General features: G+C 35.1%; 2 protein-coding genes and 2 long non-coding RNA genes across 5 annotated transcripts; all 4 read left to right on the forward strand.

Moving 5' to 3' along the window:
• The first annotated feature begins 3,436 nt into the window (after window positions 1–3,436).
• LOC125670083 (uncharacterized) lies at window positions 3,437–7,973 on the forward strand. Its single transcript, XR_007368110.2, has 2 exons — window positions 3,437–5,205; window positions 7,622–7,973. It is a non-coding gene; the product is annotated as an uncharacterized LOC125670083 (long non-coding RNA).
• A 9,118-nt stretch (window positions 7,974–17,091) lies between these two features.
• On the forward strand, window positions 17,092–22,221 carry LOC130053766 (tigger transposable element-derived protein 6-like). Its single transcript, XM_056161324.1, has 2 exons — window positions 17,092–17,202; window positions 20,785–22,221. The coding sequence occupies exons 1-2, from the start codon at window positions 17,092–17,094 to the stop codon at window positions 22,219–22,221; spliced, it is 1,548 nt and encodes a 515-aa protein (XP_056017299.1).
• Window positions 22,222–25,784: 3,563 nt separating this feature from the next.
• On the forward strand, window positions 25,785–28,593 carry LOC125670082 (uncharacterized). The gene is made up of 2 exons (XR_007368109.2): window positions 25,785–26,222; window positions 28,313–28,593. It is a non-coding gene; the product is annotated as an uncharacterized LOC125670082 (long non-coding RNA).
• Window positions 28,594–31,064: 2,471 nt separating this feature from the next.
• On the forward strand, window positions 31,065–60,035 carry LOC125670081 (uncharacterized). Of its 2 annotated transcripts, none has more exons than XM_048905032.2 (3): window positions 31,065–31,217; window positions 52,125–52,235; window positions 59,753–60,035. In XM_048905032.2, the coding sequence occupies exons 1-3, from the start codon at window positions 31,080–31,082 to the stop codon at window positions 59,879–59,881; spliced, it is 378 nt and encodes a 125-aa protein (XP_048760989.2). In that variant the 5' UTR covers window positions 31,065–31,079; the 3' UTR covers window positions 59,882–60,035. The 2 variants fall into 2 exon arrangements, 1 of the variants encoding a protein (XP_048760989.2); XR_007368108.2 differs by lacking the exon at window positions 31,065–31,217 and adding an exon at window positions 50,886–50,904.
• The last annotated feature ends 12,054 nt before the right edge of the window (window positions 60,036–72,089 follow it).

The following is a 72,089-nucleotide window of genomic DNA, read 5'->3' on the forward strand; positions in this document are numbered from 1 at the left end:
AAATCGCAAAACTTTTCTCAAAACAACATCAAGCTTGTGACTTTTCAACACTTTACACGACCAATCCACACTTGACTTTTTGACATCATAGACAGTTGCTTCCTCAACTAAACCGCAAATATTCCTATCTACCGTAGTGATCAATCATCCAAATCATTACTTTGTTAAACGCCACTCTGATTCCACGAACAAGTACTCTGAAGTTAAAATAAAAGATATATTGGAGTTCCTCATTGACAATATCTTCGTGGTCTTTGGTGATCAGGTCTTCCAACAGTATGTTGGAATCTCCGTGGGCACGGATTCTGCTCCTTTGTTGGGTTAGCTGACCTGTTTTTATATTCCTAGGAAGCAGAACCTATTCTAAAACTTCTACTTCGATTCCACATTTAAATATATCGACGACGTATCATCTATTAACAATGATAATTATCATTCATAAAACGACAGCACAGAGTCGTCCATTTCTGCTTCATACTTAGACATTTTATTGAAAGTAGATATTAACGGCAAACTAACATCACGCCTTTATGGGAAACAGAATGATTTCAACTTCTCCATCGTCAACTTCCTAGATTTATGTAACAATATTCCATTTTCATGTGCATATGGTGTTTATATCTCTTTACTGATTCGATATGCAAGAGGTTGTTCTGCTTATGGTCAGTTTTTAAATCGAAAACGCTTAGATCAGTTGATGCGAAAGAAGCACACTTCTGTGTCCCTGAAACCCCAAAATTAACAACATCAATACATACTTCATTCATTTAAAAATTGATGAGAAATGGGTCACTGATCACCAGAATATCAACAGAAAGGGAATAACCCTGCAATCAGTGCAGTCAGCTAGGACACTGGATCAGTACAAGATATATGAAAAATTGCTGCTAAAGTGAAACAAGTCCAGTGAAAGAAATCTATAACTTGACCAATCGGGATAATTGGAGGAACATTGAGCCCTCAAAGAAGAAGAAAGAAAAAGCAGTGTTGTATGAACTGGCAAACTGTGTGTTTTTATGTTCTTATGTTTTATGTTGTAAAAATTGTATTTTTAAAATTGGATTTTGTTCATTATGAACATAAGAACAGCAACCAATCTGATAATTCCCCAAAAGAATACTAAATTAAAGAGAAAGCAAAAGGGTCTCCTCGATATTACAGAGGAGGGATCAGGCGCCCAGGAGGAGTAAGCGTTATTATAGACTGATCACACCCATATCAAAACACCTATATCTTCATAAGGAAAAACGAAGTAGTCGATAATCAAAATCAATATGTAAAGAACGGCCAAACAATTGGTATGAAACATGCCAGATAACATTCGATCGTCAGCTTGTATTCGCAAATTATATCATTAGAGCGACCATAGAATTTGCGAAATGCTAACTTTCAAGAACAGTGTTGAAACCCCTGTATCATCAACTTATTTGTCAGTAGCGTTCATAACTAAATAAATCTGATATGCAGAACATGCTTTTGTGTATCGTATCTGTTGAGAGCCATAAACACCATACGCAGGTGATGATGGAATATTGCTACACAAATATGGGAAGTTGAGGATGGGGAAGGTTAAGTCACCTCGTTTGTCATAAAGCTGTTGTTAGTTTGCCATTGACATCTGTGGTCAATGAAATATCCAAATATGAAGCAGTTATGTAAGATTCTGTGGTGCATGTTATTTCGAGTTCACAGGGATATATCGAATCGATGAAAGGTGAAGATAACGAACAGTGATCAATCTCATAACTCCTACAAGCAATACAAAATAGATAGTTGGGCAAACACGGACCCCTGGACACACCAGAGGTGGATCAGGTGCCTAGGAGGAGTAAGCATCCCCTGTCGACCGGTCACACCCGCCGTGAGCCCTATATCCTGTTCAGGTAAACGGAGTTATCCGCAATCAAAATCAGTGTGTCAAGAACGGCTTAACAATCGGTATGAAACACGTCAGACATCATTTGACCTAAATGATAGGTTGTATTGACGAACTAGATCGTTATAACGACCATAGAATTTGTGAAATGCTGACTTCAATCGAAGCCGTTGAAACCCTGTACCATCAACTTGTTTGTCAGTAGCTTACCTCGATTTAAAAAAAACCTGACTATACGTAGAACAAGTTCTTGCATATCGAATTAGTTGAGATATATAAACACCGTATGCAGGTGATAATGGAATATTGCTACTTAAATATGGGAAGCTGACGATGGAGAAGCTGAAATCATCCCGTTTGCCATACAGTTGAGTTGTTAGTTTGCCGTTAATGTCTACTTTCATTACAATATCTAAGTATGAAGCAGAAAAGGATGAATTTGTGGTGTCCTTTATTTTGACCTCACAGGGATATATCAAATCGACATATGAAATGAAAGTCATTATTGTTAATAGACAAAACGTCGTCGATATATCTAAATGTCGAATTGAAGGCCACAGCGAGAGCTTTTTACTTCTCGCGTAGAAGTTTTTGAATAAATTCTGCTTCATATGAATATAGAAACAGGCCAGCTAACAAAGGATCACAATTCGTGCCCATGGAAATTCAAACAGACTGTTGGAAGACCTGATCACCAAAGGCCACGAAGATATTGTCAATGAGGAACTCTAGCAAATTTTATATTTCAACTTCAGAGTACTTATTCGTGGAATCAGAGTGGCGTTTAACAAAGTAAGTTTTTGAATGACTGATCACTAGATATGAATATTTCCGTTTTCCATTTTTGTTGAAGAAGCAACTGTCTAAAATGTCAAAAAGTCTAGTCTTTAATTTGTCGTGAGGAATGGTCGTGTATAGTGTCGAAAAGTCATAGGTTTTAATGTTATTGATATGCTGAAATATAATGAGTACTGTTACTCGATAAAACATCGTGGATATATCTAAATGTCGAGTTGAAGGACACAGCCAGATATTGTTTCTTCTATTGTAGAAGTTTTCCAATTAATTCTGCCACACGAGAATACAAAAATGGGTCAGCTTATAATTGAGCTCAATCTGTGCCCATTGAAATTCCAACAGACTGATCGAAGACCTGATCACTAAAAGCCTACGTAAATATTGTCAACGAGGAACTCCAGCATTTTTTTTAATATCAACTTCAGAGGACTTGTGCGTAATATCAGAGTAGTGTTTAACAAAGTAACTCTATGTATGACTGAACACAAGATATGAGTATTTCCTTGTTTCATTTTATTGAAGTAGCTGTCAAAGCCTAGTTTTTTATTTATCGGGAGGAATAGTCGTGTAAAGTGTTGAAAAGTTTAGATGGTGTTAATTTAGGAAAAGTTTTGTGATTTCGAATTTACTGAAAGTTCTATGGAATTTTTTAGAATCAATATTTTATTTACGCCACTTTATGCATTTGTTATGGCATAATACGTCTGAAATTTCTTCTTCACAGGACTTCAATTTTCGTGAGGAGCTAATATAGGAGTTTGGTAGAATATTTACTGGATCATGCATTGTACTGTAAACCAAATTTTATTCGCGACAACTTCATTTTGCGATTTACCACCGACGACTAATTTCGCGACCGAGATTATCTTTATTATACAAGAAACAGTAAAGGGCTTGTTCGTGGCGAGAAATATTCGCGATGTAGAGGTTCTCATGAACCTCGTAAAAAATTATCACACGCGAATAAAAGTTGGTTCATAGTATTTCTGTTTGTCTGGTTTTGCAATCCAAATATGGATTAAAACATACATGTTATATATAAATATGTTTTGTTAAAATAATCATTGTTAAGTTGTATATCTAAAATATTATTATTAATTGTGTTGTGTTTTAATAACGGTGATGGTTTTCAACCGCTTGTCCGAGAAATGACCCGTCTCCAATGGGTGGATTAAATGAGTGCAACCCGATAGCTGAATAAGCAAGTCACATATATGGGATAGATGAAATGAGTAAGCAGGTCCGATAACCAATGCACAGAGAACAGTAGCTGAGTAATCAATCCCAGTCGAATAACAGTGGTGACCGATAGTCGGGTCAACTGAGTGCACCCCGATAGCCAGGTCAAATAACTCCGCAATCGTAACTACTCGGCTATTTCCGTAACCGCTAATAACCGGTTACGCAAAGGGACGAGCATAATCCGATTGATAACTCTGGTCCCTATAGCTGGGTCAAGTGAGTGCAGAACAACGCGACTCAGATCAAATGACCTTTGACCCAGCCATAAAAGGGACGTTATACTACTGACAACCGCTCAGATGATGTCATCAAATAGCACATGGTAACATTATACATTTATTGACTGAGGTCGAGGGCGATATGTGATTTATTCAACCCGAGAACCAAAATGTTTAGTTTTACATAGGGAAAAGTGGATTGCATGATTTTCATTTTCGTTTAAAATCGAGCGATTGATTGATTGATTGGGGTTTTACGCCGTTTTGGCAATATTTCAGCCATTTTTCGGCGGTAAAAATCAAGCGAACAGGCGAACATCGTGCGATAATCATAGGACGAATCGCACATGAGAGTCATACATGTACGATTTTCATCCAAACCTTTTTCCTTTTGCCTTGTTTACACGTGATAACCATGCATTCGTATATACATGTCACAAAACAAGAAGCAAGAAGAATTCATTAATATCACAGTTTGCAGTCATATTTTGGGTTTTCTTATCATCAAAACGACAAGAGGACATTAAAGTTATTATGCAAGAATATAAAAATTATTTATTGATGCATATGTCTATAAAAGAATATTTCTTGTGATTTCATGTATGATAAAGTAAATTATGGTATTTTAAAAACTTGAAATAGAATTAGAAATTTTCTCTTGCAGAAAATTTTGCATATAATCCATGTGACTTACGTGAATCACCTGACGCAATTACGTGTGAATCACTTTCCTTGTATATAAATAAAAGGAATAGATGTCGTGTTTGTTTTTATTAGGGTATAAAATCAATGAAGGTATAACTTACGTTCATGAATTTCGCCACTGCTCTTTATGGATGTTCAGCCTGGAATAATCAAACCAACAGATTGTGATCTTGCGCAATAATCAACCAATAAAACGGCAGCTTGTGAAATAACCAAAAAATAAAATGACAGCTTGTGAAATAATTAAAAAAAATGTAAATAACCAACCAATAAAATGACGACTTGTATTTGTATTTCAATGAAGTGCTCAGTGTACAGGGAAGCATTCAATACAGAGAGATACAGCGTCACAGACTCCACTATCAGGTATTTACTTGATTCATTTTGATTTTACGAATTCAATAAAGTTTGTTATGGCGAACGACTTTTCAACCGATTGTTTGTAAAACGGTAAGTACTACGAAAATAATTTGTCATGCGATGTGGATTTTTCGGTTTTTAAGACACATAGGATACCTAAGCATATTGTTACAGAATTTTGTAAACCTATTTCACCTTGGTCCATCGTTATTTTGGTGAAAAGATTTTTACGTGCGGTGAAATGTACAAATAAAGCGATTATCTATAGCGTCATGTGTATGTTCTCAAACATTATGTTAACAGGCATGTCTGTTATATTTTTGCGGAATGAATTGATTGAGATGGTTTCCCTGGCTTCTACATTTAATAAATTTCACTGTTTTACAGAGTCAGGTACAAATGATTTTTTGAATAACTCTAATCTGCATTTTGGAATGTAAAACTGATCTCTGTTTCTAGTATTATAAAGGGATATATTTTCATGTTTATGTGGAATAATTTCATTTAGATAATCAGGGGCGCTACCATTGCAAATTTTAAACATGGTAGTCATTTTTGCAATATAACGTTTACTTTGTAAAGTTTGCCAGCCTGTTTCTAAATAAAGAGATTCTCTAGATGCAAAAATAGAAAGACCATTAACAATTCTAGCTGCTCATCATTGTACTTTTTCCAGCTTATCAGTATCGTGAACAGAACAGCCATCCCAAACAATTGAAGCACATCCAAGAGTAGGTCTAATAAAAGCTATGTACAATTTTGACAGATGTTTTCAACCAATTTTGAACTTAAGCTTTTTTAAAAGCCCTAATTTTTAAAAAGATTTATAAGCTATGGAATCAATGTATAAAGACCAAATGAGGTTATGTGACAATAATAAGCCTAGATGACGATGGACTGGAACACACTCCAATCTATCACGCTGAAAAAATAGAGTTATCTTTTTTCGAAAAATAAACAGCAAATATTTCGCTACCTGACGAGGATAGTTTGAAATAAGCATACACAATACATTCATATCTGACCATACTAACATTTACTGTACCTGGACATACGTGAGTCATCATTTTATGTTTTCATTATACAGTTCATTGAAAAATGCCCTTTAGAGAGAGAGAAAAAAAACTTATTGCAGCGTTACTCGTAGATCATTTTTATGGATATTATTGAAATTTTTTTTAAAATACAGAATTATTTGTAGTTTCTTCACATAATTTCAATATAATTTTATCTGTAGGTGTTGCAGTAAAAAAAAAAAACGTCAAATGAAAAATTGAAATTTTACGGCACAAACTTGTTAAGAAATTGTATTTTGAGGTTAAAAAATTTGCCTTGATGATTTCATCAACTATTCTCAATGATCATATGGTATCATAATTTGCTCAGCATCATAGGAAAAGAGAATTTGAACAATTTTGCATTATATTTACATTATGACCCCTGGGTCGAGGCCTCTGCTGGTGGACTGTTAGTCCCCGAGGGTCTCTACAGCCCAGTAGCTAAGTACTTCGTTACTAGCTTGAAAATACGGATGTATATTTAATTGCTGTTATAAAATTTAGAAATTCATTTCAAAATTAAGGATTATCTCCCTCATGCATAGCTCTTATCCTTGGACGAATTTGGCTTCACTTGTTTGGCACGCTGTTTTTGGCTATATTTAGATCTAAAACTTCATAGTTATTTCGGATTTCAAACATTTCGGTTGAGCATCACTGAAGAGACATTATTTGTCGAAATGCGCATCTGGTGCATCAAAATTGGTACCGTATAAGTTTTACATGTGAAAAAAAACCCCATGAAAATTGGCTTCATAAATTTTTATAAAAATGTTTTTTCAATGAAAAATATAGTGAAAAAATTAAATGTTGACTCACTTATGGTCAAATGCAGTAGTTACACCCAGTGTATTAAAAAGTTTTGGTTTATATTCCGAGTACAAAGAACGGTGCGATAAGAAAAGAATTTCATCATTTTTTGGCGTACGTATTATATATCATCATATCTTTTATGATTAAATCAATTCGTACTGATTTGAGAAACTATGACAGGGTGTAACGAGTCACCTTAACTTTGTGCTGCGTAGGTTGATACAAAGTCTAAAAAGCAAGGTGTGTCGAGTTGTTTAATGTTTGAAGATATTCATTAGAGAAGTTACCAATAAAAAGAACGTCTAGAGCAGTAAGAAACATAGTACATATACTAGCGATAAGTAATTATATTCGATGCTACAAAGATAGAAAACACACAACGAGAGAACAACCTGAAAACAAAAATGGCTACCTGATCATTTGTACAATAATTGGATACTTGTAATGGATTTCGTGTGTTTGTGCATCAGCTGTCAATCTGATTAAAGTTTCTATATGTCATCAGGAATTGTATGTTGTAATGTTACCAGGGATTATATTTTTTATTACAGGTCAATACACACCGTGTTACTTTGCTGTATATAAAATACAATGTCGGGACACGGAAGCCATGACAGCAATAAAACCAAATCCGGCCAGTGTAACTTAAACAACCCGGAAAACCGGGGACAGATCACCGGTCATTCTGGAACCGAAAATAAAAAGGACCTTCATGAAACTAACAAACACCATACACCACCAAGCAACGACAGTCACCAACCAAAGCAAAGTGGTGGCAATTGAAACACATGACTGGCTGAAAAAGACATTTCTTTAATTTGTATGTCAATGTTTTGATCAACTCGATAAAAAAAATGCTATAATAATTTTCTTGGCTCTCGAATTAAAAGAAATTTGTCTAAATTTTCTTAAATGTTGTATACCTGCCGCCCAAACTAGACATGGCAACCATGCTTTCAAGACGAGACTCAATGAAGCGAACAATTCTGTTTAACTTTTCAAATTAAGTATGGGGTAACACAAATAACTAATAATTAACTCGTGCATGTATAGAGTAACACAGATAACTAACAGTTAACTCGTGTATGTATAGAGTAACACAGATAAGTAACAGTTAACTCGTGTATGTATGGAGTAACACAGATAACTAACAGTTAACTCGACTCGTGTTTGTATGGAATAACACAGATAACTAACAGTTAACTCGTGTATGTATAGAGTAACACAGATAACTAACAGTTAACTCGTGTATGTATGGAGTAACACAGATAACTGACAGTTAACTCATGTTTGTATGGTGTAACACAGATAACTAACAGTTAACTCGTGTATGTATGGTGTAACTCAGATAACTAACAGTTAACTCGTGTATGTATGGAGTAACACAGATAACTGACAGTTCACTCGTGTATGTATTGAGTAACACAGATAACTAACAGTTAACTCGTGTATCTATAGAGTAACACAGATAACTAACAGTTAACTCGTGTATGTATGGAATAACACAGATAACTAACAATTAACTCGTGTGTGTATAGAGTAACACATATAACTAACAGTTAACGCGTGTTTGTATGGAGTAACACAGATAACTAACAGTTAACTCGTGTATGTATAGAGTAACACAGATAACTGACAGTTAACTCGTGTTTGTATGGAGTAACACAAATAACTAACAGTTAACTTGTGTATCTATAGAGTAACACAAACAACTAACAGCTAACTCGTGTATGTATAGAGTAACACAGATAACTAACAGTTAACGCGTGTTTGTATGAAGTAACACAGATAACTAACAGTTAACTTGTGTTTGTATGGAGTAAAACAGATAACTAACAATTAACTTGTGTGTGTATGGAGTAACACAGATAACTAACAGTTAACTCGTGTATGTATAGAGTAACACAAATAACTAACAGTTAACTCGTGTATGTATGGAGTAACACAGATAACTGACAGTTAACTCATGTTTGTATGGAGTAACACAAATAACTAACAGTTAACTCGTGTATGTATGGAGTAACACAGATAACTGACAGTTAACTCATGTTTGTATGGAGTAACACAGATAACTAACAGTTAACTCGTGTTTGTATGGAGTAACACAGATAACTAACAGTTCACTCGTGTTTGTATGGAGTAACACAGATAACTAACAGTTAACTCGTGTATATATAGAGTAACACAGATAACTAACAATTAACTCCTGTATGTATAGAGGAACACAGATAACTAACAGTTAACTCGTGTATATATAGAGTAACACAGGTAACTGACAGTTTACTCGTGTATATATAGAGTAACACAGATAACTAACGGTTAACTCGTGTATGTATGGAGTAACACAGATAACTGACAGTTAACTCGTGTATGTATAGAGTAACACAGATAACTGACAGTTAACTCGTGTATATATAGAGTAACACAGATAACTCACACTTAACTAATGGTACAGCCAAACTGAGAATCATCTTACAGATGCTATCATTCCAGACGAAGTGTGTCTGTTCGCGTGGAGAACCGTGCGCAAATAACACTCGTAAATCTCATATCACTCACCGATTGGCTTTAAGGTTTCAATAAAAGTGAGTTTGGATGACCATGGTATGCCATACTTTCGATCATGTGATTGGTCATTGTGAATAACAGTAATACATGTTTCATTGAAATCTATGAGAAGCCTCGCCAAACAAATTGGCATGCTCCATAAAACAAAGTGAGATGTTGCTATTGGAACGACAGTAGTTGTTTAACTTTGATATAAAGCGAGATATAGTTGAATTTTAATGTAAAGGTTCCAGCTTACTTTGATTTGTATCTTAAGCTAGGTTGTTAATTACTAAATATGGGGATTTACTTTCGAATCCAGATAGATTGGTATAGGGTTACCTTTAGTTCATTTGAAATTGTGGGTAATATTTTTCATTCATACTGAGTTGAGGTGAACCGTTTAACTAACATCGATAACTATGGATACAATATTCCAATTGGAACCTAAATTTAGCTAACACTTAAAGGACTTCATACTTTCAGTACAAATTATGAAATTAACTTTAATAAGGAATATTGAAACCATTATTTCGTCTCCGATTCCGTCACGGTTTTAATATTTCTTTCGAGATCTCGTTATATGCGTTAACTCGCATTTCTATAGTAATAGTTGTAGTAAACTGTTACCATGTTAACCTCGCTTCTCTTGTGTTTGTGTATAGCACCAATCAGCGAGAAACCAGTTTATAGTTGTAGGAGTCTATACCATACCACCACTAATAAAACCACAAGGAGTGAAACATGTGTAGCTCAAAATCGTCACAATAAAGTGACGCTGTTCATGGCCATCCGGACAAACAAGGGAATGAGACGGAAAGTGGCCGCTACTGGTTGCATGTGAACACGTCTGTGACAGAGTAATTTCTTATCTAATATGCATAGAATGCATTCATATGTGCATGTAAACATTATTATTATTTCATTTTATTTCAATTTAACGTCAATGTTATGTGTATTGAATTATATAATCCTTTAATGGACCTGCAATTCAATATCCGGTCAAGCATAACACTTAGTGAGTTCTTTGGTATAGAGTGCCTGAGGTGCCTTATTATGTCTTGGCCAAGTTGTCCATAAGTCTTTTAATTTCATTGGTGTTTTAGTTTTGTGTCTTGCGTTTTTATTGGTTTTGGGATTTTTTCTCTCCAAAAGTTCTTTATGTCAGTTCATTCTTTGTCTGAAATTTGAAGTGACCAATTCATAGATCAGTATATTAGTTTTGACTTTACATATACCTGATAGTACTACCTGAGACTGACTTTCCCTCTTAATTGGGAAGTTTATTACTAATGATAATATACTTCTAATATATATCTAAAATAGTAAATCCTATAATTTTGCATTAAGATTAATTTCCTATGAACTTCAGCCTGAGTAAAAGTATATAGTGAGAGAGAATCATGTATTTTAACTATAAAGTGTAAATACATGTAGTTCAATTGTCTCACTATGATGTGTCTTAATTAATGGCCATATTTTTATGACAATTGCATTAGCAGCAAGTTGTAAGTTTTTTGATTAACTTGCACGTTCGAACTTTATATGGTGACATTTATTTATCACATTGACAGTTCACCCTTGTATATATTGGCCTATTCCCATAGAATGGTATGTTTGAGTATTTTGAGTTACTGACTTAAATATTTCTCATAGCGTATATTTCATATCAAAGTAATAACTACTGTAATGTTTATAATAAGATACGCATAAGTGTACAGTAAAGATTTTATCCATAGACAAGAGTAAATATTGGGAGATGCATTTGTGTATTTAATGTTACATGTATAGCACTTTGTGTAAGACAAAGTTATCTCCCTTGAAGTATGTAAATATTGCTACCATTAATTGTATATCAATTAGTCTGTAAAAGTAATATTGTATTGTATGATTTATACATATATAACCATAAACCAAGTTTGGTGAGTTACGTAGCTATAAGTCCTATTAGTTAGTTGTGCACACGCGTTTCGAACCAGGAGCCGCTGACATTGAACATTTTGTAACGTGTCGGACCTTAGCGGTCAGTAGGTCCGTGCTCAGATTACTGAGTTTACTGACAGTTTGATTAAGCAAAATATACAGATAGTGCGACACCTGCCTGGTGTCTTTGAATCAAGTGACCTAAATGCTTTAATGATGGCACCTGCCTGGTGCCTTATGCAATTACCCAGTGACAACTGTCTATATACAGTCAGCCGACGCCTGCCTGGCATCTGTTGACAATAAGCATTCAATAATAGCGACACCTGCCTGGTGTCTTACTGTTAGCCAGTTGCCTTTCAACCAGTTGCCTATGCGACACCTGCCTGGTGTCTTACTGTTAGCCAGTTGCCTTTCAACCATTTGCCTATCTCTTGCAACTTTACCCTTACCAAGTGGCTATACTACCACAGTATATTACCTAGATATACTTACACAGTCTACTTCTAGAAACTAAAGTGACGATTCTACAACCAACAACAGGGTGCACAGGATTCTCAGTCAAAGACTATGGCACTTAACATATGTCTCAACCCTTTGGTTGTAACGTCCCATATACTCCACTTTCTTTAATATAGTAAAGTTTCCAACTATTGTATGATAAAATTACGGCAAACTGGCCCTCTTTAGACAAAAAATGCTTATCATCTAACTTGATATCATTTATTAATGTTACTTGCTAATTTCTATTGTCAATTGACCAATTAATTACAATATTTGAAATTATCAAGTATTAATACATACACAAGTAACGGGAGGTAACTCCTCTAACCATTTCACTTCCCTCCCCTTAAGAACATGCGTCCCACAGTTCACCTTGTAGGCAACGTCTGTCATTCTGTCCATTATCTCATATGGACCACGCCAGTAACTAGTAAACTTTGGAGATAACCCAGCTTTCCGCACAGGGAAAAAGACATACACTTGGACACCTTTTTTAAACTGTTGCCATGATAATTTCTGGTCATGATACTATAACAGGCCAAACCCTGAGGCCAAGGGTCCGGCTTATACAAAGAACGGCCCATAGGAAAAGATCAGCTTGTAGGCATGCCAAATGAGATCACCATAGGAATAGACAATCAGGAATGCTTAGCTCTTTTAGATACAGGAGCCACAGTTTCCACCATCAGAGGGGATTTTTATAAACAGCATTTGCCTCATATCGACATGCATCCTGTGTTAGATGTACTGCATATCGAATATGCAGATGGGCAGGAGATGCCTTATCTGGGATATATTTGTATTTCTATTACTCTCCATGGGTTGCCTGTTAATATTCTGCATGACTGTCTATTTTTTGTAGTACCTACTAGCAACTATAGTTCACGAGTACCAGTATTGATTGGCACAAATATAGTTTCTCGTCTTATAGATCATACTCGAGAAGAATACGGATCAAGATTCTTGCAGGATGCAGACATGCATACATCTTGGTATCTTGCTATTCGCTGCATCACCTTAAAGCTGTATGGTCCGAATTACAATATTTTTTTTCCATCTCGTAAAAACGGTATTAAATCATCGCACGTATATTGTCATTAGACTGTATGACATATCATAAATTATTTCACCTGTTTGAACCTAAATAATTTGATTTTAAATCGATGTTTACAAATAACCACGTCACTCTGCCATTTCAAGTGACAGTCACGTGACCAGTTTAAACTTTCAGATCATCGGTGGTCTTATCTGTGTAAAGCTGTGTATTTTGTTATAACAGTACCGTAACATAAGTTTAATAGAAATAAAAATATCAGATACCTCTTAGTAATTCGTTGTTTTACGCTCTTTCAGCTTTAAAACTAGACAGTTGCGTATGAGTTAATACATCATGTTGGGATTCCCCTGACGCGCATGGGTCTATTTATAGACGTCTATTATGGGATGATTTATATATGTAGCCACTATATTTACTTTCTAAATAATATTCGCACTGTTTTCTTTTACATGCAGATGTTTTCAAGCATGTAATTAAGGAAAAGTTAATAACTTTATAAAGTAATTAATCTGGTTTAAAGTAATTATGTACAAAAATAATACATGAACATCGGGTCATACAGCTTTAAGGGAAAAAGAACCTAGAAGGAATAGAAATAGATTGGGAATTGTGAAATCTGCTGAGATTGACAGAATTACCATCCCACCTAATGGAAGAGTTACCATCAAGGGATACTTGGATAGGAAGATACCATTTCATACAGTTGTTGCCATGCCAAAAGCAACAGAAAAATCAAGTATTCCGACTGATTTAGATGTGACACATTCCCTACATTTGTACAGTTACAACGACATAGGAGACATACCAATAGAGATCAGTAATGTGACGAAAAGGACTGTATCAGTATCTCTTAGAGACATTCTATGCGAGTTGCAACCTGTCACTGTTGTAGGCCAAATAGTGCTGCCAGAGTGTGTAACCCGCAGTGATATAGATTCAGTTCTTTCCAAGGTCACAATTTCCACTGATGTCAAGACTGAAGAAAATCAGAGGTGCAGAAATCTCATTAAGGAGTATTTGGATATTTTTCCAAGAGTTCCGTCGACATCAGAACAACTTACAAAGTCCGACAGCAGATAGAATTGGTGGATCCCACTCCTTTCAAACATAAATATAGAAGGATACCTCCTGCAATGGTAAAGGAAGTTAGGAATAATATTCAGGAACTTCTTACTTGCGGTATTATTCGACCCTCCCATTCGCCATTTTCATCGAACGTAGTACTAGTCAGGAAGCAGGACGAATCTCTTGTACTCTGCATAAATTATCGTCAACTGAACACGAGAATCATTAAGGACAACTATGCGTTGCCCCGGATTGACGACATTCCAGACTCGCTCTCCGGAAACAGATACTTTACAGTATTAGACTTGTAGTCCGGATACCACCAGATAGAGATCGAAGAGAAGCATAAGGAGTGGTCAGCGTTTACTGTAGGGCCATTGGGATTTTAAGAGTTCAACAAGATGAGTTTTTGACTAGCCAATGCGCCAGATACTTACCAACGACTGCTGGAACGTTGTCTTGATGACTTACATCGCAACATATGCTTTATTTACTTGGATGACCTTATTGTTTTCTCCAAGACCTTTGATGAACATGTAGACAGACTTAGACCGGTTTTTGACAGGATCAGGAACTTTGGACTTAAGCTATCACCGAAGAAGTGTTCATTTTTAATGAACCGAGTGAAATACATTGGACATATTGTGTCTGAACAAGGGGTTGAAGCTGACTCTGACAAAGTGTCAAAAGTCACACAGTGGCCTACGCCTAAGAATGGGGAAGATGTTTTGTAGGTTATTATCGAAAATTCATCAAGAACTTTGCCAAGATTGCCCGACCTCTTATAGATGTGATGGCGACAGGCAAGAAGTCACACACTAGGAAACCATCTTCCAAATGGAAATGGACTACTGATCAGGAGAAAGCCTTTCAGATCTTGAAGGAAAAATTAACCTCGCCTCCCATCTTAGGTTACCCTGATTTCTCGCAACCTTTCGAGCTGCATTCTGATGCGCGTGGAACAGGTCTAGGAGCAGTTCTGTATCCGAATCAGGATGAACAAAATAGAGTCATAGCTTATGCTAGCAGAGGATTATCAAGATCTGGAAAGAAATACCCCACTCAGAAACTTGAGTTTTTAGCTCTTAAGTGGGCTATTACGGAAAAGTATTCGGATTATTTAATGGGTCAGACATTTGCCATTTACACTGATAATAAACCATTAACGTACATTCTTATTTCTGCTAAACTGGACGCTACAAGTCACCAATGGATTGCTGTATTGTCTGCCTACCACTTTACTATCACGTACAAACTAGGGAAGACAAATGCCTATGCAGATGGTTTATCCAGGCTACCAGGGACTTTAGATGTCGACTCGGTTAAAGCCATATGTGACTTAGACCAAGGACATCCCTTGATTGAGACACTTCCAGTACAGTCACTCCAACAGATCCAGACAGAGTATGATCCATTGTCAAGAGCTGATGTACGCAAGTTACAGCATCAGGACCCACTTATTTCTAGCTGGTTCAACCATGTCCAGAGAGGAATTAGACCCAAGATGGATTCTTTGAGCTGTGATTTTGAAAAACCTCTGTACAAGAGTTTTAAAAGAAGCTGAGAGTAGTTGACAACTTGCTGATTAGAGAAGTTACTTTAAACGTTGGTTCTAAGAAACAACAGATTATCATCACTAGAGATGTTGTTCCATTAGTTATGGATTTACTCCACAGCAAAATGGGACATCCAGGTAGAGACCGAACGACTTCACTTATCACTGACCGTTTCTACTGACCAAGGATGAGGAATGACATCCAGAGATTGATAGAGGAGTGCGACCGATGTATGAAGTTCAAGACTCTCACGAACCAGAAGGCTGCACTAGTAAACATCCAAACGGCATTCCCCTTGAACTGGTATGCATGGATTATCTAACCATAAAGGCATGTAAAGATGATGGAGTCCAAAACATCCTAGTCATGACTGATTACTTTACCAAGTTTGCAGTAGCTGTCCCTACTAGGAACCGGACTGCCAAGACCACTGCTGATGCCTTTTTTAACAACTTCGTCATTCCCTATGGACTTTCAACGAAGATCCACTCAGACCAAGGAGCAAACTTCATGAGCAAGCTACTTCAGGAGCTTTGCAGTTTGACAGGAATTTCAAATCCTGTGCCACTCCTTATCATCCAATGGGAAACGGCATCACTGAGAGGTTTCACCGAACACTTTTTTCTATGCTATGCACACTACAACAGGACGAAAAGGCAAACTGGAAAGCCCATATAGGACCGTTAGTGCATGCTTACAACAGCACAAAGCTGAAACGACAGGATTCTCTCCGTTTTACTTGATGTTCGGCAGAGACCCGTAGATTTGGTATTTGTTTTGGACCAAGGAAACAAATCTACAAGTACATCCAAGAACATCAACGACCTGAAGCAACGGCTGGAGAATGCTTATGAAGTAGCAAACACAGCCATAAAGAATAACTAGAGTCTTCAGAAGTACAACTACGACATGAAGACAAAGGGAGTGAATTTACAGGTTGGAGACCGGGTATTGGCTAAAGTTGTTTCATTTGATGAGAAGCATAAGATTGCTGACCGATGGGAAGATCACCCCCTACATCATAATGTAACAGCCTAGCAGAGATATGCCTGTGTTTAAAGTGAAGAGAGAGGATGGACAGGGCAGGTGTAGGATTTTACATAGGAATTTATTACTTCCTATAGGTTCAAGATTACCAGTGCCAATTATAAAACCCAGATGTAGGATTACGAAGATAAAAGAATTTACTGAATCCAGTGTATCCAGTGATAAAGAGGATATCAACATTGAAGATTCGTTTTCTGAATTTGAGTTTGCTTTAGGTACCGGTACCACCACTAACAGAGATACTCCAGATGACCAGAAGGAGGACGCTCCTGATGACGTCATAGTCATATAGCATGAGGAACCTAGTCCAGAGTCAGAAGCAATGTCAGAATTATCCGTTGAGGAACCTGATCCTGAGGATGACGAAAACCAGCCTGATCCTACTCCTCCAAGTATACCACAACCTCCTCCCAAAACATCCACAAGAGTTCGAGTAAAACCAAAGTGGACCAAAGATTATGTTATGTCACAGCAGTTGACCTCACCAGACTAGATGTAGAGAGCCACTTACTTACAGAAACTAATTGATACTGGAACTTTACAAGACAGACAGTTGGCAAATCAGGCGCTTGTAAGTATAGTTTCTGGTAAGTGATGTTTTAATTGTACATTTATCATTTTTATGTCCATATTTTCCAGTTTATAACTCTACGGTCAGTCACATTCTGGTTCCTGGAATGGCGCGGACGCCATTCTTCAATCGGAGGGAGAGTGTGGCAGAGTCATTTCTTATCTAATATGCATAGAATGCATTCATATATGCATGTGTGCATTGTTATTATTTCATTTTATTTCAATTTAACGTCAATGTTATGTGTATTGAATTATATAACCCTTCAAAGGACCTGCAATTCAATATCCGGTCAATCATAACACTTAGTGAGTTCTTTGGTATAGAGTGCCTGAGGTGCCTAATTATGTCTTGGCCAAGTTGTCCATAAGTCTTTTAATTTCATTGGTATTTTAGTTTTGTGTCTTGAGTTTTATTGGTTTGGGGATTTTTTCCCTCCAAAAGTTCTTTGTGTCAGTTCATTCTTTGTCTGAAATTTGAAGTGACCAATTCATAGATCAGTATATTAATTTTGACTTTACATATACCTGATAGTACTACCTGAGACAGACTTTTCCTCTTAATCGGTAATTCACTAAGTTTATTACTAATGATCATATACTTCTAATATATATCTAAAATGGTAAATCCTATAATTTTGCATCAAGATTATGCACTTCAGCCTGAGTAAAAGTATATAGTGAGAGAGAATCATGTATTTTAACTATAAAGTGTAAATACATGTAGTTCAATTGTCTCACTATGATGTGTCTTAATTAATGGCCATATTTTTTTTAATGATAATTGCATTAGGAGCAAGATGTAAGTTATTTGATTAACTTGCACGTTCGAACTTTATATGGTGACATTTATTTATCACATTGACAGTTCACCATTGTATATATTGGCCTATTCCCATAGAATGGTATGTTTGAGTATTTTGAGTTACTGACTTAAATATTTCTCATAGTGTATATTTTATATCAAAGTAATAACTGTAATGTTTATAATAAGATACGCATAAGTGTACAGTAAACATTTTATCCATAGGCAAAAGTAAATATTGGGAGATGCATTTGTGTATTTAATGTTACATGTATTTAATGTTACATGTATAACACTTTGTGTAAGACAAAGTTATCTCCCCTGAAGTATGTAAGTATTGCTACCATTAATTGTATAGCAATTAGTCTGTAAAAGTAATATTGTATTTTATGATGTATACATATCTATTTTGTATTGCTTGTAGGAGTTATGAGATTGATCACTGTTCGTTATCTTCACCTTGCATACATATGTTTGATTATTGTTTTAAATATATACTTTGCTGAATAAACGCCTTGTTCCGAACCTCAACAGGAGTTGGTCATCATTACCATTCGCAATCAACACCCTGTTACACGTCTATGAGGATTATTTTTATGGTGGACCATTGGCATAAATACTGGATCATTGGAACTTTGGAGTGTCTTATTTTTTTCTTTCTGAACAGCCATAGATATTACAGTGTGTGTGACGGTAAGAACATTACACTCAAGGTTACAAAGGATTATATAGGGAAACGTAGTGCTAAAAGTTGAAAAGAGTTAAAACTTTCAGTAGACATACTTTGGTCAAAGTTTTATAAATCATGATTTGAATTATGTCCATGTGTTTTATAATAAATGCTTTAGATTTCATAATGATTAGACCACAGATGAGTTCAGACCGATTTTTCAAGATACATTTTAATGAATTATATAGCTATATAGCGTACAACACGAAAGCCGCTTGATTTATGGCACTACGCTAAACATTAGGCAATGAAAATCCTGGTAAACTGGAAATAGGTGTCTGTGGTTTTTCCATGTAAAAATCGTACCAATGTCTTCATCACCCGTTACATGCGCTCTATTTCATTAGTCAATTAACACATAAGAATACAGGGTTTGACACTAAGGCACGTACGACTGACCGAGTCTACTAGATAATAGGTCCGGTCGAGTAAAATGTCAGTTTACAAGTCCGACTGGTCATGTTGAAAAAAATAAAGAAACTCTGTTATCGGCCACCAGGAGGCGGGTTAATATGTTATGGTTTTAGAAAAACGACTGTGATTTACTGCAAGTCTACACTATAAAATAATAAACCTAATGAAAATAATAAACTTAATTATATATATACACTGTATAATGCGTATATATATATATATATATATATATATATATGTATATATATAAATTGATGATCAGATGGAGTTCAATCACATATATTCTCTTATCTTTTGATTATTCTATTGAATTGAATAAGGATTTTTACATATATTTAATCATGATTTTTTTTTATAAATAACAATAATAATGTTTGGTGCCCGGGATCTGTTAACACGTACTATTATTTTCGCATTGAAAGTGGCAATTACCTTTATGGCTTTCTTTCATGTAATTAAATTTTTAAATAGTACTTACTTTCTCTTTGTTGTACGGTTTAATTTGTTAATTTTTTTTTCTACATTCATAACTTACTTTAAAATTTGAAATAGCTATATTTTATATATAGTTAAATACATTCTACGTATGAGTATTTTGAAAGCTACTTAATACAATGGAATATTAGTTAAAGCGTGTACAACACCCTTAGCTTTCCAGAATGAACTATATTGAAGAACTAATGCAGGATGAAATAAGCTTCGATCTAAAAAAAAAACATGAAGGTTTCTAAATTTTTTGCTTAGTTATAGTTAACAGGGGATACTTACTCCTGGAAACCTTATCCCACCTTTGATATTTTTTTGTATTCGTGTTTGCCCTACTCTCAATTTCATATTCATTGTGGTATTTAAGAGATTTATTACAGTTTCTTTTTTCCAGTTCTTCCCCTTGCAGTTGCGGCCGAATTTGATGCTTGCATTAATAATTTGTTTTGTTTTGTTTGATTTGATTTGATTTGAAACCACGAGATGACAAACATGATTTCCGTCTTCCTTGGAAGACGGTATTATATACAGTTAACTCTCGAATTATCGCCACTCAATTCATCGCCATTTTCGTTATAACGCCGCATTTTTCTAGGAACATTTTTCCCGTTACTTAAAACTCTCGTTAAAACGCCAAATTCACTATCGCCATTTGCCACAGTGTTTTCATTACAAAAGTCTATTTCAACGTGTTAATTATCTCGATAAACCGCCATGGGTGCACGTGGTCAGTGAAGCAGTAAATTGGTCATTATCGATCTCCGGCGTACACCTGGACAGAAGGATCCCAGTAATTGCTGTATTGAATAAACAAGAAAATTACTCTAGATGAACTGTAGTCAAGTTGTTTATACATCATAGAAATGCATTTGAATTTAGCTATGGCTTCGTCACGAAAGAGGGTTCTGTTAAATTTCGATGAGAAAAAGCAAATCATTACGTACCAAGGAAATCATCCAAAATGTACCCATCAGGATATTACAAATCATTTTTCTGTTTTATGGGAAAAGTCTATAAAAAGAAGGACAGTGGGTGACATCTTAGCAGCCAAGGATGCAATTCTTGCCGACCCTGACCCAATCTCTGAAGGCTTGCCTGCCAGGAAACGGCACCGCAGTGCACATAATACTGACTTAGAAAAGGCGTTGTTTATCTGGTTTACGCAAGTCAGGACAAAAAACATTCCTGTTACCGGGGATATGATAATTGAAAAAGGAAAACAGTATGGTACAGAGCTAGGAATATCCAATTTCAAATATTCTGAAGGGTGGCTAACTCGTTTCAAACAACGTCATGGAATTTCTTCCAGAATTATAAGCGGTGAAAGTACCGGAATTGATGTGAGTTTGATTACTGATGGCCGGAAAGAGGCAATAGAAGTAATGAAAAATTATGATTTGAAAGATATTTATAACATAGACGAGACAGGATTGTTTTACCGAATGTTACCCGATCGCTCACTTAGTACTAGTGACCATGTGAAGGGTACTAAAAAGATGAAGGACCGCATAACGATCGCCCTTGTGTGTAATGCTGATGGGTCGGACAAGTTGAAACCGTTCGTTATAGGAAAGGCATTAAATCCAAGAAGTTTTAAAGATTTCAATGCTCATCTTTATGTAGACTATACTGCAAATAAAAAGGCCTGGATGACATCTTTAATATTTTGTGAATTTTTTAGAAAATTTAATGCACGGATGCGACGAGAAAACAGAAAAGTCCTTCTCATCATGGATAACGCGCCGAGTCACGCCGAGCCCCTCTTGTCCAATGTCCGGATCCACTATCTCCCTCCCACAACTACAAGCCATCTCCAACCCCTTGATGCTGGAATTATTCAATGCTTTAAAAGTTACTACCGTCAAAAACAGTTGAAACACCTCATTCACTGTATTGATGACAAGCAACCGCCAATCGTTCCACTTGATAAAGATATTCGTTTTGTGAAACGAGCTTGGGATGAAGTAAGCCCGACAACAATTCAAAACTGTTGGCGCCACAGCGGATTGACCGTGAATGCCCACAATGATCACGATATATCAACATCTACCGATTCCGGGGAAGAAGACTTTTCTGATCTGTTGGCCGAGGCATATCGGAGATTAGAAATCGATGATGATATGCAGTTGTCTGTCGCAGAGTTTGTTGGTCTCGACAAAAATTCTGTTAACTGCGACACACTAACTGACGATATGATAATGGATTCAATCACAAGATCAGACGACGCTCCGAGTATCGACGGCGACGAGTCCGAATACGATGATGATTTTGAATCAAAAGTCCCGACAACAAATGAAGCCAAATCTGCCTTAGAAAAAGTTCTTCGATTTTGTGAAACTTTTAACGACAAAGACGTGATTGAAAAATGTATTTATATACAAGATTTTATTTCGAAGTCTACTGCAAGTAAATCAAAACAATCGACACTGGACACGTTTTTTAAATAACTTGAACATAATGTGTTCTGTATGTGATTTAAATGATTGTGTTTGTGTGTATTGTTTTAAATTGAAACCTTGTTATAATAAAACTATTTTATAATAAAACTATTTTACTGTTTGGGAAAAAACCATGTTAGAAAATTGCATTACATAAGTATTGTAAATAGAGGAAAGATAACTCTTACATATAAAAGAACGGTAACTCTATTTCTTCAAGATGGCAGTAATTCAATTCATCGCCAAATTCGTTATAATGCCATAATTTCATAAGAACAAAAGGTGGCGGTTTATCGAGAGTTGACTGTAGTTGAAGTATTTTACAGTCTTCGGACAATACACTTCCTCTCGTTTGTGATTGGTAGAAAATGTATGAACAATTTGAACAAACTTGAATCTGCACTGCCCAGGAATGCTTGCATATGAATATAACATGACAAACCAAGGTCCTGTTGTTTTTTAGAAGAAGATTCTAAAATATTTTCCTATATGTCTGCATGTAAAACTTTGATCCCCCATGGTGTCCCCTATATCAAGAAGCTTTCATGTAAATTTTACAGTGGTTCTTAAGAAGGTTTTAAAAGATTTCTTCTATATATATTCGCATGTAAAATTTTGATCTTCTATTGTGGCCCAACCCTACCCCTGGGGGTCATGAATTTAACAAACTTGAATATGTCAGGAATATTTCATGTAAATTTCAACTTTTCTGGGCCAGTGGTTCTTGAGATTTTTAAATGAGCCCACCCTATATTTGCCTCATTTTGATTATCTCCCGTTTGGAAGGGGCGTGGCCCTTCATTTGAACAATTTAAATCCCCTTCACCCATATTGATTTGTATTAAGTTTGATTGAAACTGGCCCAATGGTTCTTGAGATTATGAAAATATGAAAAGTTTACGGACAGACGAAGGACAGAGAAAAGGCGATCAGAACAAGTTCATTTGAGCTTTCAGACCAGGTGATCTTAAAATGGCACTGATATAACATATTTGCAATAACAAATTCTTACTCATACTGTACAATGATCAAACAATCTTCGGTTGCATGGTTTGGCTTCGAATCAGACAATTTCCAGTTGCATGGGTTGGCTTAGAATCAAACATTTTATTTATGCTAATAAAAGACTACACGTAAATAAAACCCCTATTTCTCTACAGACAATAAGGTGTATATTTAGATAAATAATGACATTTAATAATGTGAAAAAATAAATCTCAATAATACCTTCGAAAGATATTTTTGATCAAGAAGTGGGGATTTTTATGAGCTAATTCTAGAAGTTATAGAATTAGTATGATATGTTAATTGGTTCACCTGTTCGTTAAATGGTACACTTATCTGTGAATAGGTATACCCGTACCTTAATTACTAGTACACATGTATGTTAATTGCATGGTACAGTTGGACGTTAATTGATACACCCGTATGCAAGCAATTCATTTCATTTATACTTTCAAACCATTCACAATGGTACATGAGGTACATAAACATAATTTTATAATTATATAAACAATATTGCCAAGAATACAAGCATATAAATAATGCATGCACATATATACTCAATAACACAAAATAGAATCTACGAATCTATGATGATTTATTCTCATAAATAATGTACAAAGGTATAGAGAAATACAAATATTACAGTATACAATACACAAAGTCGGTATCCAGAGTAGAACAAAAATAGAGGTGGGGGCATAATGCACACAAAGAGTTTCGGGAATTTAATAAATATACATGTTAGGGAGGACAGCAGACTAACTCTTGGATTTTAGAAATAAATATGCGTAGTGGTTTTTTTTAATGTTTTAAAGTTTGATGTTGTCATTAATTCTCTAAATTTCAGTGTATTTGGTACTTGACAATATCTAGAAGCCAAACATCCTTTCCGTAAAGTGGATAGGGATTTACATTTTACATTTACATTGTTTAATTATAGTAGTAATCCATTTGACATTCAACATTACAGAGCACTGTCCTGTTCAAATATTAGAAAAACTACAGGGATTTAAAACAGTTCTTAACAAAACTTATAAATAGTACACTGATGTTTTCTGACGTGTCACTATTTTAAACTTTAAATGATGTGGGAAAACCAATATAACCAATTAGTTTTTAGAAAATCGAGAAGAGTCAGAACTTTGGAAGAAAAAAAAACTTAGTATTTTATCTTTAATTTTATGGGTTTAATAAATCTTGTTGGACGACGAAACATTTTCGTGGAAAGAGGATTTTATACGTTATTATCTTTTTGATGAGAGACAACCCCTTCACACACACAAGCACGCACACACACACACACACACACACACACACACACACACACACACTTATAGTGTAGAAAAGGCTGTATGATTAGTGGAAAATACTTATTTCTGTGAATCAAGATAAGCACAGCTCAATAGGATTTAACAATTCCCAAAATTCTTCAGGAACATGTATGCTCTGCAAAATAAATGCCAGTGTTAGGAAAAATAATAAATTTACAATCTAACAGTTACTTGTATAGATGTTTCATGTATAAATTCATAATTCTACGCATCTTTGAGAGAGAGAGAAGAGAGATTCAATAAACATTGTAAAGTGAGGACAAATTTCAACCAATGGACAGAAGTTGTGAGGACAGAATTGCACTATGAGGATTAAAAAAAAAACCACGTCCTATAAATGTAACCTACAGCATGTGAAAGATGTTGATACAAAATATTAGCTTAGTGAGGGCAAGTGATGTGAGGACATGTCCTTACTAATATTATCTCTCAAAAACCTTCTTTTTTCAATAATTCGAAAGAGAGTATTAGATTATTAGATAAAGTTTTATAGATATTTCTATAGCTATACCTAACATAGTACTTTTTTGCCTTTAGAATAATATATGTGTGTATTCTCTTCTTCACATTGTGAGGACATCCTCACTTAGTAGGTTTGGTCGACTAGAGAGAGAGAGAGAGAGAGAGAGAGAGAGAGGCATGTGAAAGATGTAGATACAAAATATTAGATTAGTAAGGACAAATGGTGTGGGAACAAGTTCTCATTAATATTCTCTCTCAAAAACCTTTTTTTTCACAATTGGAAAGAGAGTATTAGATACACTTTTATAGGTGTCCCTATAGCTATACATGTATATGACACAGTACATTTTTGCCTTTACAATAACATATCTGTGCATTCTCTTCTACACATTGTAAGGACGTCCTCACTTACCAGGTTTCATCGTCCAGAGAGAGAGAGAGAGGGAGTTGTATCTGTTTTATACACGTTTGTATGATAAGGGAAGACAATCTGAGTTAATGTTTGTTATATATGTTTGTTATATATTTACATTCCGCTGTGATTCCCCCTCCCATTACGAGCTTTATTCCACGGCATTCTTGCACCCGTCCCGCCCCGTCATTCCAATGATAGATATCGAACCAGTTAAAACCGGTATAAAGTAGACGTAAATATATGGAGTAAGCCGAAAATTTGTAAATATAGCCTTTATTGACCCCATATATATATATATATATATATATATATATATATATATATATGGTATTCATTGTGCTAATAACACTTTCCATTTGTTTGCAGTCCTGTTCATGTTATAAAAACAATAAGTGTATAAATAATCAATTAATGTTTAATTATAAACAAAACCTAGAATTTCGGTTCTGTGTGCAGTGACATTTATTCCGTAGGCATGATATTATCAACATATCTAAACGAAATAAAATTTGAAGCACACCAATGGTACCTAGTCGAAATATCGTCCATTAAAAAGTTTCAAAATGACTTGGTCCAAGTTGAAGAATATAAATTTCTGAAAACATTTAATGCAATGAACTTTCTGTTTTCCTTCCAAGAATAATGTTTGGTTTTTTTTGAAAATGACTCAGAATTGCAACCAATAGAAAAGCCGTTTGTGGGGGTATTTAAATAAAGTAGTTTGTCTCTCTACTCAAAGCTATTCGGGGGATCATATAATCCGGATTGATACACCGCTGCACAGAATCAAGCATAAGGTATTTTGAAATTACTTATAATTCAATCTAATTTTGCAATTTAGTAGAGTTGTCATGGTGTACGATTTTTCAACTCATTGCACAGGGGCTCATCACGACATTGTTGTCTTATAGGTGATGTCAAATTTTGATAAGACAAAATTTCGTGACGAGCCCCTGTGCTCATTGCATAAAAAAGGCACTTGGGAATAAAATTTTGCATGCAAGTTTTCTTTTTTTTATATTTTTTTTTAAAAAAAAGGATTAAACACATGTCGATCTAAACAGACAATAGAATTGCAAGCCATCCAATACACGAGTTTATTGATTAATTTAATAAAAATCGAAAAGGAAAAAAACCTTGTAAAATTTATATGTCTTAGGAAACTGCCCTGATTATTCTGCAGAAGCCTTGCTACTGGTCATCATAAATATTTAGTGTAAAAAAAAAATATTTGTAATTAGATATGCCTTTCATGTACATGTACAAACCTTGAATTTCAAGTACATGTACCAACCGTCATATTTATTTGAAATAATTGCCTCCATTTTGAACTAAAAACTTAGTAGTTGGGTGCTGAAAACGAGGCAAATCAAATTAGAAATAAACTTTGGCTGCTGATCTACTTTTCTTTCAAATTCATATTTAATTAAAATATATTTTAAAACTTTTCCATGAAAGTGATTGCTACATATATAGTAAGATATTTTTGCCCTTCATATTACGTTATTTATGAAAGTCTGCTTTCGGAAATGGTACAGCAACTATGACGTATTATGAAGTTCTCGAATGAGATTCAAGGTACAATAAATTATCAATAACAAAACCTGACCAAAAATATCCATTTTTCGAACTCTAATTTTCTAATCACATTTTTTTTAAATCGCTGAAGATTTCTGTGAAAAAGTTTGATGTATTTGAAAGTCATGAAATAAATGAACAGTGATCAATTTCATAAATCCTTTTGAATAAAGATAATAAATTTAGAATAAGGCAAACATGGACTCCTAGACATACCAGAGGTGGGATTAGGCGTCTGAAGAGTAAGCATCCCTTGTTGACGGGTCCCATACTGATAGCTGATTTGATCTTAGACATGTTTTTCAATCACCCTGTTTAAATTTAATATTTCACTTCGCAAGATTAAAAGCTGAACTTTATGATAATATCTAAAGAAAAAAAAATAATAATGAACAAAACAACACCCCCCCTCCCCAAAAAAATCTGGCAAATACATAAAAATCGTTGCATCTAAAACATTAATGATTGTTACGGAAGCATATTAGGACCGCAGCAGTATATTAAAACAAAGTATCAATCTGCTATAACAAGTTACTAATTTGTGATTTTAAATTCCTAAATTGTTATAGCAGATTATCAATTTGTTATTTCAAATTACTAATTTGTTATAACAAATAATTAATCTATTTTAACAAATTATTAATTTGTTCAACAAACTAATAAATTTTTATTTCAAATTGTTAATCTGTTGAAACAAATTGATTTGTTATTTCAAATAAACAAATTATTTCAAATTATTAATTTCTTATAGGAAAATGAATTCGTTAAAAAATATTAATATAACAAATTAATGGTTTGTTATTTCATATTTCAAATTATCAGCTTGTTATTTTAAATAATCAATTTGTTATTACAAATCAATAAATTGTTATTTCAAATGAGTAATTTAACAAGAGGACCACAGGCTATATATCGGTAGCCACCCCTAAAGGCTATGAAATGGATAGTAATTTTCCTGGTTGCATATCTAAGCTAATTCTATTTATATTATATTTAGTTTTGTAGATTATCTTACACTCAGGTGCCAGTTAAGGCCCGGGGTCCATATTTGCCCTTCTCTTAGTTTTATATTCTTTATAGAAGCTATAGGATGATTTATCAGTTTATTTCCTTCATTCAAAGCTTTATTTGCTCAGTTATCTGAAAATCTGTGGTTGGTTTAACGACGTGTTTCTTGGTTTCTTGACTCTTACAATATATATATATATGTGTGTGTGTGTGTGTGTGTGTGTGTGTGTGTGTGTGTGTGTGTGTGTGTTTTACCATATCGTGTTATCAATGTATATATATCGTGTTACTTTTCCTGTAGACAACACAATGTCGGGACGGGGACAAAGTCAAGCCAACAACGACAACAAGTCTGACCAGTGTAACCCCAACAATCCAAAATATGAGGGTCACACTAGCAGTTACTCCGGAACCGCAACTAAGCCAGACCTAGATAACCATGGCAACCAGCTGAATCCCAACAACGAACGGTTCCAACCGAAGAAAACGTAGTGGCGGCAGAAAAACATGGCCTGTTGAAAAAGACTTTTTAAAACATCAGTCTATGTTTTGATGAACTCGATAAAAAAAATGTTACAATAATTCTCTTAGTTGTCATTTTCATTATTATCATTAAGACTGAGATACATATATTTTTAGATGGAATTTCATTTGACCCAGAATTCAGATGAAAATGCGAGTAAAGTTTGATTTAAATTTAGACTGTGTTAAAGGACTAAATATAAGACATTTAGAGCCAATGAAAATATGCAGATACTGCTGCTTAAGAGGCCCATGTGCCTTCACGGTCATCTGAGTATGCACATTATTTGACCTTTGGAAGTCATTGCTTTATCTGTGTGCTTTTCGTACTGCTCTATTTTTAGCCGAGTTGCGTAACAAATCTCGGCTTTTAAATTTGCGAAGGATGGGTGTCCAGTCGGGCGGGTGGCGTCCACAATTAGCTTTTCTGGTCTCTAACTTTCATACTTTTTGGTGCATCTTTGTGAGACTTATATAACATGATCACATCCAAAAGAGGAAGGTTCCTATTTATTTTGAGGTCAAATGTCAAAGTCTCTTTTTCAGGGGCGGATCCAGGAATTGTGGTTACGGGGGGCGCCACTTTATGAGGCAGTGGGTCCAGGGCGAAGCCCTGGTGGGAGTCCAGGGGGCAAAGACCCCAGAAGCTCCTGGATTTTACAGATTATATGGGGCTTGAAATATTTCTCCTATTTAGTCATTTGTACTATTTTCTATCATTTTAATAAGGTGAAATTAATAAAATGACCCGAATGTTAAGGATTTTTTGGAAAAAATTAAGTTCTCCCAATAAAGTAATTCAAGAAATCAAAAGATTTTGTTATTTATTTCTCCTGGAGTGGAAGAAATTATTGCTTCTTTTATCGTTTAGTACATTTTCCGAAACAAGATACCGCGATCTACCTTAAATTTGAAAATTTTAGGGGGCGGGGTACGCCCCCTCTAAATCCGCCACTGTTTTTCACTATACACTGTAGATTTGAGCTTGCCTCTAACTTTTATACATGTACTTGCTGGTGCATGTTTATCAGACTTCAAATCCTGATGACATTCAAGATTCATGTTGCTTTCCAAAGGTCAAGGTCATTATCACACTAAATACCTATTGCGCCCATTCAAAGCTTCATACTTATAAACTATATTAAATACGTGCATGTTTTTCTTCGTGAATGCAAGCGTGCATCATTTTCCAAACTGCAACTCGGCCATACGCATCTTTGATGCGTTTTATTGATTTTTATACTTACTAAATGATAAATATATTGGTATGTCTATCATACAATTGCTAATTTAGAATTATTTCATAGGTGTGTAAGTTTTATCACATCATATCGAAATGCGATTCTAAAAGGGCAAATCAATTTTTAGTTTTCAGAGGGTTCATTGCTCATTATAGGTAATTATGCAAACAGATTGAATGTTTGACGTCCATGAGTAAATATTTTCTAAAATATATTGCATTTTCAACACGTGATCCATTAAGCCCCATCCTGGGACCTGAACGGAAGAGACTATTCCGTGTATAACTATAGAAAACTTCATTACAGCAAACATGTCCATGGTGGAGTTCTAACACACACACACACACACACACACACACACATATATATATATATATATATATATATATATGTGTGTGTGTGTGTGTGTGTGTGTGTGTGTCTATATATATATATATATATATATATATATATATATATATATATATGTCAATTATGCAAATATAGCTCAGACACTGAGTGTTTTAGCAGTCCTGTCACGGGTCGCAGTTATAAAATATTGGGAAACTTTTCCTGCAAAACCAATAACTGCATCTATCTCATCAGTTGCGATGTCTGCCAGAAGCAGTACATAGGAGAAAAACAGACCTTCGCAGACGGGTCAACAACCACCGGTCCTCCATCAGAACCAAAAAAGATTTGCCAGTAGCAACACATTTCAATGACAATAACCACCGATGGGAGGACATGACAGTAGTGGTTATTGATCATGACCCTAGTTGGTCAGATACCGAAAGAAAGCAGAAGGAAAAATTCTGGATGCACAGGTTGAAGTCATTTGAACCGCATGGTATCAACAAACCTACTGACTTCACCAGGATGAATACGGGCTAAACCCTTACTAGATTTTAAGCTTCATCTAGACCTACTCGTCTGATCATGTCCCTAACAGTGGTACTATGACCATTTTTGAACACATTTCTTTTTTCTTTTCAATTCTGTTTACAATCAGCCCATCTTTTTTTTAAATATTTTTTTTAACTTCATAACCGATTGCTTACATGTAAAACCCATATATCAGTTTCCGTGATTCTATGTTTTTTACACATCTACCCTAGACATGATCAGTACGGGAATGTCTGATGTTGATTCAATTTCCTGGGCTGTCTATTCTTTGTTTTTGTTTGTTAACTGATTCAAACTTGTTGTTTACATTATCTTTCTCTCAAACTTTGTTCATTTCTTAATTCGTTTACATAGCTTATTTTCATTTATTTATTTATTTTTTTGTATTTGTTACTTATTATTATCTTTTATAGATTATGCATGGTTAAAATAGAATCTCTCTGGGTACGAGTTAGCTTTACTATTTGTCAACGTAATTGGGTTAACTCGTTCCACTTGAGATTAATTAAGTTTATTTTTCTTTTCGGACATTTTGGATCAGCTCTTTGGACGAATAAGGTATGTCCTAATTCGCTCCACTTTTAACATTGATTGGCAAGCCTAAAGACCAAAAACATGTAGTCTGCGTTGTAAATACGTTTGTAGATTAGTGTAGTTGTAGTGCTAGATGTATTTATATGTAGTTTTTGTTATTATGCTCTGTTGATATTGATCACATTATGTAATTCTTTTCGTTTGTCCTGAAGTAGGGACGGGTCGTCCCGAAAATTTGACAATCTGATTGTTCGTGTCGTTGGTCATTTTAGTGCTTTGTATAATTTTTTGTATTTGACCTTGTATCCATGTTGTGGATCCGACACTTTGAGGTATCGGGTGTTGTTGGAACTTTAGTGCTTTTATATATATATATATATATATATATATATATATATATATTGTCCACATTAGACTTCATATGATTTTTTATTGCATTTGGTCTACGTCCTTCATCTTCCATCGTGCGTTAACAAGTGAACATTTTTAACTTCCTGATAACTACCAGTCCAATTCTTTTCAAATTTGGTTAAATCGTCTTTGGGACAAGGGGGGCATAAATCGTAAATTTCAGGACTTTTGCACCCCTGGGGCCTTAGGGGTAGGGCAAAAACTGTCACATACTTTCGGTAATGGCGGAGAGTGGTTCTCTCTTTCTCGCGAATCAAATATTCTTAGATTCTTCATACTTAGATATTTCATTGAAAGTAAAGTAAAGTAACTAAAGGCAAACTAACAACTCAACTTTATGAGAAACGGGATGATTTCAGCTTCTCCATCGTCAACTCCCCATATTTATATAGCAATATTCCATTATCACCTGCATGTGGTGTTTATATCTCTCAACTGATTCGATACGCAAGAGGTTTGCGTATGGTCAGTTTTTAAATCGAGGCAGGCTACTGACAAACAAGTTGATGGTGCAGGGGTTTCAACAGTCTCGTTTCAATAAAAATCATTATTTTGCCAATTCTATGGTCGTTCTAACGATCTAATTTGCCCATGCAACCTATCATTGGGTCAAATGCTGTCTGACTTGTTTGATACCGATTGTTAGACCGCTCTTGGCACATTGACTTTGACTACAGATAACTCCGTTTACCTGATCAAGATATAGCGCTCACGGCGGATGTGACCGGTTGGTAGGGGGATGCTTACTCCGCCTAGGCACCTGATCCCACCTCTGGTGTGTCCAGGGGTCCGTATTTGCCCAACTCTCTATTTTGTATTGCTTGTGGGAGTTGTGAGATTGATCACTGTTCGTTATCTTCGCCTTTCATATTACGAAATGAAGAGCAAACACCGACTTATACAGCGCTATGCACGGTAAGTGTTTCACTGTCGTCATCCGAAATCTCACAATTTTATCATACAGGAAGGAAGTACGATCAAGCACTCTCTTCCCAATCTTAAGCGTTCATGATCTACACACTGACTCGGATGATCGCAATGCTCCCTGTACTTTTGATCGAAATGTTGATTTAGCACTGGACTCAGATTTACAAAACCTACCAAAAGGAACTTTATGTGGAAAAACTTTAGAGCTTACAAATATCAATGAACACTTCATCATTGATTACAGAACATATTTGTGGTCTAAATCAAATACCATCGAGAGTGCCCCACAGATAAACTCGAGTGTAACCAGGTATGCAAAAGACTATTTTGCATTAAATATGTTTTGTAACGGTTATGATACCTATCTTGGCGAAGCAAAACTTACTGACTGTGCTTGTCTGAACAGCTAGAGTTGACCAAAGAATGTCCACTATCAGGTTCCATAAATCACTTAGCGAGCGAGTAACTGTGTAAGGTAAATAGCTGAAAGTAACAAAATCAACACTGATTGTGATACAGAATCATAATAAATGTATATGTGACAAAAACGAGTTTCCGTATGTAAACAAACTGCTGACTTTCTAAGAATGTGAATATGTTGAATACCGCAAGAAAAATACGAATTTATGTGTATATATGTATATTATGATTCTAACTTATATGTATATATTACATATACATACATACATACATACATACATATATATATATATATATATATATATATATATATATATATATATATATATTCCAAATAGAAAGAGTTGATATCACACAGTCAAAATAATTCAATAAAAAGCAGGAAAATATACAGTTCCAAAATATATTTAAATCACTAGCGCTTTCTGGATTTTAACATCCATCCTCAGGTGAATACAAATTAATAAATTATTATTATTATTAATTTATATTCACCTGAGGGTTAATGTTAAAATCCAGAAAGCGCTAGTGATTTAAATATATTTTGCAACTGTATATTTTCCTGCTGTTTTATATATATATATTAGCGATATCGCAACGTTTACATTCAGTGTCTTCCCTTTACATCTCATAATGTAGATATAATATTTCAGCCAAAGAACAAGGTTATTTTGTATAGTTTTCTTTTCATCTAAAAATCCAAAAATAAAATTATTTTTTGTTATTGATATTTGAAGATTGGTCTTATGTTCAAAACAGACGTCAAATTCTCTTAAGAAATGTTGAACACTATCACATTCCCAAAACAAATGTTTATTTGTTTCTTCTTCTATATCTGACAGAATTTAGAAAGTGTATCCTGACAATATTTTTTTTGATCCAATCCATACTGTATTGATTTTTGAAAAATTAACTTTTATTCCTGACATTTCAGAGAAGTGTTGCAATACTTTCATTGTTTCTAGAAGAGAAACATTTATTGATGCTATTGTTGAGAGATATATCAATGAAATGCATTTATGTTTTGTGCAAAAAATTGTGGTTATACTTTAACTACCTCCAGCGACACCCCCCAAGCATATTTAAGTTTACTGCTAATTAGAAATAATATTAAAGTTAGAAAACAAGTTTACCTTGTGAAAGAAATGATCAGTTAACAGTCAAATGTCTATTATCAATTTTCACCAACTTCTCTAGAACCTTACTAGACAAAGAATGACTGAAAACCACCAATAACTTTTGGAGGGAAAAAGAACTGACCAATAAAACACCAGCTAACAACACTAAAACCAATAGAAACTTCGAACACTTTCAAACCTTTATTACAAATGTTTAATTATAAATGACCTAAGGCAAAACTCAATAAATCAGAACAGGTACTGCCTATTCTACTTGGATAAACATAAAACTGACGGTTTAATCCCGCCTATAATAGTCAAAATGGAACAAACAAGATAATCTACATTCGTCATACTGGATATATTAGATATCTGGTAGACTGGACTAGGTGAAAAGAAAATCATATATCCGAGTCATTGTCAAGTATGACAGACTATGACCCAATAAGTCATAGCGAAGCCATGGCCCTTCTTCTCCGGTTTTAGGAGATGCAAACACAGTTTGATCAGACAAAAATGTTTGCAAAGCTTGCTGTAATCTGTACAAAAACAAGTCATTCCCGAGATTGGAAAGATGAACTTTGTCTGACGAGAACAGATCAGGACAATATGAACGTAGCTCAGGGTATCTAATGTATTTTCCACCCGACCTCTTTAAAAAGGATGCCACAGACCTATTTGTCCGATTCCTGACTCTCTCTCTCTAAAGCCACATGATTCCTCTCACCCCTCCATTCACCCGAGGCAAAATCTGAGACCAAACTAATGTAGTGGATATCAAAATGTTTGAAAGATGCTTCAGCGTTTTTAATATCTTAAACCAAAGTTCAATAGACTCCCCCCCCCCGCCCCCTTGCATTGGGATATTATTGCCCCCACAATGTAAAAGTAAAATTTCGGGTGGGTCTCACAGCCGAAGCAATAATTCAACTTTTTTAAATTTTCCTCCACCTCATGCCCCCTTGCCTTTGCCAGAAAATGGATGCATTGAGTCTATCTAACTGCAGGTTGGTACCAAAGAGAGACTTTTATGCATGACGAAAAGCATGTTTAATAATGGATGACCCGACGATCCAGATTCTTCTATGCTCTAAAATGATTAATAAACAAATTAACATTAAAAAAAAACCAACTAATTTATCTGGATGAGCTAATACGCAAACATTGAGATTTCCACCTACCTTCTGTAGCAGTATACTGCTCACTAGCTCCGGAAGCCCATGCGTTAGAGGCTGCACCTGTACGAAACGAGTGCGTTTTGTACGCCCTACTGTCTAGCCCCAACTCAAACAATCTCCGGTTGCATGGTTTGGCTTAGAATCAAACATTTTATTTATGCTAATAAAAGATGACACGTAAATAAAACCCCTTTTTCTCTACAGACAATAAGGTGTATTTTTGGATAAATAATGGCATTTAATCATGTGAAAATATAAATCTCAATTAATACCTTCCAAAGATATTTTTGATCAAGAAGTGGGGATTTTTATGAGTTAATTCTAGAATTTATAGAAGTAGTATGATATGTTAATTGGTTCACCTGTTCGTTAAATGGTACACTTATCTGTGAATAGGTATACCCGTACCTTAATTAACTAGTACACTCAAACCATTCACAATATAATTTTGCAATCATATTTAAGGATACAAGCTTATCTAAATGATACATGCACATGTATGTTCATTAACACAAAATAGAGGTGGGGGCATAATGCACACAGAGTTTCGGGAATTTGATAAATACATGTATACATGTTAGGGAGGACAGCAGACTAACTCCTGGATTTTAGAAATAAATATACGTAGTGGTTTTTTAATGTTCTAAAGTTTGATGTTGTCATTAATTCTCTAAATTTCAGTGTATTTGGTACTTGATAATATCTAGAAGCCAAACATTCTTTCCGTAAAGTGGATAGGGATTTACATCTGAGATAAAGTGATATTCGTCGACTAATTTACCAGTATTACAGAGTGTGCCATTTCTATCAGTTGCTGGAATTCCAGATCACCTGCCTACCTCTATGGGTAAATGGTAGTTTGTTGTTCTGAATTTAACAAGAAGTTTCCAAATTTGTTTTTGAAAGAAGGTATAAGTATTTCTCGCGAAGCCAAAGTTCAGCTTAATTTTTTTTTCTTTTTTTTTTTTTTTTTATAGATTTGGCCCTTTGATGACTTATTCATATAATTTGTCCACTTCTGTATAAACTGGTCTTTTAGTCTTTGTTTAATTATAGTAGTAATCCATTTGACATTCAACATTACAGAGCATTGTCCTGTCCAAATGTTAGAAAATTCACACATGTAGGAATCTATAATATTTCTTATAAAAATGACCCACAAGTTCACACTCTCACTATTATACATGTATACAGTCAACTCTCGATAAACCGCCACCTTTTGTTCTTATGAAATCATGGCATTATAACGAATTTGGCGATGAATTGAATTACTGCCATCTTGAAGAAATAGAGTTACCGTTCTTTTATATGTAAGAGTTATCTTTTGTCCTGACTTGCGTAAACCACATAAACAACGCCTTTTCTAAGTCAGTATTAAGTGCACTGCGGTGCCGTTTCCTGGCAGGCGAGCCTTCAGAGATTGGGTCAGGGTCTGCAAGAATTGCATCCTTTGCTGCTAAGATGTCGCCCACTGTCCTTCTTTTTATAGACTTTTCCCATAAAACAAAAAAAAAAATGATTTGCAATATCCTGATGGGTACATTTTGGATGATGCCCTTGGTACGTAATGATTTTTTCTCATCGAAATTTAACAGGACCCTCTTTCGTGGCGAAGCCATAGCTAAATTGAAATGTGTTTCTATGATGTATAAACAACTTGACTACAGTTCATCTCGAGTAATTTTCTTGTTTATTCAATATGTACAGCAATTACTGGGATCCTTCTGTCCAGGTGTACGCCGGAGATCGATAATGACCAATTTACTGATTCACTGACCATGTGCACCTATGGCGGTTTATCGAGATAATTAACATGATGAAATAGACTTTTGTAATGAAAACACTGTGGCGTTTTAACGAGAGTTTTAAGTAACAGGAAAAATGTTCCTAGAAAAATGCGGCGTTATAACGAAAATGGCGATGAATTGAGTGGCGATAATTCGAGAGTTACCTATATATATATATATATATATACACATACATACATACGTATATATATATATATATATATATATATATATATATATACATGTATATATATATATATATATATAATCCAAATAGAAAGAGTTGATATCACACAGTCATAATACAAAAGTTCGGGAAAGGTGACTTGGACAAAATAAGCATGAACATTTACATGATAAAAGTTGATGAATTAAGAGGTTTAACAATCAGAATTTTTCATATATGCATTGATTAAAGTTTGTTTAGTTATGAGAAAACAGTTTAATGAAATAATTTTCTTTAGCAAGTCCATGGACGTTGATTCTGTTTTAAGTTTATAAAATGGAAATACGCTGTAGTTGCCTCTAGCACAGGTGTCAAAGTGTTCGCTGCATGGGGTATTTCTTGTACTGGGATCGTTAATTTGTTGGCGATGGACACGCATCCTCGCTGTTAGTTGTGTTCCGGTTTGTCCAATATATTCCTCGCCACACCCGTTGCAAATAATGCAGTATAGTAAGTTTTTCGACTTGCATGACATGTTATCATTTACAGTAAAATATTTTCCGCATTTAAAAGTAATAGAAGGTCCTGTTTTTAGGAAGGGACATGTACCACACCTTGAGTCACCACATGTAGAAACTGCGTATTTTTCAGGCGTTGAATTGAATTTGGCTTTTGTTAATAATTTTTTCAAGTTGGATGGTTGTCTTTGGCTGTGAAGTAGGTCGGATTTGGGAATAATTTTTTGAAGTTCTAAATCACGCTCGATAACTGTAAAATTCTTCTTAGCTTCCTGAAAGATATTTATATGTTTTGGGTTGTAAGTTGTCATAAATGGTATTAGGAAAGGATCGTGTTCTTTTTCTCTTGTTGTTCTAAGTGTATGCTGCGGAGTTTTCTTTGCTTCATTTATGTCTGAAAGAATGAGTGTTTCCGGATAATTCTGCGCAGTAAGAAATATTTTCAATTCTGCCAGTCTTTGGTCTTTAGTATTTTCATCTTTAACAATAGTGCAAATCCTTCTGGCCAAATTGTACGGGATATTCCTTTTAGTGTGTGTAGGATGACATGATTTGAAATTCAAATATTGGTGTGTGTCCGTCTTTTTGTAAAATATATCAGTTAGGATGTTGGCTTCATGTTTTATCACCTTGATGTCCAAAAAGGGAATCGAAGTATCACTGTATTCCATGGTAAACTGGATATTTGGATTGAGCGTATTCAACAAATTGTGAAACTTGATCAGGTCTTTTTTGGATTTTTCCCAAAATATAAAAGAGTCATCTAGATATCTTTTCCATGAATTCCTCAGATTTTGTCCATGCTCTTGACTCATTTCCTCATCGACTTTTCGATATAACAATTCTTCGAAATATCCCATTACTAAAATGCTGTATGCAGGGGCCATTTTAGTTCCCATAGCTGTTCCTTTGATTTGTTTGTAGAATTCGCCATCAAAATGAAATGTGTTGTTTTCCAAAATGAATTTTATGGAATCTATAATAAATTCCATTGAGAAAATTCTTGGGATAAGTTCCGGGTGTTTTTCTATCCAAAAAGTTATAGCCTCTATTCCAAAGTCATGTGGGATATTTGTATATAAACTCGTTACATCAAACGTTAGAAGTTAGGTATTCTGGTCTACAATTTCTGGGAGTTTGTTAAGAAAATCCATACTATCCCGAATGTAGCTAGGAACTTTTTGGCATAGATCCTTTAACAAACTAGTTCTAATTGTAACGGGGACCGTTACAGATGTTCCCCAAACCTCCCCCAATTAAAAAGTGGTGTCCTTGTGAATCTATAGGAAAAAATCATTTTATTTTAGCCTTTAATTACATGTAGTACGTTCAATATGGTCATTTCAGTACCAAGAAATGAAAGAAAGCGTTGCACGTGCATACACGCGCACGCGTGTATGATTCCGATTTTTTGTTGATGTCGTTCAACAGGCATTTGTATCATATACCCACAGTATGAATTTCATAACGTTTCCACCAAATATAAGGAAGTTATAGCGATTTTAAAATCGTCCAATCAGAAATCAGCACACGTGCATGCACGTGCTGAGCAGTAATTCTAACCACAGCAATTTGTAAGGAGTACCAAGATACATCTAAACCCCTAATATGAATAGAATTTGATGAAAAACAAAAACGTTATCGTCCTTTAAAAATGGAACATTTAAAAAACGTTGCACGCGCATGCGCGTGGGCATTTTTTGTTACACCAACATATAGATACACATATTGTCTACATATGCTGTGAATATCATCTCATTCACTTCATAAATAAGATAGTTACAAACGTTTTAGCATTATCCAATCAAAATGAAAAACACGTGCATGCGCGTGCAAATTGGTAATTTTGACCATGTAAATCAGTTAAGGGTCTCAATATCTACCTATGATATGAATTTCAAGCCATTTCAATGAACAACAAAAAAGTTAGACTGATTCCAAAGTTAGCGTACAAATTTTGTAATGCGCGTGCACGCGCATGCGTGCGCGTGCTGGCAAAATAACTATTATTTTTCATATGTACAAATGATATACTATCATCCTATTTAGGTTTTATATCGCTTCCTTCAATATTCTGATTTTCCATTTTTTGTACCAAAATTGCAATGCACGTGCGCGCGCGTGCATGCATGTGCAAACAAAATGACTATCACTATGCACATCTACAAACGCTATACTATCATCCTGGAAAGTTTCATATCGATCCCTTTTGTAGTTCCTGAGAACACTACCGGACAAAAAAGTACCGGAGAAAAAGAATAATAATAATAATAATAATAATAAGAAACAGAGTAAAAACAATATGTTCCCAAACTTTGTTTGGGGAACATAAATATCTATAAAATTACTGAGTCTCTGTGTTGGACATGCAGCTCCAGCCACAATTGGTCGTAGTTTTAGATCCATAGGTTCACTAGTAGTTATGTATGTTTGATTTTGTTCTTCAATAGCGGTCTTGATGTGGTTGCTTTTGTGTATTTACGGTAGCCCATAGAAATTACTAGTTTTCATTTCAAGGTTTGTTAAATAGTCAAATTCTTTTTCTTTTAACAAGTGTCCGTGTTTTTGGCACATCTGTTTTAAATTCCTCAAAATATTTTTATCGGGATTTTCTGGTAGTTTTACATAAAAGTTCTTATCCTCTATATGTTGAAGCACGAGGGATTTGTAAAATGCTTTATCCATACAGACTATTGCTCCTCCTTTGTCTGCCTCTTTGAGGATAATTTCAGAGTCATTCTGTAGTTTTTGAAGTTTTTCCAAGTCACCTTTCCCGAACTTTTGTATTATGACGTCATGTATCTATTCCCTCCTCGCAAAGACTATCATGACGTCATGACGTCACAATAGACGTCTCTAAGATAAACAACTTTGTATTCATTATTAATTTGTATTCACCTGAGGATGGATGTTAAAATCCAGAAAGCGCTAGTGATTTAAATATATTTTGGAACTGTATATTTTCCTGCTTTTTTTATTGAATTATATATATATATATATATATATATATATATATATACATACACACACAGCATTTTTGCTCAATACGAGATAATCCTTGTATATTTAGTGTCAGACAGAGGAAATCGACCTGATTCACCATAGACCATAAATGCTGGCGAACTACTTTTCATACCTACCTATCCTCTTCGCTCCAGTCGGAGCATAGGGTCAATACAAGACTTCGCAACTCAGCTCTGTTTTTTGCTTTTGCCTCTGCTTCTCCCCAAGTTAAGTTAAGACTCTTTGGCTCATTTTAGACCGTCTTTTGCCAGGTTGTTTTTGGTCTTCCCCTTGGTCTTTTGCCTGGTGGTGTCCAACGTAGAGCCCCTTTTTGCATTGTTGTTCCGTCCATTTTCAAGACGTGTCCAAGCCATCGGAGTCGTTTTTGTCGTATCTCTTTGATAATGCAGGAGGAATCTGTCAATTTCATGAGGTTTGTATTTGAGATGGTATTTGGCCAAAATATTCTGCATATTTGTCTCAGGCAGTTGTGGTGGAAACTTGATAATGATCTCATTTCTGTTTTGTTCACTCTCCAGTATTCACTTCCATACATTAGTACTGACTTTACATTGCTGTTGTATAATTTAACTTTAGTTTTCCTGCTATATTGATTTGATTTCCAGATAGGTCGTAACTTGTTGAAGGCTGTTCTTGCTTTTGATAGTCTGTTTTTGATGTCCTTTTGTGTAGAATCTTCGATGCTTACCACTGATCCTAGGTCAGCGTCTACTTGCTTGATCTCGTTACCATTGACTTTCAGTCTACTTGAAAATGTCACATTAAATCTCATTTCTTCAGTTTTATTTGCGTTCAGTTGAAGTACTACTTGGCTTGCAAAATGGCTGAGTTTTTGTGTCTTTGCATATGACCATGCTGAGATGACAGTAAGGCAATGTCATCAGCAAAATCAAGGTCCTCTAAGGTGGAGAAAATGGACCATGTAATCCCCCTTTCTGAGTCACCTGTTGTTTTCTTCATGACCCAATCGATGGCAATAAGGAATAATATAGGCGAGATAATACAACCCTGTCTTACTCCTGAGTTCACGGCAAACCAGTCAGTTTCTTTGTTGTTGAGTAGAACTGCACATTCACATTTTTTGTAAAAAAAATCCATGAGGGTCACTATCTTTTCTGGCACACCATAAGCTCTTACTATTTTCCAAAGAGTGTCCCGATGGATACTATCAAAGGCCTTTTTAAAGTCAATGAAATTTATATAGAGAGGTGTTTTACATTCAACTGACTGCTCAATAATGTTTCTCAGTGCAAAAATTTGATCTATGCAACCTTTCCCTTTTCTAAACCCTGCTTGCTCTTGTCGTTGGATAATATCCAGTTCTTCATCTATCCTATTGAGGAGTACTTTGCAGAAAACTTTGCTTGGGAATTAGAGCAAGGTGATGCCTCTCGAGTTGTCACAATTTCCCAAGTCTCCCTTTTTGGCAAGCTTTACAATTAAGCCTTTTGACCAGTCTTTTGGGATCTCATTTCTTATCCAGATGGTATTGAAAAGTTTGTAAATTATGTCTGTGGATGTTGTAATATCAGCTTTAAGTAGTTCAGCTTGAATTCCATCTATGCTTGAAGCTTTACCATATTTCATTGATTTGATGACTTTGGCTATTTCTTCTTTTGAAGGTGGTCTAGTGTTTATATTAAGGTCATTTTGTTGTTATATTCCCTCAAATACTGTAGTTGGTTCTGATCTATTAAGAACATCTTTAAAATGTCGGAGCCATCGTTCTGATTGTTCTCTCTCTGTTGTTATCACTTTGCCATTAGTACTTTTCACAGGTTGAATTTGGGTGGACTTTCCACATAGTTCTTTAGTTATTTTAAATACGGTGTTTAGGTCACCTTTAGAAGCTGCTTTCTCTGCTTCGTCTGCCAACTTATCAATGTAGGTGCGTTTATCTTTTCTTGCTGATTTTCTAACTTCGTTGTCTTTCTCGCTGTAAGCCTTCTGTAAGTTTTCTCTGAGTCTTGGTGACTTTGTGTTTAGGGCTTTCTCTTTCAGTTTTGCTCTTTCTTCAATAGTGTTCCAAGTGTGTTAAGACAGCCATTTCTTGTCGCTCTTTTTTCGGTATCCAATTGTTTTTTCTGCAGTCTGCTGGTAGACTTGTTTGATGTTCTTCCAACTACTTTCCAAAGATTGATCTTCATCTGGTTCAAGATTTTCTAATGCTCTGTATATATTCCTCAACTCTATGCAGAATATCTTTTGTACCTCATAATCATTAAGATGTTTAATATCCATGATCTTTCTGCTAGTTTTGTTTGCATCTGATGTTTCCTTAAGTTTGAGTCTCAGTCTGGCAATTACAAGACAGTGATCGCTATTTACATATGCTCCTCTGTAGGATCTTGTATCGAGGAGTGATTTTCTCCATTTTCCATTTATAATTACATGGTCGACCTGATTTTTGTCACGGTTGTTTGGTGAGTACCACGTTATCTTGTGGATATCTCTATGTTTGAATAAAGTTCCACCTATTACAAGCCCATTTGATGAGCACATATTTTCCAGTCTTTCTCCATTCTCATTCATTTTGCCAAATTCTTCTTTACCCATAGATCTTTCATGTTGGCTGTTGTCGCTGCCTACTTTTGCATTTTGGTCTCCTATAACTAGTAATACATCATGCTGAGGTGTTTTGTTAATCTGTGCTAAAAGAGCTTCATAATAAGCATCTTTGATGTCGTCTTCTGCATCATTTGTTGGAGCATAACACTGGATTACCGTGATCTTTGCATAGACGGAATTGAAGCGAGCTCTTACAAGTCTTCCGTTTACAGGCTCCCACTCTATCAAGCTTCTCGAACTTTTTTATTCATGATAATTGCAACTCCTTCCATATGTTGATTGTCTGATCTTCCTGAATAAATGATGGTATGGCCGTTTGAGACAGTCTTTCCTGGTCCAGTCCATCTACATTCACTAACTCCCATGATAGAAACTTGATATCTTTCCATTTCTTTGATGCTCTGGGCTGTTTTTGATACTTGGTACATGGTCCTTACGTTCCACGTGCCACGCTTGATGGTTTTTTGGGGAGGATCCATGAGGCTACAATTCCTGCATAAGGACTCCCTCTGTGGGCTTTCTCCTTGAACATTCATACTGTTGTTTAGACCTAAACAACTTGTTTCCTCAAGGATTCCTTTTGTGTTTTGATTTCTTGTATTGATTTCTGTAATAAGGCTGTTTTTATGAGATGATGTTATTAGCCTCATGCCCAACCCCCACCTAGGAGGACCAGGGTTTTTCGTCTAGGTTTCCTTCCTATAGATATATTGCTTTTCAGGGCTCACGAGTCGATATCTGCCCGGATTTGTGTAGAGTTTTCTCTCGTACACAGGTAAAATTGCAACATATGTTTAACATATGTTTGGATATTCATATGTTAAACATCTGTTTAACATATGATAAACATATGAAATTTTGAACATATGATTAAAGTATGATCAAAAAGGGGGTTGGGGTATATGTTTTATACAGAGTTTTGCTTGTTGGAATACCCCCCCCCCCACCTCAAAATCGCTGCATTGGGCCTAGACCCTGTTTTACAAAAGAACTTGCAACTAAGACTAAAAATGTCACAGAACAGAGTTTAAAAATCTCGTCACCTTTATAAATAAATCACAAGGTTTTGACACAGTCTGAGCAAACCGGTTTTATAGTATAGAGACTCTTTGGACTTTATAGTCGTAGGTTCTATGGTATGACGTGGCCCTAATCTGTAACAAATATACCAAATATGACGTAAAATTATTTTGAATTACGTTTCTCGCTCGCGGAGACAATCTTGCAAAACAGCTTTGTCATTATATCCGTCGACGTAATTTACACGCTTGACACTCGCTGTTTATAAAATCCGTGCAATTAAAGCATCGATGTAACTAAGAAGATTCAGAGCACGTGTGTGTATTGGCAGACAATCGATGAGAAGGGCTTTCCAACAGTAAGTAGAAAAATGAAATGAATGCCAAGTATAGGCTTACATTCAAAAGTACGCTTTTTGTATATAAAATCAGGTTATAAGCAGTGTAGGCATACATATCAGGACAAAATAAGGAGAGAAGAGTAACCACAAACGACGATGTAATTTTTGTAAACGTTTTGTTAATATCAGGAAAGTTTCTATATTCAGCCTAAACATTTGCATATTGGGCATAGCTAATTTAGTATTTACAAGTATATTCTTTATATTGATATTTAGAGCAATCAATAATCGCAACAACTAACGGGGAAGCTGCTTGTGGCCGTGAAGATACAGCTGCTTACCCGAAACATCACTAGAACCTCAGGACAAAAGTCGTGGAAGATTCTCAACAATGTGTAAGTTCAGTTCATATAAAATTCTCATTTATTGTTGAAAAAAGTCCACAGGAACAATTACTAGATCAAGATATTAGACATATTTTAGAACCCCCCCCCCTCCCCAAACAACACCCTTAATTTTACACTTACTACATTAGATAAACAAAATATGTATATATAGACATACTATATTTGAAATGGTGCAATGTTAATGACATTAATCAATGCAACCACACAAAATGCATATTTGTGTCCAACGTCCAGGACCCCCCCCCCCCCCCCCAAGACCTAGTCTGTAGGCTTTTTCCCGTCTTTTGAAGAAAAAAAATGTCATGTTTCTTACTTAATTTAAATGCTTTATGGGCCCAGGATTGGTTTAAGAAATGTTGTAGTGAAATGAAAATCATTATTAAATATCAAGGTCAAACATTGTGAGAATCAAAATAGAATGATGTGGTGTAAATGTATCTAGAATATTTCATATTTGATTGGGGGAAGCCCCATAAGTGGATGCAGGTATTAATGTATGTAAACAAGTATTTTAGTTTCTTCTTTCAGAAATAAGTAGACAGCAAGAAAGTTGATACATGTCATAGGGCATTGCAATCAAGCAGCCACTACTACGGGATGTGGATTAAAGTTACTCACAATATAATTGTCCCTACAACAGTTACTGCCAGAAAAAAGAGCATCCGACAATAATGCTGGTAATTTAATTTTTATGTTCACCAAGTACTACCTTTCCTTTCTATTTAGTAAAAAAATATTTCAGTAGGTATTGCAATGAATTGAATTTCAATGAATTGATTTTACATGTATATGTAAATTGTCTGGTATTTTGTGCAGGTATACACACACGAATGTATTTATATTTTATGTGATATTTTTGCATGCTTAATATTAACATAATATTATCACGAATAAATGTACAGCTGTATGTGTCTAAAATAAGTATTGATTGTTCCTCCTTTCATTTCAGGTGCAGCGCAAACCGAATAATAACTATGTACTCAGAGAAATAAATAAATGCTGATTCCTTCCGACATGAATTGTTTCCTTTTTTTCTGGAGAGGTACTTCGAAATCACATGTATGACCAAAAGATGGTAAACGTAAACGTTGATGGCATGTATATCAACAACAGGAAAATTATGTAAACAAAATACAAATTTATTTATCACGGAGTAATACTAACATTTATCTACTTTATATTATCAACAAATATGCTAAACAAAAATTCGAAAACATATTATGCTGTGTGTCCCTTCAAGATTATCGTGTTTCAAAAGATGTTGAACATTTGTTTAACATATCCTAAACATCTTAATTATATGTTTAATACATGTTAAACATATGTTTAATATATGTTAAACATATGTTGAACATATATTAAGCATATGTTAAACATATGTTTGATATATGTTAAACATATGTTTGATATATGTTAAACATATGTCTGATATATGTTAAACATATGTTTAATATAAACTTGATGTTACAATAATAAGAAAAACATGTGAATATCATATGAACAAATTATATGTTTATCATAAAATAATACAAACATATGTTATTCATATGTTTAACATATGTTAATCATATGTTTGAAAACATACGTTGACCTTTAAGTGCTCCTTTTATATGATTAACATATGTTTGAAAACATATGTTAATCATATGTTTAACATATGTTAAACATATGTTGCAATTTTACCAGTGTAGATGGGTTACCAATCCAAGGTTACCGGTCCTCATATAGCCGACTATTTACCCATAGCTGGGGACTAGGTTTGCAGAAACTAGGGCATATTCACACACCGGTGGGCCATGCATGTCGTACATCTGGGGGCCTAGTCACCTCTGAGACCCTGTGGTTCAGCCTGGGGCCGTGAGGTACCCAGTTTACCATCCGTCACCTCGAGGAGGAGTCCATATCTGGCCAAATAGGTCTTGCTGTACGAGAGGCTGTAATTGACATGGGAGGCTGACATAATCTGCTCCCACTGTCGCTAGTCAATGGCAGGGCTGAAAGCGAGAGCGACAAGCACAAACACTACAACACACTGCACTGTGCGCATCATACAACCATTTGATGGATACTTTTCATACATAAAATATATTTCAGAAAATTTAAATGTACTCTTTCTATAACATCCACATTTTCGTACCCCCAAATTGCACAGCCATAGGGTAGTAATAGCATCACTACTTTATAAAACAAAACAAACTGGTACATTTATATGTTGATTGCTCCATTAATATGTTGATTGGTTCATTACCATGTTGATTGGTTCATTTATATGTTGATTTGTGCATTACCATGTTGATTGCTCCATTAATATGTTGATTGGTGCATTACCATGTTGATTGCTCCATTAATATGTTGATTGGTTCATTTATATGTTGATTGGTTCATTTATATGTTGATTTATGTTGATTGTATGTTGATTGGTGTATCTCGATGTTGATTGTATGTTGATTGGTGTATCTCGATGTTGATTTGTACATTTATATGTTGATTGGTACATTAATATTTGATTGATTGATTTATATGCTGATTGGTATGGAGGTATGTTGATTGGTACACATTAATTTGCCAACAGTCCATTATAAGCTATCCTACAAACTACAGGACAAATATGTCTATCTTGTTACGGCGGCGATGTACATAACGCCCCACAACATATCTTATCGGATGGAGTCTTTATTTATTTTCTAGTCTCTTCAATGAACTAGACCCAATTAGTTTTGGGGGGAAAGCACAAATGTTTACATGTCGTATATACATGTAGTATTGTGTCGTTAATGTATGACATGCTGTTATGCACATTTTATTATATGGACAGTAAGCCGGGTAGCATACTTTTTATTTGCATTTCATATGGTTTTAAAGGGAAAGGCAACCCTAACCATATATTTGCCTTTATGAATAAAGTATTACTTGCTGATATCGTAATTGACAGTCTTTAACAACAAAAATCCTTGATTAACAATTAAATCAATATTAATCTATCATGTATTTTAAATTACCCGCCGCTAAGAGAGTGGCCTTTGAAGTTTAATTTATGACGTCACACCGTCTATTCCAGTTTATTTCATCAGCAGCACTGTAAACATGACAAGTCACGAACAGTTAAGTTTGGAGCCGTATAGATTTGAGCTCGTTCTTTCGCAAAAAGAAATTGAGAAAAGAAGACGTTCGGTCGAGTCGAAGACAATGCAGACGGTAAACGTTCTTCATACATATGTCTTGAACCTCAGCTTGTCATTACGCAAATGACGGATCCACAGTTTACGTAGTCTTTTCTTTTCAAATGACTTGGTTGAGTCGGGAATTTCGAATCCCCTACGCATTAGTGTAATTAACTGCTTGTCAGGAATGCATCAACCTATTTATTCGTAAAATCTACCATTTGCACAACTTTGATGATCTCACAGGTGCTTGGGTTCAGGACCGAATAAGCTACATGAGTTGATTTAATTAATCTTTTTGTTGGAAATATTTCTAATGCATGTCATCGCCTTGCATACCCATAAAGTCCAAAATACATGTAATTCAAAATAAGCCCTTTTAAAAAATAATACCCTCACTGGTTATTATAAGTTCTGTTATAATAACCAGTGAGGGTATTTTTTTTCAAAGGGCTTATTTTGAATTATTTTGGACTTTATGGGTATGCAAGACGTTGTTGACATGTATTAGAAATATTTTCAAGAAAAAAAATAATTAAATCAACTCATGTAGCTTATTCGTAGGGGGGGGGGGGGGGGGGGTCCCTGAACCCAAGCACCTGTGGATGATCTTAGAATCTCATCAAAACCGGAACAGACGTTTTGATTTTTGTGGTCTTGAATACAAAAGAGTCACACATCATGGTAGCCTCTATAGATCGCGGGAATTTCAATTTTTGACGTTTTCAAATTAGTACTGAATCTTATCTAGGCATATATCAACAAAATTGTATGACAAATCTTTATCATATGATTAATCCTAATAGGATAGTATCATTTATCATGTGAAAATCTTTTGGGTTGCCTTTCCCTTTAATGCAACAGACAATATTGTAGTACATGTATATGTTATTCTGTTCGTTTTCGTCACTCATAATTTTAATAAATGACCTATTTATCTCCATGGAGGAGTTGTTCTTTTTAGGGGGGAGGCCAATCTAATTAAAATTAGACCTTTCATCTCGCTCTTTGTTTCTGTACACAAAGAGCGAGATGAAAGGTCTAATTTTAATTAGATGGGGAGGAGGCAGACAGACATAAGGACAATAAATCATTTTCATACAGCATTAAGACGTCGCGTCATCAACACTTGTTTGAAATTAATTCTTTAGATATAAAAGCATATTCGTCAAGTGATAGATTTGATATATCCATGTGAGCTCGAAATAAAGGACACCACAGAGTCGTCCACTTCTGCTCCATACTTAGATTTTTATTGAAAGTAGACATTAACGGCAAACTGACAACTCAACTGTATGACAAACGGAAGGATTTCAGCTTCTCCATCGTCAACTTCCCACATTTATGTAGCAATATTCCATTATCACCTGCATATGGTGTTTATATATCTCAACTGATTCGATATGCAAGAGCTTGTTCTGGGTATAGTCAGTTTTTAAATCGAGGTAAGCTACTGACAAACAAGTTGATGGTACAGGGATCTCAACAGTCTCGATTGAAGTCAGCATTTTGCAAAATCTATGGTCGTTATAACGATCTAGTTCGTCAATACAACCTCGCATTGGGTCAAATGCTGTCTGACGTGTTTCATACCGATTGTTAAGCAGTTCTTGGCACACTGATTTTGACTGCGGATAACTCCGTTTACCTGATCAGGATATGGGGCTCACGGCGGGTGTGACCGGTCAACAGGGGATGCTTACTCCTCCTAGGCACCTGATCCCACCTCTGGTGTGTCAAGGGGTCCGTGTTTGTCCAACTATCTATTTTGTATTGCTTGTAGGAGTTATGAGATTGATCACTGTTCGTTGTCTTCACCTTGCATTGAATTATAAGGAATGAATTTAAGAGCAAAGTATTTTACTGTGTTATAACTTATTCAAGGTTCGAGTGAATAAACTGAACTTAACTGGTGCAGATATTTTTATACTCTGCTTCACATCAAGTTACACACTGTATATTGTCAGTTTCATATAATAAATGCACATTTTAGATACTAGGTATCACTCGACACCAGTCACACACGTAAACTATAAGTTGTGTAAGATATCATCAATCTCTATTTATTTATATTGGATTTCATAACGTGACCAACAACGACACACCTTAATGAATATTCATTTTCATAATTAACTACTATTCACCTCCCCCCCCCCTCCCGTTTCTTGTCACTTTTTGTTGTCATGGAATACAATATTTTTGACCGAATATTGTTACAAACTATGAAAATTGGAACTCTTCAAAAGAATTTACAAAAATTTGCTTGTACATAGCGAGTGCCTATAAAAGCAGCGAACATTTACAAGCCCCTTACTATCTAGGAATTTCATATCTATACTTATTACAACCAAACTAGACCAATGTCACAATATCAACTCATGCTTTCAATTGCTTTTTTGACAATCAAGTGTTCTTAATTTAGATTATTTTATTTCAGATTGTGATTACATAAACAACTTCTTGCCCATAAAACACTGAAGGCAGACCATAAAAAAAATTATTTAAAAAACGGGGAAAAAACGGATTATAAGAAAATACAAAATATAGTACAATGAAGCAGTAAAAATTCTTTTGATTTCATTATAACTATATCAACTAATTTTACTGCTCTTTAATTTGGGTTAAAAACAATTACAGCCCACGGGAAATAACATCGATCTTCTCAGGTTTGTTGATTTTTGTTGTTGTAAAATCCACGTTCCTGAATATACGCATTTACATGTAGCGTTCTTCAAGGTAATAAAAGTAGGTCTTTCGCTATAAATAAGTTCATTAAAAAATAATTTTAAAATGTCATAACAAAACTTATAAATAGTACACTGATGTTTTCTGACGTGTCACTATTTTCAACTTTAAATGATGTGGGAAAACCAATATAACCAATAGAAAATCGAGAAAAGTCTAAACTTGGGGGGGGGGGGGGGGGGGACCACCCTAGTATTCTATCTTTAATTGTATGGGTTTAATAAATCTTGTTGGACGACGAAATATTTTCGTGGAAAGAGGATTATCTTTTTTATGAGAGACAGTTTGACCCCTTCACACACACACACACACACACACACACACACACACACACACACACACACACAGAGAGAGAGAGAGAGAGAGAGACATACAAAGACAGACAGACACACATACGTAGGCCTATAATAGTGTATAAACGGCTGTATGGTTATTGGAAAATACTTATTTCTGTGAATCAAGACGAGCACAGTTCAATAGGATTTCGCAATTCCCAGAATTCTTCAGGAACATGTATATGCTCTGCAAAATAAATGCCAGTGTTAGGAAAAACAATAGATCTACCAGTTACTAGTATAAAATGCATAATTCTACGCATCTTGGCACCATCATGTTATTCGCTCCGCAGAGCGAATTCGCATTAATTCTACATACTTAAATATAGCATTTATTCCGTAAATCTGAATGAATGTTTTTTGCTTTTATAAATGGAATAAATAGCATGATTATAAAAAGTCAATAGTTATCGAACCAGTTAAAACCGGTATAGAGTAGACCTTTAGAATATATATGGAGTAAGCCGAAAATTTGTAAATATAGCCTTTATTGACCCATATATATATATGGTATTCATTGTGCTAATAACACATTCCATTTGTTTGCAGTCCTGTTCGTGTTATAAAAACAATAAGTGTATAAATAATCAATTAATGCTTAATTATAAACAAAACCTAAAATTTCGGTTCTGTGTTCAGTGACATTTATTCCGTAGGCATGATATTGTCGACATATCTATTAAACACACCAATGGTACCTAGTCGAAATATCGTCCATTAAAAAGTTTAAAATGACTTGGTGCAAGTTGAAGGATATAAATTTCTGAAAACATTTAATGCAATAAACTTTCTGTTTTCCTTCCAAGAAAAATGACCCAGAATTCCAACCAATAGAAACAGTTTGTCTCTCTACTCAAAACTATTCGGAGGATCATATAATCCAGATTGATACATCGCTGCACAGAATCAAGCACAAGGTAGTTTTAAATTACTTATAATTCAATCTAATTTTGCAATTTAGTAGAGTTGTCATGGTGAACGATTTTTCAACTCGTTGCATAAAAAAGGAGTAAAAATTATCATGCAAGTTTTCTTTTCTTATAATTTTTTTTAAAAAGATTAAACGCATGTCGATCTAAACAGACAATATATAGTAAGCCATCTAATACACGAATTTAAAAAAAAAGTCGAAAAGGAAAATAACATCTTGTAAAATGTATATGTCTAAGGAAACTGCCCTGATTATTCTGCAGAAGCCTTGCTACTGGTCATCATAAATATTTACTGTTAAAAAATTATTTGTAATAAGATATGACGTCTTGAATTTCAAGGTTTGTACATGTACCAAACCGTCATATTTATCTGAAATAATTGCCTCCATTTTGAACTTTACTTAGTAGTTGGCTGCTGACCTACTTTAAATTCAAATTCATATTTAATCAAAATATATTTTAAAACTTTTCCATGAAAGTGATTGCTACATATATACATGTAGTAAGATTTTTTTCTCTCCTCATATTACGTTATTTATGAAAGTCTGCTTTCGGAAATGGTACAGCAACTATGACGTATTATGAAGTTCTCGAATGAGATTCAAGGTGCAATAAATTATCTTTAAATATCAATAATAAAACCTGACAAAAAATATCCATTTTTCGAACTCTAATTTTCTAATCACATTTTTTTTAAATCGCGGACGATTTCTGTGAGAGAAAAAAATTGATGTCTTTGAAATTCTTGAGATAAATGAACAGTGGTCAATTATTTCATAAATCCTTTTGAATAAAGATAATGAATTGACAACAAGGCAAACATGGACCCCTAGACATACCTGAGGTGGGATTAGGTGTCTGGAGAGTAAGCCTAACCCTAACCCTAGACATACCTGAGGTGGGATTAGGTGTCTGAAGAGTAAACATCCCCAGTTGACCGGTCACATAGTTGATTTGATCTTAGACATGTTTTTCAATCATCCTGTTCAATTTTTTAAAACAAAGTATCAATCCGGCACGTCTTTTTACCACAAGGAACCACAAGGTACCACAAGGATACCACAGGGTACCTCAAGGGACACCAGTGTCACCTTAAGATACCCCATGGAACCCTAATGACACCCAAGGCACCCCTTACAACCTTATTGACACCCCAAGTAACTCCATTAACACCACATGGTACCACAAGGAACCCTATTAACACCCCAAATGACATCCTAATGTGACCTAATGACACACCAAAGTATCCTATTGATACTGCAGTGTATGTAAAGTATCTTCATGCAGTGTATGTGAGAGTCACTGGACCATATTGTTCATTTAACAGTGAAATGGGGGATCCTGTAAGTGAAAAACTTCTGGATTCAGGACCATATGTATTATAAATTAAGTTCAAAAGATTAGTGGAGGTTTCAAATGATCTAAGCATCCACAGATTCCTTTAATTTAACCAATTTAGAAGTGTTGCATGATTAATTCATTCCTAACACCACATTGCTATGATCATAATTTTAACCCGAATTTCCTCCATTTCCCATATCTTGTCAATACATATAGAAGCCAATACATAGATCCAAATTATAGCATATTAGATTAGAATTATTTCTATCATTCAATGGACTATAAGAAATTAACTATTATGAGTTATTTCCTACATTCAGACTTACATTTTAACCGAAGAAAAAAGCTTTAAATTAAACTGTTTGCTTAAGGGCTAGTGCCCCTCCCCCCATTTACCCTTTTTAAATTGTAAAGGTACTTATTGCCCAGATTCAGTGAAGGTGTGCCAATGACCATTTAAAAATGTCATTTCATACCTAATAATAAAGAGATATTTTCTATTTGTCAACTTTTGATGAAAGATATTAATTTTTAATCCCTAACATAATAATTTGGTCCGATATTTGGATACAATATAGCAAATGTAGCACTGTAACCTAATTTGCAAAACAAATGATGACAGCATTCTGAAATCATTATGTTAAATAAATTAATAGCAAATCTATCATGAATAATTTGAACTTTTTGTAACAGTACTAGTGGGGTAGTAAGAGGTACAATAGTTTATTTAAATAGCACTTATCTGGAAACTGCTTTTTAAATTGATAAAGTTTTTTTCGTATTTTACATCTGGGATATGAATTAATGTAATAAATAATTGGCTAAGATTATATTTATCGAACAAAGATGTGACTTTCTATGCAAACTATCAGTTTGTAACACAATTTTTCTGAGAGTTCCTTGATACTTTTATGTTAGACAAACTTAACCTTCAATTTCAGGAAATGATGAAAATGTAATGTATCTACGATATCAATTAAATCCAAATCAAACACATAAGAGGGGAGCACCACTATGTTTTTTGTTTTTTGTTTAGGGGGGGGGGGGGGGGGACTGGCTTAATATAGCCCCTACTCCCCACTAGCAGGAAGGCTACCTCGAATACTTCCTGAGGTAAGGGAAATAGTCTGGTTGAGGGGAACTGGAAATTTTCTAACTCCCTCAATGATATACTTTTTAACTGTTTCATTATACCCATTCAAATTTTTGCATTTCATTAACATATATTTATATTCATAACTGAATATAGAGATAATTCATTCTGTTGAAAATCTAGAGGATTATACATAAACAGACATTAGACAGAAGCAGGTATATAAGCTCACTTGACGAACATGCGAAATGAGGATAAGTCCATTCACTGCAATTTCTGGGGATTTATTCACATCTAACAATTTAATTTTACATAGGAAAAAGTCAGTAGAGGTATAATGAATAACTCTGCATTTCGGAGTATTTCAGTGAATAGTTGCAGCCATTAGAATAACCATTATTAGCTAATCAGAATTCTGCAATAGTCATTGCATATAAAGAAGCCACGGAAGGGCCAATCTAATAATTATATAATGAAACAAAATAAAGTGATTGATGAAGATATATTGCTAAAAAAACAAAAACAAGAGGAAGATGATCAGGGAGCAACAAAGTACTTAATGCAGTTATAATCAGCAACAACCCAGTATAATTCTTCAATCTAATTTATCTATCATTAACATTATCACATTGATTGATCATCATAATGAATGACAAAGAGGTAAAACTCTTAAGGCAGAGTAAAATTTCAACAACTATGAACCTAGTTTGTTTGTTTGCTAAATTTCAAGAAGTAGGGAGGTTTCAAAGAATTGATGCATTTTCACCAAATACGAACAATAAAGCCCTGGCTTATTTCAGACCCAGGCACCATGAATTTTTAATTTTAAGATGAAACACCTTTGCTTATTATACTTGACTGTGCATTTAGTTCGTTTGTCAAAAACCGACTAGAGAGAAGAAGATTCTAAAAGATTGAATTAATGCATTTTAAATATAGAATTAATAGAGCCCCATCCTTCTTTGGAACTCCTGACCCAGGGGCCACGAACTTCACAATTTAGAAAGAGGCTCCTTTGCTCATCATAATATAACACTAAGTTTGTCGGCTAAATACCAAGGAGCAGAGAATACTTTTAAAGAATTAATGCATTTTCAATATATTAATGGAGCCCCACCCTAACTTCAGAACCCCTGACCCAAGGGGTTTGGACCATGAATATCACAATTTTGGAAGAAGCACCCTTGCTCATCATAATCATGCACTTTGTTCATCTGCTAAATTTAATGAAGGAGAGCAGGTTTTTAAAGAATTTATGCACTTTCACTATATGGTCAATAGAGTCCCAGTCCCTAACTCCAGAAACCCTGATCCTTAGGCCATAAATTTCATAACTTCGATGGAAAGCTCTATGCTCTTTACAGTCAAGCCAACATCTTTACTGTTTGATTTCCAGGAGTATGGGAAAAGATTTTCAAAGTTTACTTCAATTTCTTTTGAAGTCCCACCCCTCAGACCCCAGGAGACAGAGATCCTGAAATTCACAATTTTTGTGTCACTTCACCAATAGATGATAATATGGGTAATTCAAAACCAAAATTGTTTGAAACTGATTAAGCAGTTCTGGAGAAAAAGTTGAGAAAGTTAAAAAAATTATGACACAAACTTAAGACACAACGCTGGACAAAACAGATAGAAATAGGTCACCTGAGTGACTCAGATGACCTAAAAATGCATATAAGCCATATCTAGATTCATTAAGATTGAATGGGATGTCAATGATGTATCCTTGTGGTTCCTTGTGGTATCCTTGTGGTTCCTTGTGGTAAAAAGACGCACCCGTATCAATCTGTTATAACAAGTTACTAATTTGTGATTTTAAATTCCTAAATTGTTATAACAGATTATCAATTGTCAAATTACAAATTTGTTATAACAAATTATTAATCTGTTTTAACAAATTATTAATTTGTTCTTTCAAATTAATAAATTTTTATTTCAAATTGTCAATCTGTTGAAACAAATTGATAATTTGTTATTTCAAAGTAAGGAATACTGATTTCAAATCATTAATTTCTTACACCAAATTTATGAATTCGTTAAAACAAATTGATATAACGAATTAATGATTTGTTATTTCATATTTCAAATTATCAGTTTGTTATTGTAAATCATCAATTTGTGATAGCAAATCAATAAATTGTTATTTCAAATTTGTAATTTAACAAGAGGAGCTCAGGCTATATCGGTAGCCACCTCTAAAGGCTATGCAATCGATAGTCATTTTCCTGGTTGCATATCTAAGCTAAAAATCTAAGCTATATTATATTTAGCTTTGCAGATTATCTTAGACTCAGGTGACCATTAAGGTCCGGGGTCAATATTTGCCCTTCTCTTGTATTCTTTATAGAATCTATAGGATGATTTATCAGTTTGTTTCCTTCACCTGTTCATTCAAACGCAAATCACAGTGCAGTTATAAATGTACCTCTGTGCACTTCGCACCACATGACGTCAAAATGAAAAAGTACGTCTGGTGCATCGTACATGTTCTGATAGATGTATCGCGGGGAAAGCGTCATTATAGGATTAAACATTCTTTTTGAAGAATTTATCGATGTGTAAACTCCGGACATTTTACTCACAAACTGAATAAAAGTGCGAAGCACTTTCATGTTAAGTTTGTGAGTAAAATGGCCGGAGTTTACACATCGATAAATTCTTCAAAAAGAATGTTTGATTCTTATAATTCCAATTCATTCACTTCATTAACAATTGCAAAGATTTGAATAGTTTCCCCGCACTATGTTATTTGTTTTCAGGCGTGTATGAATACATCGAGTTTTCGGATTTATTGATGTATAAACTCTTGTTCAGCTTTATTTTTGTCCAATCAAAACACTTGTAATAAATAACATTGGAATTATAATATTTTGTCGTTATTTACTATTGTTATCAAGTGATAAGCTGTATACGTGAAAACATTTCTTGCCAAATGATTATATATATAATTCCTTTATGATATCAAATCATTCTCCATTTTTAATACATAGTATCCACGAAGGCGATATTCATATCATATTGTGACCTTGAAATCGCCCCTAATCTGAATGACTGATGCGTTTAAAAATTCCCTCATGTACATAAATAATCTCATACAACAGAAACAGTGGCAAAGTTCAGGTTCATTTGCTATAAAAAACAATATGAATTTTTCTGAAATATAATCTAGATATATTTATGCATTTGAAAAGTGCGGGGAGCAATTTCTGTATTGTATATTAACAGTATGATATACATAGAAATGTGGACATGTTGATAACTTATAGCATGTATAGTTGGAGTATACATTTGCTCCCAACACTTTTCATGTTAAGGATTTTTATTTATTTCTGAGTATATTACTAAAAACTCAGCTGGTTACCCGCATGAACCTGAACTTTTGTTCACATATAGGGCCTCTTTGCACAGGCACTTGTTTCTGTAAATAACTTACGACCTCTGTATACTAATACTAACACAAGGTACCTAGCTTCAAATGACACAGAATGGCACCCCCTGAGAATGTCGGCCTTTTGAGCTTCCAGGGAATATACTATGTAAATGTACTTACTACCGTTCTCTTGTACAATCATTCAACTAAAAAACCATGTATGGCATGACTGCATTTATTGCCTATTAATACCCCCGAAAACTGCAACAAAACATGGGTCTACGGCTCGATTTTTCGTTTCATACCACGAAGTGCTTTGTACTGATACCGCGCAGAATAAGTGCGCGATTTTGACTGGCTAACATGCTCTTCTAAAATTACGTTTAATTTATAGAAAGACAAATAGTCCAAGATGAATTAAAAATAACAGACAAAAGGATGGTTTTAATGGTGAACATTGATCACAATTGATCTTATTTTATATTATTTAATCACTAATGTTAGGGGGGAAATGCTACGAAAAATAAAGGGGGATCCACCCCCCCCCCCCGCCCCCCCCCCCCCCCCAATTTTTTCACAGACACCTGATATATAGATAAAACTACCCCCCTTTCTGAATTTTTTTTTGTGATAACAATTTTTCCAAAATGTGTTATTGGTATCAAGAATTTGAATTTTTGATATCAGAAATCTGATTTTTTGATATAAAAAATTCCAAGTTCTTTTTTTATATCAAAAATTAAATTTTTTGATATCAAAAATTCGATTTTTTTGATATCAGAAAATGATTTCTTGAGACAAGAATTCGATTTTTTTATATAAAAAAAATCAACCTTATTTTCTGATATCAAGAATTTGATTTTTTGATATCAGGAATTCGAATTCTTGATATCAGAAAATGATATTTTGATATCAAGAATTTTTTTTTATATCCGAAAATACCTCAAAAATATTAAAACGGCACCTCATAGTCATGATTGTGACGTCAAAACATTATACGATGTTAATGTTAGGCACTTTTTAAAAATACAGACATATTTTAAACAGTTCAGTCTATAAGTTTTAAGCGCCTCTAAATTCCTGTACATTAAAGGAGACATTCTATGTAAAATGTACATGTTAAGTAACATGAAGTAAAAATATTAACAGTTTAGTTTCTGCTGAAACAGCTTTATGAAATAGTTTTCCTTGGCTTTGCGTAATTGTTCATTTTCCTCTTTTACTTTGTAAAATGGGAAAATATAAAAACTGACTTCCCCGCACGAATCAAAATGTCCACTACACGGTGTGTTTCTTATTGTAGGATCTCTGATCTGTTGTTTATGTACGCGAACACGGTCAGCCAATTTGGTTCCTGTTTGTCCTATATAGTTTTCTCCACATGTAGGGCACGTCATACAACAAAGTAGATTTTTAGATTTACACGTCATAGTTGAATTTACATTGAAGTTCATTCCGTTTTTGAAAGTTATGAAGTGGCCGGTTTGTATAAATAGGCAAGTACCGCATCGTGGAGACTGCTGGTTTTTCGGGGTTTGATGGTTTTAGTGAGAATTTTCTTCAAAGTTGGTGGTTGACGTCTGCTGTGGAGTATATCCGTGGGCTGAATGGGGTCATTTAATGTTTCTGATTGTTGAAGAATATGGAATAACTGCTTGGCTGTGTTGAATATATATCGTGTTACTTTTCCTACAGACAACACAATGTCGGGACGGGGACAAAGTCAAGCCAACAACAACAAGTCTGATCAGTGTAACCCCAACAATCCAAAATATGGAGGGCACACTAGCAAATACTCCGGAACCGGAACTAGGACAGACTTAAATAACCACGGCAACCAGCTGAATCCCAACAACGAACGGTTCCAACCAAAGAAAAAGTAGTGTCGGCAGAAAAAATGACCTGCTGAAAAAGACTTTTTAAAAAATCAGTCTACATGTATGTTTTGATGAACTCGATAAAAAAATTGTTACAATAATTCTCTTAGTTGTCATTTTCATTATTATCAAGACTGAGATACATAATTCTTTTTTAAATGGAATTTCCTTTGATCCAGAATTCAGATGAAAATGCGAGTAAACTTTGATTTAAATTTAGATTGTGTTAAAGGACTAAATATAAGACATTTAGAGCCAATGAAACTATGCAGATATACACTGCTTAGAGGACCATGGGCTTTCACGGCCACCTGAATATGCACATAGTTTGGCCTTTGGAAGGCATTGCTTTATCTATGTGCTTTTCGTATATTGGTATGAATTTTATACAATTGCTAATTTAGAATTATTTCACAGGTGTGCAAGTTTTATCACATCAACGAAATATGCGATTCTAAAAGGGCAAATGAATTCTTAGTATTCAGAGTGCTCAGTATACGTAATTATGCAAACAGATTGCATGCTTGACGTCCAGAAGTAAAGATTTTCTAAAATATATTGCATTTTCAATACATGATCCACTAAGCCCCACCCTGGGACCTGGACGGAGGAGACTACTCCGTGTATAACTATAGAAGACTTCATTACAGCGAATATGTCCATGATGGAGTTCTAAGACACACATATATATATACATTGTCCACATTACACTTCATATGCTTTTTTTTTTTATTGCATTTGGCCTGCGTCCTTCATCTTCCGTCGTGTGTTAACAATTGAACATTTTTAACTTCTTGATAACCTCGTACCATTCCAACTCTTTTCAAAGTTGGTTAAATCACCTTTGGGACAAGGGGGGGGGCATACATTACAAATTTCAAGGACGTTTGCACCCCTGGGACCTTAGGGACAGGGCAAAAACTGCAAACTACTTCCCGTAATGCCGGAGAGTGGTTCTCTCTTTCTCTCGGATCAGATATTCTTAGATTATTCTTATTTAGATATTTCATTGAAAGTAGATATCAACGGCAAACTAACAACTCAACTTTATGAGAAACGGGATGATTTCAGCTTGTCCATCGTCAATTTCCCATATTTATGTAGCAATATTCCATTATCACTTGCATATGGTGTTTATCTCTCAACTGATTCGATACAGAAGAGCTTGTTCTGTGTATGGTCGGTTTTTAAATCTAGGCAGGCTACTGACAAACAGTCTCGTTTAAAGTCAACAGTTTGCAAATTCTATGGTCGTTATAACGATCTAATTTGCCAATACAACCTATCATTGGGTCAAATGCTGTCTGACTTGTTTCATACGATTGTTAGGCCATTCTTGGCACACTGATTTTGATTACGGGATAACTCCGTTTACCTTATCAAGATATAGGGCTCACGGCGGGTGTGACCGGTCGACAGGGGATGGTTACTCCTCCTAGGCACCTGATCTCACCTCCGGTGTATCCAGGGGTCCGTGTTTGCCCAACTCTCTATTCTGTATTGCTTGTGGGAGTTATGAGATTGATCACTGTTCGTTATCTTCGTCTATGTATAAATGTATGTGTGACAAAAACGAGTTTCCGTATATAAACAAACTGCTGACTTCATATGAATATGTGGAATACCGCAAGAAAAATGCGAATTTATGAATACATATGTACATTATGATTCTAACTTATATATATATATATATATATATATATATATATCCATCCACTGCAATTTCACCAAATGCAGTACATGTAATGGGGTGGTCCTTTGGATAGACCGCAGAAATCGAGGCCCCGTGTCACAGGAGGTGTATGGAGCGCCAAATTAACATAAACTCAAATAATTGAAGATATCTTCAATTATTTGAAGATATCATCAATTCATTTGATGCGCGTAACAATTGAATTAAAGTTCTCTTCAAATAATGAACGATATCTTCAATTCTGAATTATTGCGCGCATTAATTGAATTGATGAGAGCATTAATTCTTCAGCTGATTTGATGCGCGCTTTAATTGAATTAATGATCTCTTCAAATGAATTAATGATATCAATAATTGAATTGATGCGCGCTACAATTCAATTGAGGAGAGCAATAATTGATATAATGCGCGCATTAAATCAATTGATGAGAGCAATAATTGAATTGATGCGCACATTACTTCATTTGATGAGAGCAATAATTGATTTAATGCGCGCATTAATTCAATTATTGCTTTCTTCAATTGAATTAATGATATCTTTAATTCATTTGAAGAGAGCAATAATTCTTTTAGAGAGAGAGCAACTATATAATTAAAGATATCTTCTATTCAACATATCCACAATTGAATTAATGATATCTTTAATTGAATTGTTGCTCTCTTTAAAAGAATTGATGCGCGCATTAATTCTTTATATAAAAGCATTGTAATTGATTTAAAGATATCTTCAATTGAATTAAAGAGATCATCAAATTATTTATACCGAGTTCTAAATTAATAATTGCGAGCAATATTTCTACTAAATTGATGCTCTCATCAAATGAATTGAAGAGAGCAATAATGGAATTAATGCGCGCATCAAATCTAATATTGCTCTCATTAATTGAATTATTGCGTGCATCAATTGAATTGAAGAGAGCAATAATTGAATTAATGCGCGCATTAAATCAATTATTGCTCTCATTAATTCAATTGATGCGCGCATTAACTCAATTGATGAGAGCAATAATTGAATTGAAGCGCGCATTAATTCATTTGATGAGAGCAATAATTGATTTAATGCGCGCATTAATTCAATTAAAGAGAGCAATAATTGAATTGATGATATCTTCAAATAATTGAAGATATCTTCAATTATTTAAGTTATGTTAATTTGGCGTTCCATAGAGGTGTTGCACGATAAAGATCCCTCCCTGTTTTACGGTGTGTTTTGGGGGGTGGGATTTATCCACTTAAATGCATTGATGTTTTGTGCTAAATAAAACGTGGTTATACTTTAACAGATTGGGAACACTTCCCCTAGCGAGATATTCTCGCTAATACGCGATTATTCCTCTTTAGCGAGAGAGTAAACATTACCATAAACAGGTGTTTTGGCGTCTTTGTTGAAAATAATGGCAAACTCCGTGTAATGCTGAATAAGTGCGACACATACTCAACATGACGCGAATTGTTTCTATAAAATTTACAACCATAGTCAAGAAATTGCATATCAAAGCTGCTGCGTAAGATGGAAGCAGTCTCAAATCCAATACACATCGTTCATGTTTTCTATATACACATGTATATGCAGAAGTAGTTTCTGTGGAAATGAGGGGGTTATTTATATCAGTCTTTCCTATCCCCCTCGTTTCTGTCCAAGCCTTCATAAAGTATGTGGGAAATCAGTCGCGCAACATTTGATGTGAATCGTTCGAAAACTTACATAAATCAATTCATGAATGATTTTGCCGCAAGGGAATACAATTGAAACCATCCAATTCCACACTAAAGCAACGATAATCGTCGTCGTTTCAAACACTACATCCTTTCGCTATCAAATTCGCCTCCATGATAAACAATGTCTTCAGTGCATGCGTCACTTCATTTTGTAAAACACCTAGAGGCCCAAAAGGGATGAAATGGCTAGCTACTAGTAAATCGCACAAAAATCTTTCAGTTTATTTTTTATCATACGCATTGCCCTTCATTTCTGGGAATGGACTTATATTATTCTTCTGAATATGAAAATGATGAATTACTGGAAACAAAATCAGTAAAAATGTAATTGGGAATGAAAAATATTAAAAGACCATTCAAAGTGCGCAGTGTGTGCACTGCATGACCTGAAATGGGATTGAATATCATATTAAAGGAACCGTATCTCGTGTGTCTATTTCCCCCTTTTATATTTATTCACTTTCATATTTTATTATTATTCTATTTATTCATTATACCTTCCTTTTTTAGAGGGGGTGGGGTGGGTGGGTCTCTTCTCATAGGAAATTTCATACCATGAGTTGAAAAACAACGAATCTATGACAGAACAACAAACCTGTGACATATTAAGAACTTTATCTGTTTATACAGACTGTTTTAAATAAAAACTGCAAATCAGTAAAGGTGATTAATTTCATTGGCAGATCTGAACGGGGGAAGGGGGTTGCGGGTTGCATTCCCCCTTTTGATTTTGGAGAGGGAGAGGGAGAGTTTGAGAGAGTTTGAGAGAGAGAGAGAGAGAGAGAGAGAGAGAGAGATATTTGTTTATTTACGCGGGAAAACGACTCTCAATCGCCCATGTCTCTCCAACAAGAGGTCAGTGCTTGGAAACAGAAGTGGTCAGTCGTAGATTGAGTTGATGCCAAGTGGAATGCCTGTCGGAATTCAATAAAGATATTTTCTAACCCGCAGAAATTATAATTCTACCTCGGCTGCACCTTACCCGTTACCAACTGCAAAGCAGAAAGGTCCTTTTCATTTCAACACGTACTTGTAAAGATGTATACTTCGGTTCCACAATGGGCAAGGAGAGACTTTCTGAAGTGGCATTAATGAATCATTACCCCCAATATCAAACTGGACATTAATTATCTAACAAAGAGATTCATTCCCATGCATCCGAAAAGAATCAATTAGGGATTCCCGATCCTTGTGTAGTCATCCTCATCAAAAATGTTTACTGATGTTCCACTGTCTTCTAAAAGTTTCGTTGCAACATCATTGAGGTGTACAGTGACATACGGGCATCTCACATCGCCTACAAGTTGGACGCCATAACAATATCCAAGATCAGTCACTACTATTATCCTCTGTGTTGTTTACATTCAATGTCACAGTTCTCACCGATTTTTGTTGTTTCTGTCGACACATCTTCTTAAAGTGTCCATTTTTCTTACATCTGTGACACGGGTCCGGGTTACAATAGGTCCTCAGTACCCCTTGCTTGTCGTAAGAGGCGACTAAATGGGGCGGTCCTTCGGATGAGAAAGTTTCTGGTCGTCTATGGACCCTTATTGACGGCTATCATACTAATACCTCTTGTTCAGTTTGGCTGTATTTTGTTTAACGTCCCTCTCGATAATTTTCACTCATATGTCGGCGTCATATGGGTTGAAAATTTTAAGCCTATGCTCGGCGCTTACGGTCTTGAGCAGGGAGGGGTCTTTATCGTGGCACACCTGCTGTGACACGGAGCCTCGGGTTTTGCAGTATCATCCGATGGACCCATTTAGTCGCCTCTTACGATAAGCAAGGGGTACTGAGAACCTATTCTAATCCGGATCACCACGGGACGTTCCGTCGCAGTAAACCACACAAATTCTGATTGGTCTACTGTTTCGCAAGGGTTTTCAACATTCTTTTATATGGTGTTGTCAATGACTTGCTTCACAAAATTCAAAATCAGTGTCCCAATATGGGTATTTACAATATTGCTAGTTCTAATCCTGCTCTCGCGGACGACATTTCCTGCATTGCGTTATCTCCTTCTTCTATCCAGAAGATTCTCACTACAGCATTCGTCTATTCCACAAACTGGAGATTTAAATTCAACGCAGACAAATCTAGTGTTCTTCGATTCTCTCCGTTTCTGTTAAAAATGACGGTTCTTCCTTATGGTTTCTAAGCACTGGACCTGTCTATTTATCTAAAACATATACGGTAACCATCTAGGAATTCTTCCTCAATCAAAACTTGTTCATACTGAGAAAACTGCCAATGCGTGCAGGAAAGGTCAACAAGCTTACTTTGCTCTCAAAATACAAGAACACCTTAACCCAGATACTGTATCGCGGTTATGCAACATAATTGTCCTCCTTTCCACCCTATACGGACGTGAACTCTGATGGATTTACGTCAACGAAATTCCCAAGGTCTTAGTACTCTTCAACACTTTATTTGCAAACATGTAATGGGCCTGCCAAAAGACGCGACATCCGATATTTGTAAAACCTTACTTGGACTTTTACCAATTCCATCTGAAATAGACAAAAGAAGACTCCAATCTTTTGGCGGGGTATGCAAATTTGACACCAAAACCCTTACCAAGAAGATATTTCCATACCGACTTTTTTCTTACATGCAGTTTCCCGAACTCAAACATTTCGGTTTTATCCATGATGTTACCGCTTTACTCCTCAAGTATAACCTCCACCAACACCTCTTACTCTATCTACAAGATGGTTACTTTCCTCCAAAGTGCCTATGGAAAAATAGTATTAAAGTAGCAATCACATATTTTCATCTACATTCATGACTTCAACGGATGCTCTCAGATTTTTCCTTCCTCCAATTAAATATTTTTACAGCAGGACGACCTCCGCAGACTTTCTGGAAAATTCCCTCTAACCTCCATGAAATAGAAATTAGTAATTTATTACCAAACTATGGACTTTTTCTTACTCTCCTCCGAAATCCTGTCTCATATATGGGAAAAATTTCACAAACATTTTTAAGCATATTCCAATCACTTGTTTAAGAACAATCACTATCCGAATATCGTGATTCACCATGATATTCTGCTTAGCGCCGAACTTTGCGGTCTCTGTCCACAGGACCTTTATCTTTTTCTAATATGTACTAGAACGCTCACAAATATTATCTCTCGTTATGACGGATCCAGCTTGTATATTCTTAACTTTCGCTTTGTAAGGGATGTTGCAGCATGGTACAACAGACAGTTGCGTCATAAATAACCATAATAAACTACGTCTTTTTTCCGATGTTTAATTCTAATTAGTTACATATCAGCTGCACAATGTTTTAGTCAACCTTGGTATCATAATCTGTAATTAATATATACATGTTATCTCATTTTTACTTTGTTAATTTCTGATTATAATATGTCTTTTCATATTCACTTGAATGATTTTCTAATAATCTGATTTCTCTATTGTTCATGTAATTTTCCATGGGAGGAAATAATGAATGAATGGATGAAAGTAATTGCTATTGTTGTGAAATACTTGTACTTAATTGTCACCTGTGACATAGATTGTTCTGGACATTCGATGTGTGTCGATGTTTATCACCTCAGTAGAAAGGTGACGGAACTCTGATTACATATCTGTGTCTTTCATGAATGTTCCGGGTACTTCATTAAAACATAGTTAATTCAAAAGCTTCTACATGAGAAAGAAAAGTCTACTGCTGTGGCTTCAACTCCACATTTAGATATACCGACGACGTTCTATCTATTGGCAATAATTAATTTCTTTCATATGTCGATTCGATATACTGTAAATGTATTACATTTGGCTGTATATTCTATTTAGCGCCTTTGGCGGAACGCAGCTTCCGTTAAATCAAGTACATCGCTAAATGCCATCCGTAAATCTAGATGTTTAAAGTAATTCAGGAATGCGCTAAATCAAATCTACGCTAACTTGTTGAAAAAACGATTTCCGCCAAATATCGTACACGCCAAATATAATACGTTTACAGTATTCCTGTGAATTCGAGATGAAGATACAGAAACCTCCACATCTGCTTCGTACTTGGATATTTTATTGAAAATAGATATTAACGTCAAACTAACAACTCAATTTTATGACAAACGGGATGATTTTAGCTTCTCCATCGTCAACTTCCCATATATATGTACCAATATTCCATTATCACCTGTATATGGTGTTTATATCGTTCAACTGATTCGATTCAACAGTGTAGTTTAGCGACAGCATTTCACAAATTCAATGATCGTTATAATGATCTAGTTTGCTAATACAACCTATCATTGGGTCAAATGCTGTCTGACGTGTTTCATTCCGATTGTTAGGCCGTTCTTAGCACATTGATTTGACTACGGATTACTCCGTTTATCATATCAAGACAGTACTCACGGCGGGTGTGACCGGTCGATAGAGATTGCTTACTCCTCCTAGGGATCTGGTCCCACCTCTGGTATGTCCAGGGGTCCGTGTTTGTCCAATTCAAAAAGAAATCTTTATAGGAGTTATGAGATTGATCACTGTTTGTTATCTTTACCTTTCATTTAACTATTGAGCCTGTATCTCTGCTGGTGGACACTCTGCCATGGAGGATACTTGTTGCTCAATATATATGTTCTTCCATGAATATGAACATTAACGAGAAAATACTGGCTGACACCTCGCCCAGTATAAAAGGTGTCACTCTCTGGAGTCTATAAGGGACAAGGCTCTAACAGAATGGTTGGTGTCCCTCGGATTATCTTTCGATATATGAAATATTTGTCATATGTACAGTCATGAAATAGTCAGCTTTTGTACAAAAATGAAAATTCGTATACCCAAATTAAAGATTGTCATGTTCCATTGAAAAATATTTTTGATGTTTCCTTTTAGAATCTCGTGTGCTCAAAATATTCTGTAAAAATTGTAAAACTTCTTAAATATTGCCCTAGTAATTCATTTATTAGTAATCTCACCACCCCTAGTTTCTGTACCAAAACCTTTGAGAATTTGACCTGTAAAGCGGCAAACGTTGTCTACTCTATTGGGTGTAACCACTGTGGTTTGATTTATGTCGGGGAAACTAAAGGTTTACTAAGTAAAAGAATATTGGGGCACACATTTCAAATGAATAATTGTGGTAACCAACTGCTCTATCAACTTTTTAATTCCATTGACCACCCCATCTTGTCCAAGAGAGTCAGGATTCTAGAAAAAAAAATAATGAAACAAACCATCCAACATTAAGTACCCCTTTTCATAGACAACGAGAAGATCACTGGATCAGAACTCTAGGTACTGCATTTCCATATGGATGCAATGATAATTTATATGATGTAGATATTTTGACAAATCAGGGCTTGTGAATGTGATGAGACTCTTTCCAAATACTCAAAGACGGACACGCAGTCATGGACATCATTCATAAAAAATACCAAGTATACATAATGTTATGCTTGATTTACTTTTACCTTACGTCAACAGACAATTAGGTCCACATCATATTCGCATAAACCTCTACTCTGTTCTATTGAGAGGTTTACATACGTTATTTGAAGAAGTTAAAGCTAGTCTATACTTGGATTTTTCAACACCAGAATATAGATTGAACTCTGTGATTTTAGATGTAGCATATAACAGGCTCTTTAAACCATCGCAGCTCAAGTGTGGTATTCCTTCCGAACAACGCTGCCAGTTACAAAGGAATAGATGTCGTCAACATAAGCAACATTCTTCGTCATAAAAGAGTTCAGTCTTGTATTCCAACATATTTCAAATTCAAATCTAAGCCCTGTGTTGCCTACAAATATACTTCTACTATTGCAATCAAACTTTTTAATATATAAACAAACTTTGCAGTACCTAGATATAGACCATCTTATATTTAATCCACAGACGTGTTCGTTCCTGTTCTTCGTCTTCTTTCAATTATAGACATGTCATTACTGGTGATGTTGAAAATGGGGACCTTCAATCACTTGTTTTAAAAAGGTCCTAAAGAACTTCATCTCTATTATGAATTCTGTCGACGATTATGCCAGACGGTGGGCTAAATATGAAAAACAAATTGATACATTGTCAGAGAGGATTAAAAGTATAAGAGGATTATCAAAATCCCGCATTAGACACATCAAAACGAAAGTACGTTCCATATATCCTTCTGTGTTTAGTAAAACAGAAGTGATAAAGGAATTAAATAGGTTACATAAGGAAAATGTTTTGGTTCCATCTGACAAAGCTAGTAACAACATTGTCTTTGTTTGTAAGGCTCATTATTACAAATGTATTTTAATCGAACTTGGCATTAATTACACTTTTACTAATCGTACTTATACTCCAACTGTCCTTTCAAAACAGGAAATTCTTCAAAACCATGCTTCGGTTTTAGACACATCTAATATCCCAGTCAATGTGTCGAATGAATATGAGTTACCGTACCTATACTGGATTCCTGAACTACATAAAACCCTTACAAAGATACATTGCTGGATCTAGTAACTGCTCTACCAAGCCCCTATCTTTGCTCCTCACGAAAATATTAACAGCTGTGAAGGAGAAAGTTCAAACTTACTGTGCGACTACATTTGCCAGAAGTGGTGTTAATCAAATGTGGATTCTAAAAAATTCTAAAGAACTTTTAGTAAACTTGAAATCGCAAAACTTTTCCTAAATTAACATTAAAACCTATGACTTTTCGACACTATACACGACCATTCCTCACGATAAATTAAAGACTAGACTTTTTGACATCATAGACAGCTGCTTCTTCAACAAAAATGGAAAAAGGAGATATTCATATCTGGTGATCAGTCATCCAAAAACAACTCTGATTCCACGCATAAGTACTCTGAAGTTGAAATAAAAAGATATGCTAGAGTTTCTCATTGACAATATCTTCGTGGTCTTTGGTGATCAGGTCTTCCAACGGTCTGTTGGAATTCCCATGGGCACGAATTGTGCTCCTTTGTTAGCTGACCTGTTTCTATATTCATATGAAGCAGAATTTATTCAAAAACTTTGAGAGAAGAAGAAATCTCTTACTGTGGCCTTCAATTCAACATTTAGATATATCGACGACGTTTTGCCATATAGCAATGATAACTTTCAATCATATGTCGATTCTATGTATCCCTGTGAGCTCGAAATAAAGGACACCACAGATTCGTCCTCTTCTGTTTCATACTTAGAGATTTTAATGAAAGTAGACATTAACGGCAAATTGACAACTCAACTGTATGACAAACGGGATGATTTCAGCTTCTCCATCGTCAACTTCCCATATTTATGTAGCAATATTCCATTATCACTTGCATATGGTATTTATATCCCTCCACTAATTGGATACGCAAGAACTTGTTCTGCGTATAGACAGTTTTTAAATCGAGGTAAGCTACTGATGGTACAGGGGTTTCAACAGTCTTGATTGGAGTAAGCATTTCGCAAATTCTATGGTCGTTATAACGATCTAGTTCGTCAATACAACCTATCATTGGGTCAAATGCTGTCTGACATGTTTCATACTGATTGTTAGGCCGTTCTTGGCACATTGATTTTGACTGCGGATAACTCCGTTTACCTGATCAAGATATAGGGCTCACGGCGGGTGTGACTCTTCGACAGGGGATGCTTACTCCTCCTAGGCACCTGATCCCACCTCTAGTGTGTCAAGGGGTCCGTGTTTGCCCAACTATCTATTTTGTATTGCTTATAGGAGTTATGAGATTGATCCCTGTTCGTTATCTTCACGTTTCATATGGGCACGGACAGTTGAGAGCGAATGCCAGACCAGGTCAATTGTTGGAATACATCAGTAATCTAAAAATGAAATGTAACAATATGCAAGAACTGTAAGATAAATTTGAATGTGCAATGACAGAATTGAAAATTTGAAATGAAGTAATTCTAAAATTGCTTTTAATTTCAAATTAACAAGTTATGCCAATGGTGGATATTTCTGAGAAGTTACAGATAAGGAATTTTGAAAACAGATCAGAGATGCAATTGTGTATATAGAACCCTGTTTTGCGGAAAGTTATTAGTCAGTGGTATTTGAGCCTGGCTAACTCATAACCGCATCTTAATTTTCATTTAGTAAGTTGAGCGCGTTCAGGTTTATCATTTTGAGCATAATAAGTGTTGTAAAAATGTTTACTATATTTGATTGTGAATTGTATTTTATTAATTGCATTACGAAATAATTCATACTGGAATGTTTAATTATAAACCGTCGGTGGTATTTGTACCTGGCTAACTCACAACTCGCATTGATGTTATATTTCATTTAGGTGGGGTTTTCGCCACTCCCCCATACCTGGATAAAATCATGGAGGCCAGGAGACATCATTAAGCAGAATAGCTACGCTTAATAAAAAGGGTCCACGATGGTATAGACGGTTCTAGAAAAACAAAGGAATTCAATCGGTCCTGAGGAGTGTATTTTGCATAATAGGCTTAGAATATCACAATTCCAACATACTCAGATATCCCCGATATTTAAGGTCCACTTGTAACCAAGGTTGGAGTCTGTGATAGTACTAGCTCTGGGACATATGTAAGGAACTGTGTGGTACCTCTCGCATTTGTCGCCCATCCCATTCTAAAAATTTTACCAGTCAAGCTAGGATCAAAGGCTTGTTATCATAGATGGTGGAGAATCCGGGTAACTAACAATTTCCCATACATTTATAACCCGATTAATTTATTTTATCGAAGAAAAATGATTTCCCTTCGCAGCTATTCTGGTCATCCTTCCTAAAATTCCGGTCGCGCACTCT

This window comes from Ostrea edulis, chromosome 4 (genome assembly GCF_947568905.1).
Source record: "Ostrea edulis chromosome 4, xbOstEdul1.1, whole genome shotgun sequence".
Lineage (NCBI taxonomy): Eukaryota > Metazoa > Mollusca > Bivalvia > Ostreida > Ostreidae > Ostrea > Ostrea edulis.

Coding starts and splice junctions, on each gene's coding strand:
- LOC130053766 (XM_056161324.1), top strand. CDS start 17,092: ATGTCAGAATTATCCGTTGAGGAACCTGATCCTGAGGATGACGAAAAC. Junction 17,203..20,784: donor AAACATCCACAAGAGTTCGA/GTAAAACCAAAG, acceptor TTATGGGAAAAG/TCTATAAAAAGAAGGACAGT.
- LOC125670081 (XM_048905032.2), top strand. CDS start 31,080: ATGGTTAAAATAGAATCTCTCTGGGTACGAGTTAGCTTTACTATTTGT. Junction 31,218..52,124: donor CAGCTCTTTGGACGAATAAG/GTATGTCCTAAT, acceptor TTTCCTTCCAAG/AAAAATGACCCAGAATTCCA. Junction 52,236..59,752: donor TGCACAGAATCAAGCACAAG/GTAGTTTTAAAT, acceptor CTTTTCCTACAG/ACAACACAATGTCGGGACGG.